Here is a 72,089-nt window from a genome sequence, read left to right on the forward strand (position 1 = left end):
TCTGAAGACTCTTCTGAACCTGACGCTGGAGACTCTTCTGAACCTGACACTAGAGACACTTCTGAACCTGACACTGGAGACTCTTCTGGACCTGACACTGAAGACTCTTCTGAATCTGACACTGAAGACAGTGCTGATTGGAAAGAGACCAGAGAACCGGCATCAGGCTCAAACTCACTGAAAAATAGACATGAATCTGTCAGTGATCCACAATGTAGTGCTGAAAAGAAACCATTCAGCTGCTCAGTCTGTAAGAAAGCTTTTTCACTGAGTCGAGGTTTAAAGGCACACTTGAGAATCCACACAGGAGAGAAACCATTCAGCTGCTCAGTCTGTAAGAAAGCTTTTTCACTGAATGGAAGTTTAAAGGACCACATGATAATCCACACAGGAGAGAAACCATTCATCTGCTCAGTCTGTAAGAAAGCTTTTCCACGGAGTGCAAAGTTAAAGACACACATGAGAATCCACACAGGAGAGAAACCATTCACCTGCTCAGTCTGTAAGAAAGCTTTTTCACAGAGGGTAAGTTTAAAGGACCACATGAGAATCCACACAGGAGAGAAAGCATTCACCTGCTCAGTCTGTAAGAAAGGTTTTTCACTGAGTGGAAGTTTAAAGGAACACGTGAGAATCCACACAGGAGAGAAAGCATTCACCTGCTCAGTCTGTAAGAAAGTTTTTTCATGGAGTGGAAGTTTAAAGTCACACATGAGAGTCCACACAGGAGAGAAACCTTTCACCTGCTCAGTCTGTAAGAAAGCTTTTTCACATAGTGGACATTTAAAGATACACATGAGAATCCACACAGGAGAGGAACAATAGATCCGCAAAGTTTGTGACAAAAGATTTAAATGGCGTAATCGTTTAAAAAGATCAAGTGTGTTGGTAAGGGAATACATTTGTCTATTTTGTATCCTAATGTCGTTACATGTAATACGTTACTCCCTACGCCTGTTTTCACCCACCTGCAACCCATTCACTAATAATCACAAATGTTTATTTCTTCGACCCCTTGACTATTTCTTGTTTAATAATCGTTACATCTCCTCAGGACCAAGTTCCCGTGTCCTGCCTTTCACCTGCTGATCACCCACTGCTCATTTAAGGTGGACTGACCTTTACAAGGGACCAGCTAGTCTTAGTGTCTTAATGCAAACTAGTGCTGGAGCGACGCGTCGACTTCAAAATATCGTCGACAACATATTTCCGCGTTGACGCGTCGCTACACACACGTGGGTGTGTAAACAAAGCAACAAGCAGTTCGCAATCGCACTTCAAACACAATGGAGACTGAAACGGCTACCACCTCCTCCTCACAGGATTGCGCACGAAGCCCTCAAACGAAAACATCTCGCCCTAGGTCTTCAAAAGCATGGGAATATTTTAAAGTTAGTCCAAAACGCAAAGATATTGTCATTTGCAGTCTTTGCCAAATGGAGTTGGCATATCACACAAGCACAACGGCTATGTTGGAACATTTAAAGCGGCAGCTAGCTGTGGTGGCTACCATTAGCAGCTAGCATTTGCTCTCCGATTTTTACATAAAAATGAAATTATGGATTATAAATTCAATAATTTTTTTATACATAGACGTTAAAAACCTATGGATTAACCGATTCAGCCGCGTTTTTTCTCATTTTAATGCCATTGAACACGTCTTTTGATCAGATTGACAGCTACGGTGGTGAGACGATCTCCCTAGAAGCTCTGTAAAGGTACGTGTTGTGATGACTGTATTTGCTTCCCCTGTCGCGAGTCCGGATCACTCAGTGATGATACTATATACCTACATAATCTGTGGAGTCTCAGCTTTAATCGGATATCTTGTATGTGCAGCTACGATAAGTAATAAGGGTACTTTTATCTTGAGTTCTGTGCCAATGTCCGTTAGCATTTTTCGCTCATGGGTCATTTAGATGCTTCTTATGAGACTTGTTTTGTTTTGGTAAATATGGTTTGTATCGTCAGTTAGCTGAGATTATTTCCGTTAATCTGGTATAACACATTAATAGTTTGTTAAATATTAAGATCCCCTGAGACACAGTATCGTGAAAAGAATTTTTTTTACATTACATTTTTTATGAATTGAACAACAGAAAAATAATCGTTAGATTAGTCGACTAATCGATCAAATAATCGCCCGATTAATCGTTTTCGAAATAATCGTTTCCCCCCAGCACTAATGCAAACGTTTTGTAAAGGGATGCTAGACCAACAACGTGCTGTTGGGTTGTGTGCTCTCTGCAGGACGGTGTCTGTACTCAAAGATTTTTTATGAAATGAGAGCTTCATTCTATTTTTGTTGTCTAAACAACACCAACAGAGCGATATACGTCTTCTTTCCAGCAGATGGCGTACATGTTACATCATGCAGTTCAACTGTCATCCACATATTAGAGATTCAAAACAGCAATGTGTGAGATAAGGCTAGTAACTGACTATTTCAACAGAATGTGAAGAGGTTACAGTCTTGAGGCCATGTCTAATATGTTTATGTTTTGTTTGATTAAATCTACTGAAATGAGCATTCAATGACTCAATTATTCTGAATTACTGTCATTACATCATGGGTTTGCATTGCAATATTAGAACGCATAAAACCCAACTTTATGTCTTCCAAGTTGCGGGTGTTCATTGTTTAGAAGTCTGCTGTGTTTCATCCAAGCTTCCACTGCGTGCTCCGATAATGCTGAAAGTATCTGTTGTATGCTTTACCTGCTCCAGTAACACAAGTGTAATTCACTGGACAGAGACAAGAGATAGTGGATGGATCCAGAGGAGAACCAGAAGATAGTCCGCATAGAGCCTTCAGGCTCTGAAAATGATCAGGGATAGAGCTAGAAAAAAACTCCAAAAACCTGAATAGAGATAGAAGATAGCAAAGCCAAGAAAGACCCAGACAGGAAGGAGCCACAAGAGTTTATATTTTTTATTTTTTAATATTCAAGCTCTTTTCTTAAGATATTAGAACATCCTATCTCAACATGTATCCTTTTATGCATTAAAAAAACCTTAAATGTTTGCTGCCAAATATTGAGATTGTTTCACAGCTTTATCTTAAATATTTAGACTGTTCTCTTTACATATAGATTACAGAGGATGAACAGCACGATCCACTCTGCCCAAATCGGCTCCAAATGCATGCAAACATCTCGCTGTATCCAAACTCCTGCAGTTGTATTGTTCTGGATTCATAGTGAAGTGTATTAGATGTTCTGCACTTTTATTGTTATGTATTTAATATAAAGTAAAATACCCATAAAGTCAGAAAAGTAAAGAGTCTCACTTAAGGAAAAAGGTTCTGAACCAGTGAGAGTTCTTCATTTGCACATAAACATGGTCAAATATTTAAAGTTGTGACCAGATGGTGTCGCCCTAATCCGTGTATCTACGGTCCATTTGTCTTTCTTTATTACACAAGTTAGCGTCTGAGAGGCCTTTTTGTTTTTGTACCTTACTAAATGGTCTAATGGTCATTGGAGCGAGGGGCGGGGCGAAACTCTCGGAAGTGATTTTAAAACAAAAGCCCTCGTTTGCTTGGAACGTGATAATATTATAAACAAGGTGAATTTAGCGATCACAACGAAAACGGCCAAGACACATATTGAGCCCAGCAAATTAATGTTATTAAGGCCTAACCGGTATAACATTATATATTGCAGTAAAAAAAAGTTGTTATTAAACAAGAATACAGTTTGAAAGGAGAGTGATTTGTGAAATATCCATAAATTAAAAAAATAGTTCTGTTTCATCTGGGTGTTGAGAGATGTATCCATAGAACTCCTAATGTTGCTCCCAAAGTTCACCAGATTGATGCCTTTAACTTCAACATTTAAAAACAAATCTTCCCCCCCGGAGAGGAGGTTAGGTCCCCCCCCCCCACTTAAATCATGTTCACATGGATAGGATACTAAATACATTTGCACACATCTTGTGTCCATATATTTTTGTTGTGGTGGTCATGCCACACCGTGCACGTGCATGCATACGTGAGTCATGGTAAGATATCTGGATTTAGAGGTTGCTTTTTCTTTGCACAGCATGAAAGAAAGGCCAAATTAATGGGCTGTGATTTTAGTTTTTTTAAGCAGAGGTTGAGTTCAATAATTTGTACGACCCTCTGAGGATGTTGTAAAAATTGAAAGGAAAAAGGTTCCTCACCCCTGCTGTAAATAATAATGAAAACCCTTGATTTATAACTTAACATCTCTGTCTCCTATTGATCTGAGTATATTATAAAGAATAGCCAGTTAATTGAAGCATTATAGCACAGGCCTTTGTCAGATGGTATATTACGCAGTTTTTTTCTGCTTCGAATAGTTCTCTCTTTTTTCACCATACCTGTGTTTGCATCACTGTAACCAATGAGCACCTGCATGTGTATGAGAATGGCCCTGACACCATTTCAGCCCAGATTTACAAACTCCTGGCAGGACAAGCTCGAGCTCAATTCTCGCACTGAATTTTAAAAAAGTGAGTGAGGGACTGCAATATAAGAGGGAAAGAAAGAGAAACTTTGAAACTGTTCAATTGTTATGATGTGTAAAGACTGATATGTTCTATAATCGTCTGAAACTGTTAAGTCATGATGTGAAACGGTTAACAAAGAAAAAGGGAAACTCAAGCTGCTGCTACACTTGATTTTATTTACCTAAAATTAAGCACTTTTAAGATGCACATATTTTCAAAAGATATTTTATTTATTTTCTCTATTTTATTTTTAAATGCAGCCCGAGAGGAATATTACATATTATATCCACAGTATTTACTGTATATCTGTAGAGTTCAATGTTAATTGACAATAAATATTGTTGTTTATGAATTGTACTTTCTTTATTTGATTGGCAGTCAGTTGTTGATTACATGCAGACGTTGATAAAGCTACAGGTCACTTCAATATATATCACACCAATTCATAAAGCAAGTTAGACATTTTGATGTTCCGGACCTTTGCATGGGGAGATTTTCTCTAACTGGACCTCGTTGAATTTTAGTTGAATACCCCTGCACTAGAGGTAGCTAATATTCTTAAAAAGACCTATGAAATGGGAAGAACATTTACAATATGATCAAACAATATAGCACAAAACCGCCAAAACACATTTGCAAACAGGAATACTTCAAAAACCGCCAATACACATGTGCCAGCAGAAATACTTCATGCCTCATGGGAGTGAAACCAGCTGCATAAGAACAAACAACAATCCTTCCCTTCAATATCCAAAACCTGATTTAGCCTTCTAGTTCCAACTGTGACAAGAAGTATGATTCGTTCTTCACAAGATGGAGGTCAGGAAAATGCCTCATTGGGGTGAAACCAGCTTCATAAGAACAAACAAAGTAGTGCTTTGAATTTGCATTTCACAAAATGGCATCTGCCCTGTGTTTGTTTGTCAACATGAGGTCAAAACTGATTATTTCAAACTCTGACCTGCAGACAAAGAGTTGTTCAAGAAGAATGGCTCTCACTGATGGGATCAGTCACAAAGTGGTTGACACAAAAACACTTAACACTTTTTAAAATAACATTTCTATCTAGTTTTGTCTTGTGATTATCTGTTGCTGTTTAGCAGTGTTGTGCTAGTTACTGAAAACCAGTAACTAGTTACCATTACTAGTTATTTCATTTAAAAAGTAACTCAGTTACATTACTGATTACTTACACCAAAGAGTAATGCGTTACTGTGAACAGTAATGCATTAGTTACTTAAAAAAAGGGCTCCCATTAATGCCCTTATAGCCTTCATTTCAGTACTGTTATTGCAGTGGAGAATAATACGATCTGTTGATCAAGAAATAGCCAGAAATAGTAGCAATAGCCTGCATGTGTTCTACAACATACCGTGCAATGGCTTTATCAACTTTGCCCTGGCTAGCAGTCCCTTGGTTAAAATCCAGCCGCTGTTGCTTAGGTGTAGGTGGAGTGGCGTCGGCTGAGTCTGGGTCTCTGGTCTTAGCTACTAGCTTTGTCACAGCATGTTACTAAAAACGTTATTTTCTTTGTGCTCGACAAAAGTGAAATAGTGATAATATCTCCAGGCGGAGAAACTCGACTTGAGCTCCGCCGCCGCCATGATAGTCTTGTTAGTAAACACACAAACACGCGCACAGCGCGTCTCCGCATGTGACACAGGAAGTATCTAAGTGCATTTATTCAAGTACCCCAAAAAGTTTTTAAAAATATTAATCTGTTGTCATTTTAGAGCAGTTTTTGGAAGTGGACATTTTTGTCCCGAATGACTAATTTCGTTTTTTGTTCAATCTGATTTTGTGCAAAACTAATAATGCAAAACAATCAATTTTTTTGCTAATCTTTGACATATCCAAGACTGTTATAAAAAAAAAAGAGCCCAGATATGTATTTTAACTAATTTTCTCTGTTTTCATCATGAAAAAAAACAGTGGTTTCATGTATTCAAAATGGCATTTAAAGGGTTAAAATCCTGAAAATGATTACATTTTCGGTATTTTCTATTAGGGCGGAAGTTGCTTTAAAGATTGAACCCAAAAACGTTGTGAAAAAAAACATTTAATATAATGTTTCTATCAAAGTCTTTTGCAGTGGAAATGTTTGTCTCGAATGACTGTGCGTAGTCCAATCGAATGATACCGGAGGGTTAAAATAATATCTTATATATTTATAGACTGTAAGTGATTATGTTTTTTTTCACATACCGGTGCATAGAAATGTTAGAACCACTCCATTCACTTCGGTTCACACAGTTGTAGGTAGTGATGTTACGTATTGCGCCGAGGCTTCGGAGCGTGTGTCGAGTAATCCCCGAAGCTTTTTGTGAAGCATGTAGGCCTACCGAGGCTTGTATCGTTTTGGGACAGTGACGTCATCGATGACAAACGAAGCCTCGCTGCCTGTCGACCCATTACCCATGGATGTATAATAAGAACCATATTACCCCTCCTGTACCCGGGCCCGCTGACACGATGGAATCAAGAGAGCTCAGATCACTTATAGAGATCGGAACATGTCATAAGTATAAATAGATACAAGCATAAATAAATGTAGGAATAAAAACATCAATAAAAACAGGAATACATATGTTGCAGTGTTTTCAGGGAGCTTTAGTGTGTGTGCTGTGGCTCAGCTGGAAAGCAGTTGACTCATGACCGCAGGGTCCCTGGTTGAACGACTGGACAATACTTATTTGTTGTTGTTTATAAAAGCTACAGCTAAATGAGATAATGTAGTTGTAGTAACTCACAGGAGGCTTCTGGTGAGCATAGTGGAGTTTATTTATTTCTGGTAGCGCCGAGCTGCAACTCCGGTTCATCACATACTTAGCATAACAACATAGCTCCCAGTTCTTCTTTTATGCTTATGGAACGGCAACAACTTCATGGTCACAGTGCCACCTAGTGGACTGGTGAACTAACATGCAATGATATGACCTTACAACATCCCCTTCCCCTCAAGCAGGTTATATACATCTAACAGGAACATTGTAACACGGTAACAAATTATTTTTAAACCTAACTGGTGACTCACAACAGTAGTATCTATTCCCTTCTTAGCTCAGCTGGAAGTCTTTAAGGTAACTGGGTAACTTAGTCACTCTTTTTGACCGTCTCTTCCCTGGACTTGTATTTTCCACAGCTCCATGGACCTTCTCTGCTGCTGCAGCTTCTGTAGATGCTGGCTCTTCCAACTCGTCCCCACTGAGCACCACATTCTCAACGTCCTGCCATGTCTCTCCTTTTTCGACTGCCTGACTTAGCTGAGTCGAGTCAGTCTGTTGTCTTTCATGGTCTTTTTCTGGTCTTTGGTGGTGAGCATGAATCTGGTCCACATGTCTCCTGACTACTCTCCCATCACCCAGCATCACTGTATATGACACTGGCCCTGTCACTGACTATGATTCCTGGAATCCACTTGGGTCCAAAACTGAAGTTTCTCGTCAGCACTGAGTCTCCTGTTTTGAACCAGCGCCCCTTTGCCTTTTTGTCATGATCTCTTATTTGTCTTTCCTGTTTTTCTTTCACCTTCATGCACAGATCTGGATGAATTGAATCCAAACAGCAACGTAGCTTCCTCCCGAGAAGCAGCTCTGCTGGTGACAGACCTGTTGTAGTCTGAGGAGTCACACGATAACTAAATAACACTCTGGCTACCTTGGCTGTCAGTGTGCCTTCTGGAAATTTTTTCATCATCCTTTTAAATGTCTGTACCCGTCTCTCTGCTAACCCGTTACTGGAGGCGTGATAGGGTGCCGAGGTCACATGACGGATACCATTTCTTTTCAGGAAATCTTCGAACTCTGTGCTGATGAAACAGGTGCCATTATCAGACACCAACAATTTGGGCAGTCCATGGTTACTGAAACTGGTACGCAGGCACTCAATTGTAGTGGCTGAAGTGGCAGAATTGACTGGAACCACATCCATCCATTTTGAGTGTGCATCGATGAGCACAAAAAACATCTTCCCCATGAATGGCCCAGCATAATCCACATGAATAGGACTACAGGGCTTATCAGGCCAATCCCAGGGGTGTAACGGAGCTGGTGCCGGAACATTTCGGTGCTCTTGACATGTTATACAGGACTTGACAGTATCCTCTACATCCTTGTCGAGCTTTGGCCACCATACATAGCTCCTAGCCAGTGCTTTCATCCTGGACACTCCTGGATGGCATTGATGAAGCTGTCTCAAAACACTTTCTTGGCCTGGCTTTGGCACAATAACTCTTCCGCCCCACAACACACACCCATTGTGGATACTGAGTTCATGTTTCCTCACTGCATAAGGGCCAAACTCAATCTCTTTTAATTCTGATGACCAGCCTCTGTTGACCAATTCCCGCACCTGTGAGAGTACTGGATCCTTGTCTGTCCATACTTTCACTTGGTCATTAGTCACAAGTGTGATGTCAGAACTCTCCAGCATGAGAACCCTCTCTTCTGGCCTCCCCAGGTCAGGTTTCTCTGGTAGGGGCAGGCGGCTCAGTGCATCTGCATTGTTGTGGTACTTCCCTTCTTTGTACACTATGGTGTATTAGGCTCTCAAGCTCACGGCCCAACGTTGGATCCTCGGTGATGCCATTTGGGGTACTGCTCGCATCTCACTGAAAAGTGACAACAGGGGCTTGTGATCCGTCACTATAGTAAACTTCCGTCCATAGATGTACTTGTGGAATCGTTTTATTCCAAAAATCACGGCCAGTCCTTCCTTGTCAAGTTGTGAGTAGTTTTTCTCTGCAGCATTTAATGTCCGTGATGTAAATCCAATGGGTCTTTCAGTTCCATCTGACATGCGATGTGAGAGCACAACACCTAATCCATATGGTGATGCGTCACATGATAGCACAATGTCCTTCTCTGGGTCATAATGCACCAACACTTCAGCTGACGGCATCATGTCTTTTGACTTTTCAAACACTGTCTGTTGTGCATCTTCCCACTGCCACTTTGTGTCTCAGGAGATGTTGGAAAGAAAGGCTGAGTTTAGCGCAGCCCAGACCTAAATCCCCCAGGCCCCTCCCCCTTCACACGCGGTCACGTTCAGTGTTCACTGTCACGTCACTGAGGCTAAAGAGACAACGCTTTATATATACAGTCTATGCTAACAACCGACAACAGTTTTCTCCAAAAGGTAAGAGACGAAAACATATTTATTTTCTAACCTGCCTCCTTAATGTCTGTATGTAATGTAACATGTTCTCATATAAAAGAGTAAAATAAGCCAAACCACTCATCAGCAACCGCTACTGTGGCTAAGCTAATATTGGGTGTTTGCACAGTAATTTTCCATACTTTTCATAGTTAACCAAAATGCTAGAAATGTATGCATGCCAGCAGTTCTGCAATGTTAACTGTATGCATTAGCTAACTTTCTAGAAACCAGACTTTGAATTTATCATTCGTTTTATATATATTTGTATTTAAAATCTATAAATGTGAGATGAAAAAACTAAAAATGACATATCTTTGTCACAACAAATGTCCAATGCAATGTCCCTACCATTGTAAACGACGATGCATACAGAATCTTCAAGAACACATATATTTCTTAAAGAGGCGTGAAGAGCTAATCATTTGTACTTTATTTATAGATGGCAGAAATAGCCGGATCAACATCCAATCCAATCCAATCCTGAAGGAGAGTGGGCAGCCCGCCATACATGGACAAGGTGCTGTATAGTTCTTAAAAGCATTTGTATTCATTTTGTTTCAGTAATTCTTTGATTGCATACCCTTTACTTTCATATGTACCTTATTGTTACATCTGATAAGTGAAATCAGTTGATTGTGACCTTATCACAAAAAGTCAGTGACTTAATACATCCTGCTTCGTAATAATGTATGCAATCGTCATGAGTCTTGCATTAATTAATGTAATATTAATATATAATCTTAATCCTTATAAAGTTTCATCATGATTCTATATACAATTATAGAGTTATATGTAATATAATATAGATTAGATTAGATTAGATTAGATTACTTTATTGTCATTACAAAAATGCAAGCACAGTGTAACGAAATTTAAGGATGGTCTAACCAGATCGCAAAACAGTCAGTTACATACACATTTATCAGAAGTATATACCAAAAAAGAATGATACAAAAATAAAGGTAAATAGATGGGAAATGTATAAATAGGAATAAATACACAGATAATAATAAATAAATACAGTGAATACAGAATTGCGCTTCAGCACAGCACACGACAACAACTAGGCAGTATGGGACAGCGTGGGGTTCATTGTCAGCAGTCTGACTGCTGAAGGGAAGAAGCTGTGCGTAGTCCTGTTGGTTCTACCCGGGAGGCTGCGGTAGCGTGTCCCAGAGCGGGTGCCACGTAGGGGGACAAACAGTGTATGGTTGGGGTGGGAAGAGTCTCTGATGATGTTTCGTGCCCTTCGCAGGCACCGCTTTTCATAGACTGAGGCTATGGAGGGGAGTGGCATCTTGATGATGCGTTGTGCGATCTTCACCACCCTCTGCAGTGATTTCTTGTCCTTGACCGTGCAGTTACCGTACCATACAGATATGCAGGTAGAGAGGATGCTCTCGATGGTGCAACGGTAGAAGTTTATTAGCACCTGGGAGGATAGGCGGAGTTTTGCCAGTTTCCTCAGGAAGAAGATGCGCTTGTGAGCCTTCTTGACTAGGGCTGAGGTGTTGGTGGTCCAGGAGAGGTCCTCCGAGATGTGGACTCCCAGGAACTTGAAGCTGGTGACCCGCTCAACCTCTTCTCCACTAAGATGGACTGGGGAGTGCGTGCCGTCTTTGTTCCTTCTGAAGTCCACAATGACCTCTTTCGTCTTCTTGGTGTTGAGAGCCAGGTTGTTGTTAGCGCACCACTCTGCCAGATGCTCAACCTCTTCCCTGTATGCCGTCTCGTCATTGTTGCTGACAAGCCCGACCACTGTAGTGTCGTCTGCAAACTTAACGATGGTGTTTGAGCCATGTACAGGTTTGCAGTCATGTGTGAAGAGGGAATATAGGAGGGGACTTAACACACAGCCCTGTGGGAGACCAGTGCTAAGGATGAGATTCGAGGATGTGAGCTTGCCTATTCTAACATGCTGGGGTCTGTTTGTGAGAAAGTCCAGTATCCAGTTGCAGAGGGAGGGGTCGATGCCAAGGTCACTGAGCTTGGTAATCAGTTTTGAAGGAATGATGGTGTTGAATGCCGAGCTAAAGTCAATGAACAGGAATCGTACGTATGTGTTGCTCTGATCCAGATGGTAGAGGGCAGGGTGTAGTGCTGTGGAGATGGCGTCATCCGTACTCCTGTTCCGACGATAGGCAAACTGGTAGGGGTCAAGTGTGGGTGGGAGGCATGATTTAAGCCGAGCCAGGACCAGCCTCTCGAAACACTTCATGATGGTCGATGTAAGTGCCACGGGTCGGTAGTCATTAAGGCTTGTTGGAGAGGCGTGCTTGGGAACAGGCACAATGGAGGTGTATTTGAAGCACGTGGGGACTTTTCCTTGGGCCAAGGACAGGTTAAAGATGTCAGTCAGGACCCTGGTCAGCTGCTCAGCACAAGAGCTGAGTACACGTCCGGGGATGCCATCGGGGCCAGCGGCCTTACGTGTGTTTGTCCTGCTCAGTTCAGCATGCACATCTGTGGTGGAGAGTGTGAGGGGCAGATGGTCTGCAGGGAGAGTGGCCCTAGTGGCTACCTCATGATTGACCCTGTCAAAACGAGCATAAAAATAATTCAAGCTCATCTGGAAGAGAGGGGTCAGTGGACGGGGGGGAGGCCCGGGTGGGTTTGAAGTCTGTGATGGTCTGTAACCCCTGCCACATGCGTCGGGGGTCAGAGGTGTTAAAGTGCTCCTCAATCTTTAGCTTGTGGCAGTGCTTCGCCCTTTTGATGCCCCGTTTCAGCTCAGCCCTGGCTAGACGGTAGTCCTGCGCGTCTCCTGACCTGAAGGCGGTGTCACGTGCCTTCAGCAGTTGGAGGACCTGCCCATCCATCCATGGCTTCTGATTAGGGAATATTTTGATCTGTTTGGTGGTGGTGGCATCACTGATGTAGGTGTTGATACAATCCAAAACAGAAGAGGTGTATGCGTCAATGTCTACTTGGGAATCCATAGTGGTAGTTAAAGCGAAGTTGTTCCAGTTGGTTATGTGAAGCTGATGCTGTAAATTGGACTCTGCTCCCTCGGGCCAGACTTTCACTGTCTTGACCGAGGGCTTGACTCGTCTGATAAGGGGGTGGTATTTGGGTAGAAGGAACAGTGAAATATGGTCTGACTGACCCAGATGGGGGAGAGGGAGGGCCTTATATGCATCTTTGATATTAGTATATACATGATCCAGGGTCTTATCTCCTCTTGTGGGGCATGTGACATGTTGGTGGAATTTGGGGAGAACAGTCTTTAGGTTGGAGTGATTGAAATCTCCAGCAATGATGAAGACAGACTCCGGGTGTAATGTCTGTTGTGTGCTAATGGCTACATGCAGTTCCTTCATAGCTAGCTTAGCATTAGCATCGGGTGGTATATAGGCTGCAATTGTAATGATGGAAGTGAATTCTCTGGGCAGATAAAAGGGTCTGGATTTAACCATGAGAAATTCTATGTCGGCAGAACAAGTTTAAAACATTAAACTTGTGTAGTCTTAGTAAAACAATATGACAACTCGCCTTTTTCTAAAAGATGATCATCAGTAGCCACTTTTTTTTTCTTTTTCAATATATTGTATTCTATCTCGGTCCCAATGTGTGGATAATAGGGAGCAGCTACGTTCGAGGTGGGGAAGAAAGAGCCAGACACACCATGGGAAGCAACCTGGGTCTCAATTGCCGTGTGTGGTGGTTTGGCAAGGGTGGTCTGAGGTGGAGGAACCTTCTTCTCTTGTTCTATGAGTCCTTGAGAGGAAGAACAGTCCCGGATGTCCTGCGGCAACGACCTTGGCAATATCAAAGGTGTGGAGCTTGTCACAGCGATGAAGCAGGACCTGCTTTCCCTCAGTGACAACTTCTCAGAGATGAAGATAATTCTATCTTCTATCAATGAGAGATGTCACTGGAGGAAAGCCAATCTGGGAAAGCTAAACAAGGCCAGAATGTGGGTGAACAGAGAGATGGGTACATGTGTTAGTGGTTTGGGTGGAGAGAGTGTAAGGCATCCTTGCATTAAGTTTGACTGCCCTGGCATATTTCTAAGAGATGGAGTTCATTTCACCAATTTGGGAAATTATATGTTTTTAAGTAACCTTAAACAGTCCCTTGAGGCTACAATCTAAAGTGATTCTGCATTTTGGATTCTAGCCTCAACAGGATATGTATATTTAACAAGAATAACTTTTACATTTGACAGGGCAGTCCTCCTTGTAAGGATGTCACTCTTAAACTTTAGTCCCCCTGTCTTGTTCTCTCTTTCCCTCACTCGTCTTAGTCCCCTTGTCTTGTTCTCTCTTTCCCTCACTCATCTTAGTCCCCTTGTCTTGTTTCTCTCTTTCCCTCACTCATCTTAGTCCCCTTGTCTTGTTTCTCTCTTTCCCTCACTCATCTTAGTCCCCCTGTTTTGTTTCTCTCTTTCCCTCACTCATCTTCCCCAGCCTCACCCAGCTGTGGTGTGTCTGTTCTCTTTCTTCTCCATTTTGGATGTGGCCCAGGAGGAAGCGCAGCCACTTCAAGATACTGGTACGGGCCTACTTGCTGACGACACGACCGTCATCGGCCAGATCACCGACGGCGACGAGACGGCGTACAGAGAGGAGGTCGAAAACCTGACATCTTGGTGCCAGGATAACAACCTCCATCTCAACGTAAGCAAAACCAAGGAGCTGATTGTGGATTGCAGGAAGCAGCAGAGAGAGGGACACACCCCCCATCGCCATCAATGGGACTATGGTGGAGAGAGTCAGCAGCTTCAGGTTCCTCGGTGTCCATCACGGACACGGCTGCATCACGGCCCGTTACGGCAGCTGCACCGCCCTTAATCGTAAGGCTTTACAGAGGGTGGTGAAAACTGCACAGAACATCACCAGGACGGAGCTGCCATCCATGAAGGACCTTTACTCCCAGCGGCTCAGGAAGAAAGCCCTCAGTTTATGTTTATTTTAGAAATGTTTTGGCACATTTGTTCCTATTCTGCTAATGGTATATTGCAGGATATTTAAGTCTCCCATGTACTTTTTAAATTAATAATAGTATGTTCATCTTGATGTTTAACTTGTAATATTGTAATCATCTTAGTTAGAATGCTGTTTCCACCCCATCCTCTGCTGCTGAATGATTTTATATATTGTTACTGAAAGTGCTTGTCTTTGATATTATAATGATTACACCAGAAAGTCACTCTTTGTGAGATTTATTTGGTCACATTTTTCCCAGCCATAAGATGATTTCATTCATTGGAGGCCTCAAAGCTGGGTGAAGGTATTGATGCATGGATCAATGCAATCCTTTACAACAGCATTCCACTATGGTTGGGAATGTCTGTAAAAAAAGGAGAAATAATCTTAAACAAAACAATTGTCTCAATATAGGATAACAAACTGACAAAAACATATCAATTAGATCAGAATCAGAATACATTTACATTGTTACAGCAGAAAAAGCCTAAGACAGCCTAATGTTAATTAAAGTATGCATACAAAAGTATTAAAGATTAAAAACAAGAAATTATAATAAAAAAAGTTACACATTTTACAAAATACACATCCTGTAACAGTTTGGGGGATTTAGCAGCCAGCTATATTACACAGTTTTAGTGGCATATATATACATGGTTGGTATTTAACAACAAGGGGTGTTGCAGTGTGTGATATTGGTATTTATGGAAACATTTTACACCTTTCCTTCAAATATTATACGTTTTAGTTACTTGTTGGGTACTTAACATGAATAATCACAGTTACTATCCTTTTACTATCACATTTCAAAGAGAAATAGGCTATTGTTATTTTAACTCCACCACAGTAATTCATCATCAGCTATACTTTTTAGATAAAGATTTAAATCACAATTGATCATAATTCAAAATACATATATTTCTTTATATAATACCAAGTGGTTTCATGTACAACCCACACAAGTATCATGCTAAATTCAGCTCTGTTGCTTGGATATCACTAGATCCTGTTACATCAGCGTAATATAAAAGCACATAACGATTTATGTGTACATTAATCTCAATCTTTATTTATTTATATAGCTCATTTAAAACAACCTTCGGCTGACCAAAGTGCTGTACAGGGCAGGCAGTAACTACAATAGTGAATAACCCAATGGGAGTACGATAATAAAAATAATAATAAAAAACATAATAAAAAGCACAATAACTAGAAACATATACAAAATAAATAAATAAAAAACACATAAAAATATAAAAATGTAATGCTCAACTAGCATTAGCATAATTACTAGCTAGCCGCTAGCTGCTAACTGCTGATGCCGCCTCGTTAATTTCAAACTCCATCATATAACAATCCATGCTGTCAAGAACGCGCGGTGCTGTTACGTGTACGCAAATTGACGTGCTTGATGTGAATGAGCATTTTGGTTAAAGTTGCGCATGCTCTATGAGTGCACATACGGGTACTTCTCAGGCATGCCGGGTAATCTGTGACGTTTCACTCTCTCAAAAGTTGGGCCATTTTATCATCATGAGCTAATGAGCAACTCTCATAGGAATGAATAAGGCCCCGCCTCCCACGCTGTATCCAGTTCTTATTATATATCCATGGTAGTGACAGGAAGGTCCCTAAACTAATAATAAATGGACTATTCGACTTCAGCCTTGGTTAATGTTGCGCATGCGCTATGAGCGCACATACGGGTACTTCTCAGGCATGCCGGGTAATCTGTGACGTTTCGCTCTCTCGAAAGTTGGGCCATTTTACCATCATGCGCTAATGAGCAACTCTCATAGGAATGAATGAGGCCCCGCCTCCCACGCTGTCTCCAGTTCTTATTATACATCCATGGTCTCGTTGCTACGGTTCTCTCTCTGTGTTCCTGAGAAAGTGTGTGTGAGCTCCAGCTCTACTGATCCATCATCTGTGTGTCTGGATAAACCTCCGAATTGACTGTGTGCTCTTTTTTCTGGAGCGTTTGCCTCGGACTACAGGAGCTAGCTTAGCATGCTAGCTGGAAACACGTTAGCAACACTAGTCAGATTGAGAGTTTGATGCCGAGAGTAACGGTGTGTTTAACGGAGTCTGCAGGAAAAGGTGATCTAGGAAACATGAGTAAAGTCCAAATGCTGCTGTCGTTGAAGAAGCAGCGACCCACTGCTGCTAATGAAGAGATATTTGCTCTGTTTGAACAAACAATAGCAGAGCTCGAGGAGGAGCTGTTTCTTTCCAAAGAGGAGAACAAGAGACTCCAGAAACTACTGGACGCTGTTTTACAGCCTCAGCTTCGGATCCACAGAGCAGGTCTGTTCCCTTTACCCTTAATTAACACTTTACACTCTTCAGTAGCACTTTATTATCACATTAATAACTAGGGATGCACGATATTGGGTTTTTGATACCGATAACTTCCTGCTTCTCAAGACCGATACCGATAACCGATAATAAAAAAAGATTTACGCCTCTAATTATTTTAACGCGATTAACGCATGTGTATTTTTTTCCCTTGGCTGCCCCGTAGTTTCAGAGCGCATCGAGTTTAAAATACCATCTACAAGCTGATGCTGACAGCCCTGCTTGTGGCAGACCACACTTCCACCCTCACCGGCAGGCACCGACTGGCCATCTGGAGGACCGGGAGGGTGTGTGTATGTGTGGCCCGAGCGAGCGAGAGAGACCTTACGTGCATTGTTGTTGTTAGCATCTGGTGCTAGCTAGCTGCGCTAACGGATATAAGGAGCTGTTTAAATGAAAACAGAGGAGCGACATTTCGCCACAACTGCGCCGAGCACTTGACTTTATGCAGGAAGCCAGACAGCGGGACATTGTAGGAGAAGTCGGCACACTCAGCTCGGATACATGAACATGATTGCAGCTTCCAGGCAGCTCCGGTTCGAGCATATGCCTTCAGTTGCACATAGCTCCAATGCACGCGCACACACACACTTTGTATTGTATTATTGTCTTCGTACGCTTTGATGGCGATGTTTCAGGTGACTGATCATGTTCGAAGTATTAGGGAGCGCTGGATTTGTGAAGAACTCCCCTCTTCCTAAACCCCTAATACCACAGTACTGACAAAACGGGAGGAGCCGAGTGAAAAACAAGCGCCCCTCATCCCAATCCACCCACACCGCAGTATTTTTTTCTTTTTTTTTACCCACAAAATATATTGTATATTATCGGGGCTATTAATACTGGTATCGGGTTTATCGTCATAATTCCTAATATCGGACCGATAATTATCGGTCCGATATTAGGAATTATGACGTGCATCCCTAAATATTATAAATGTTCAATACTACCCCAACATCCACTGTATCCTCTCCATCTACCTCACACTTCCAGTGACCACCTGTTCATGTGAGAGGTAGGGCTGTCCCGAATACCATTTTTCGGGCTCCGGATATTCGGTAGTAATCAGCAGCGAATATTCGGTGCGGAAAGATTTATTTAATTATTTTTTACAAAAAAAATTCATAACACGCTCCGAGACACCTGACAACATGCTGTTAAGCAGAAGTGCAGAAAGAGCATACTATTACGATTTATATTTATTTATTGTCTCAGTACTCGCATACATTAAAACTAAATGTGTCCTCTGCATTTAACCGAGCCGCAGTGCAGCGCCTGGGGACCAAATCTGGTTCCAAATTACGTTTTACAACCTGAAGATACAAAACACATATTTATGTTATAACAACAATGCTTTTAATAACATAGCCGTAACAGTAGGCCTAACAGTGTAACACTTGTTACCGATACAGTAAACAGTATTTAAATAAATGAAGAACGAAAAATAAATGAACAAACTGTATGCCAATAATTGCCTTTGTCCCAGATGTTCCCACATTGCTCCTATTATTTTCACTATTCGGATCAAATTGAAAAACTAATATAAAAAACAATTCGGTTGCTTGCTTGCAACTATTTTCCAAGCAAAGTAAGTGCACGATTTTATCATGTGTAACGTTACTGTTTAAACGGCGGATAAAGCAGCTTCATCATGGCAACTTGACAACAGCTAAGCTAAGCTAGGCTAGTACTTACAGCATCCGGTGACTTTTCAGAGTTGTTGTGCCACCGTGGTAGGCCAGTTTCTTGTCGCATATTTGGCACACTGCCTTCTTCTTACCATCGTCCAATTTAAAATGGTCCCACACAGCTGTGTGAAGCGAGGTGAAGTGTGCCGTTTGCGTTCGTGACTGTGAGTGAACGCGATGTCAAGAGCACAGGCTGAGATTGTATATATTTCCGCATTTTAACAGAGCAATTCAAAAGTATAAATATAGTATAAGAATATGGAAATTCGCCTTTATTGATAGCATACATTTAGGGAAAAATTTGAATTGAAAATAAATAAAAAACGAATATCCGAATAATGAAATTAAAACCCGAATAGTTGACCAACGAACGAATATTCGAATAGTCGAATATTCGGGTACAGCCCTAGTGAGAGGTCATTCTCTGCCTTGAGGCGGCTGAAGACCTGGCTGCGATCCAGCATTGGTAATGACAGGCTATCAGGACTTGCAATGATGCATGTGCATAGGAACAGAGCACTGGATCCTGAAAAAGTCCTCAAACGCTGGGATGCCTCTGGACACAGGCGTATAGTTTTTGCCATTTGATAGAAAATGAGATGACATGATAATGGTTAAAAATGTGGCACTTCAAGAAGACTTAATTAAACCCAAAACATTGTCCTCTCTTCAAATGATGCCACTGCCCTCACCATGAGAAAATGAACGTGCAAAACACAAAAACATACAATATTGACGTAAATAGTTTCTTAAATAATTTTGTTTACTTGAACAATTGAATTAAACATTGGAAAATGAATGTTGACAATGTTTTGTGATCAGTTTAGCCTCTTCTGCATGTCCAGATCATTAATAGTAACAATCAACTGATTCTTATGCATTACACTTTCAAAAATAATTTATATTGCAGCCCACTGACTTGGTTTGAAATCAATATATTATCCAATTTTGGACCCCCCACAGGACTTTAAAAAGCACCCAACTAGATCATGAAAATCCCAAAAAACCCCCCCAGAAGGTTTGGACCTCGGTATTTAGGAAATCCTGGATACGGCCCTGAGCATAACAACAGCAGGTCGGGCAGGGCTGCAGATCGGGTAGTCACAGGCAATGTGGCTGAGTTTTGTGCGCGTTCTGGAAAGTGAGAGAGTAAGCTACTACGGAGTCCCTTAAAGCAAAACAAATCTGCGGAGTCTAGAAATGTTTTAAAATCGCGATTTTTCGGTTCAGCCATTTCACAAACCGTAGGAAAGTAAAAATGCAAATTAATCGTGAAAACCGAAAAAATCGCCCAGCCCTAGCTGTGAGTTCAAATCCCGCCAGGAACACCACCACTGGTGTGCCCTTGAGTAAGGCACTTAGCCCTTAGTTACTCCAGGGAGAATGTCCCTGTAATCGGTCATTATAAGTCGCTTTGGATAAAAGCGTTAGCTAAATGAAATGTAATGTGATTAGTAAAATATGCATGAATAAATAAAAAGTTAACTAGGTGAAAAAGGTAAGATACACTTTTAAAACTTGTTGAGAGCTAGTCTTTGCTGCTGCCTCAAAGAGGAGGAGAGGAGGGAGACAGGAGAGGCTGATTCAGGAGCACAGACACACTCATAACTATAAATGAACCTAAATTAATAAACAAGTTTCACTGTTTTTTTCATATTGGAAATGGTATGTTATTGGTTATGGCCATGATTTTATGATTATTGAAATGTTTACAGTTCTGTTTAATATAGCCGTTTCCATAGATCTAGTCTCTTTATTTTCCCCTCAAAATGCACCAGATTGATGCATTTAACGGCAAAATTAAAAAAAATATCTAGAGGATTTGAGGTCGACCCCCACTTAAAATCACATGGATAGGTTCCTAAATACATTTATAAACATTTTTTTTTAAATGGTAACCCATTTCCATATGTTTGTGTGGGTAAGTGTCACTGGCTTGTCAACGTCATAGTATAGCAACACCGGTGGGCAAGACATGCGTTTCTTTAAATCTTCAAAAGCTTTCTGCTGCTGTTCATGCCATGTCCATTCTGTGTCTTTTATGTGTGTGCTGCCGTAGTGGAGCTGACAGCTGGCTGAAGTTTGGTATGAACTTTCCAAGGTAGTTGACCATCCCCAGAAATCTTTGTAAGGCTGGGACGTCTGCTGGCACTGGCATCTCACTAATAGCACTTGTTTTGGAAGGATCTGCTTTGAGTCCCTCACTGGTGAAAACATGGCCGACATAGCCGACTTGGCTTAGCCTGAACTTGCACTTGAGGGGGTTAAGCCTTAAGTTAACCTCCCTGACCCTGTTAAGCACTTTTCTCAGGTTGGCGTCGTGCTCTGCAACATCTTTACCTGCAATAATGATATCATCAACAAACATCTGTTCCATGGAGTGCTGGAACACCTCGCTGGCAGAATGAATTCCAAATGGCATTCTTAGAAATCTGTAATGACCAAAAGGGGAGCTGATAGTGGAATCTGCCAAAAATATCTCTTTGCATCTAATACAGAACACATAGATGCTTTTGACATGTGTGTGGCGACTTCTTTCACAGTACGCATAGGATGGTGTGGTCTTTTCAGAGCAGTGTTCAAGTCTCTTGGATTAATGCATATCCTGGTGGCACTGCAGTCTGACTACGCCCGCAGTTTTGATTTTGCTTCCACCATATGCAACAAGATTAGTGGATTTAAAACACGTCTGTATTTGTTCGTCTCCTTTTATCACATTGAATGACATTTTTGACAGAACATTGCTCTTCACACTAGGGTTGCCAGAAACTGACCATGATCAAAATCGATTATTCGGCAGCCCTCCCCCCCCCCGCGGGAGAAAAAGACCAACGTCTTTTCGCAGAGCTTGCATTTAACTTCCGTTGGACTTGTAAGTTCGAAGTAGTTCCACGAGGAGGAACTCTTTTTACCTGCCGCTTTGTTCATCTTTAGTCGCACGAGAGAGGGAGAGGGGGGGCGGGGGTGGGGTCGGTGTGTAGCTGCTGCAGCAGCAGTCTGCTCTGCGCAGGCTTCCTCCAAGTTTACAGTAAAACAAACTGGTGGTGTGACCAATGGCCATTTACAATTATTAATACTATTACTATTATTAGCATATATATATTTATATATATATTTTGGTTGAAACTAAGCCAGAAAAAAAAAAATAAAAAACATAAATAATAATAAAAAAAAATTAAATAATAAAAAAAAAATATATAAATAAAATCGATTTTTAAAAATAATATTTGATTATGGAGACTGTAACGAATAATCGAATAATCGCTGGCATCCCTACTTCACACCAGTGTCTACTTTCATCTTAACTACATAGTCATTGATGTGCACAGTGACAAAAGCCTCATCATTTTTTCTATCCGTGCATCAGTTGCATCAACACTTACTTGCAGTGTTACGTCGTCAACATAGAACGTTTCATCTGTAGTTGTATCAGCTTGATCAGGTTCTAGTTGATGAACTATCCTCCTGGGCCCTTGCTTGTTATGTGTTTGTTGTATGGACTTGCAACACTTCTTGAAATGATTCCACTTTTTGCAGGTATGACACTGTTGACCATTTGCTGGACAGTTGTCCCTCTTTGCTGCATGACTACCTCCACAGTTGTAGCAGTTGGAAATAGAGCTAGCTCCATTTGCCTGAGGTTTCCTTTTGTTGTCGTATTTTCGTGTTCCTCTCTGGTAAGTCTGAACTGAATCCACATTTGTGGCAGAGTGCTGTGGCATAGCTAGCGTTTTATTGTGCTCTTCAGTCATCTCATGGATCTGACATATGTTAACAGCCTTGATTAGTGTTAAATCACAGTCTCTCAGGAGCACTTTCCTTAAGTTGTCATTACTGATACCACAGACCAGTCTATCTCTGGTTAGTTCTTCATAGAGATTCCCAAATGTGCAGCTCTTTGCCTTGATCCTTAAAGCACTGACATACGATTCAATTGACTCACCGATTTTTGATTCCTTGTATTGAACTTGTGTCTTTCCATAGTGACATTTGTTTGAGGGTTACACATCTCCCTAAATTTCCTTTTAGACACTCCGGGTCTTCTTTAGACTCGGCATGAGTGATGATGGGCGCATCCTCGCCAGGACCCCTCACTTCAGCCGCATAGACGAAAGACCTCTCGCGCTCGATGGCCTCTGGTCCCGCTATATTGAGGAGAATGTATGCTCGTGTGCGTGCTGGCTTGTCATAGTGTGCTGCCGCGATGAAAATGTCATAATCCTGTTCGAATACTCGCCAGTTCTCTGCGATATTACCGTCAAAGACGAGTGGGTCGGGTCTCCGGAATCCATCCGCCATGTTAGCTTAGCTGCATGCGTCTTGGTGGAGCAGGCTTAGTTGTCCTCGCAAACGTCACCCAGACTTGAAAAATCCTCTGAAAAAAAACTCCGGAGACTTGACTTCTGACACCATGTTTGATGTTCTCATAAACGAGTCATGTTTATCATAAAACTTGGTTTAATAACCTTAATAGTGACAGAGCAACATTACATCCACATGGCAGTTATCACAACACGAATCCCGCCTGTAGATTCCTACATCTGGTACGGTGCCTGCAGAAGGACAAAAGAGACCAAATGCGAATACTCTACAAAATGGGTACTTTAATTAAGTAACGTGGTAATAGAACAAGCAGAAGGTAAAGAAGAGACAAATGCCGGTGTTGTCTCGGTGTGGCAGCTGCGAAGAAGGAAGGGCAGAGCAGTGCTCACCCGCCGCCTTATATCCTCTCTCGTGCTGAAGAAGGGGGCCCCCCGCCTTACGGCCCCTACACATGGCGGCGTGCGTTGCCGCTTCAACGCTTCTGCCCATTCACTTTGAATGGGGTGACGTCACGATTCGCCGAACTGCATTGTGGGAGCAAAGCGTAGCTTCTCTGGCGGTGCTCGCTGCAAAAGTAGAGCAATGTTCTACTTTTGCCGCCTCGACGGAGGCGTCAGCCAATCAAATCCCTCGTATGAAAATCTGACAGTACAAGCGCTATCCAATCAAACTGTGTGTATGTTGGGAGAGCCAGACCGCAGTTATTTCCCATATGTCAAAAAAGGGAGGAGAAAATGATTGTGGCGGTAGAGAATCACCCGGTACTATATGACCAGTCTCTCTTTACATACAGGGATACAAACCGAAGGAGCCAGGCATGGGGGGAGGTGGCAGAGACAGTGGGTGAAACTGGTAGGTTTTCGCCTGTTTGTGGAGTTTATATCCAGTGTACTTCGTTTTAATGGACAGCTAGCAAGCATAGACAGTATATTTAGCCAGCATGGATGTAGCATGAATGCTTTGCTTTGTATGTCCGGGTCAGGACATTCATGTGATTGGTTGTTGGTCGTGTTGCTCGCGTTGACTCCCCAAGCTCAAGACACGCCAAGCGGCAACGCACGCCACCGTATCTAACTTGACCAGGCAATTGGCAGGTGCATTCATATACATCAGATCCCCATAGTCCAGCACAGGTAAAAAGGTCACAGTGACTAGCCTTTTCCTGGCCTCAAGCAAGAAACAGGACTTGTTCCTGTAGAAGAAACCTAGCCTAACCCTCAGTTTTTTTAGCAGGTTATTGACATGAAGTTTAAAAGTGAGACAATCATCAAGCCAGATACCAAGGTATTTGTAACAGGCAACAACTTCAAGTTTTGTTCCTTGCGTAGTTACAATATCTAAAACAGGCTCTGGTGTCTTTTTTTGCTTTTGAAAAGAGCATTACCTTGGTTTTATCCACATTTAAAAGAAGCTTTAATTCAGAGAACTGAGTCTGAATAGTGTTAAAAACAGCCTGTAATTTAACAACAGCCTCTTTAATGGAGGGACCTGCACAGTACATCACAGTATCATCCGCATACAAATGTAAAGTAGCTTCATCCACATTATCACCTACGCTGTTAATATATATGGAGAATAAAAGTGGTCCTAAAACAGAACCTTGTGGTACACCATTAGAAATATTTAACCACTCAGAAGACAGTCCATCAAAATGAACACATTGGGACCTTTCAGAGAGGTAGTTCACAAACCACCCACTGCATTGCTGGATATGCCAATACTGAGTAGCCTCTGCTTTAAGATGCGATGATCGACGGTGTCAAACGCTTTGGAAAGGTCAATAAACAGAGCTGCACAACTCTGCTTATTATCTAAAATACTAGTAATGTCATTCACCACTTTCATCGTGGCAGTGATGGTGCTGTGTTTCTTTCTGAATCCTGATTGATGTTTAGATAGGATATCACTTATAGATAAAAACTCCTTTACTTGTTCACTCACAAGTCGTTCGAGCACCTTAGCCAGAACTGACAATTTAGAGATTGGCCTATAGTTATTTAAAATAGTTGCCTCCCCTCCTTTCAGTAAAGGCAAGACATAAGCAGACTTCCATACTTTTGGAATTGCATTTGTGCTGAGGGAGAGGTTAAAAGAGAAGTAAGAGGTGGAGCAATAAAATCTGCAGCTATCTTTAAAAAGAAAGGTTCTAAGTTGTCCGGGCCAGCCGGTTTCCTAGGATCTAACTTGGATAATGCTTCATGAACAATACCAATAGTTAAAGGAGTAAAACTGAAAGGGTTTTCCAGACCGCATTGTTCAGAGTCAAGGATTGGAGCGTTCACAGAAGCAGAAGTACAGTCAGTGACAGAATCAAACATAGAGCCACAAGACACAAAATGCTCATTAAAGCAATTTAGCATAGTAGCCCTGTCTGATATAGTGCCAGATGCTGTGGTAAGGCACGGAGGCAGCTCATTAGGGATATCACCAGTGGAAATCGATTTTATGGCTTTCCAAAATTTCCTAGGATTATTCAGGTTTTCTGTGGTAACCGACAAATAGTACTTTGATTTAGCACTTTTTATTTGAAATATGAAGCTATTTCTTAGCTGCCTAAAATGTAGCCATTCTACCTCTGAGCCTGATTTCCTAGCCTTAGCCCAAGCATTATTTCTCTCATGAAGGAGACTGGACAGCTTAGCAGAAAACCAGGGATTGTCTCCGTCCCTTCACTCTAAATTTACGCAGAGGTGCATGTCTATCTATAATTTTCATAAAACCAAGATAAAAATAAGACCATGCAGTTTCTACATCAGCACACAGATTGATTTTACCCCAATCAAAATCAAACGGATCATGTAAAAAACCCTGCTCCACAAAGTGTTTTTTTTCTCTCTTTGTGATGATACGTGGTTTAATCTTTTGGGCCTTAGTGTCCCTAATTGTGGCTACAACACAGTGGTCACTCACATCATTAGCAAATACTCCCACAGCTGAGTATTTATGTGGAACATTTGTTAAAATTAGATCAATTAAGGAGGATTTATTTGGGGACTTAATATTTGGGCGAGTAGGACTGTCTATAATCTGGGTAAAATTCAAAGAGGTACACAGGTTTTTAAAATCCTCTGACACAGAAGTTAACTAGTCCCAATTAAAATCACCAAGCGGCACTATTTCCTTGTAGGAAAGTTGTGATAACAGTGTTGCCAATGACGATAAAGAGTCCTTGACAGCCGAAGGGGCCCTGTAGCAGCCCACCACCATGACCTGTTGACCCTTTGTTACCTCAATATTCACAGCTAAAAATTCTAGCTGTTTACTAACAGATTTGGAAACCATATTGATTACACAAAACTTATTTTTCACATAAACGCCACCACCTTTTTTAGCCCGGTCAGTACATTACATTGCATTTACACTTAAGGTGTGCACATTCTCGCTCACTCGCGCCACACATACACACACCCTCCCGGTCCTCCTGATGGCCAGTCGGTGCCTGCTGGTGAGCGTGGAAGTGTGGTCTGCCGCAAGCGAGTGGCGGGAGCGGGGCTGTCAGCATCAGCTTGTAGATGGTATTGAAAAGGAATCTAACTTCGATACAACAACAACATTGTTAATACCTAGGCCGTATCCGATACCGAACTCCGGTGCTGATAAGGCTCTGGCGAACGGCCGTCCAATCTTTTTAGGACTTCAAAACCCCCCAGAATCTTCACGCAAGATCAACATAATCTGCTTAGGGGGGAGTTTAAAACGTGGCCTCTTAACACCACGCTTCCCGTCGTATCCCTATTTTAGGCACTCTGGCCTCGGATGTCCGACCACTTTAGGATAGCAAAACGGTGTGTATGGTGTAGTAGGTGTTGGTGGGCTGGTAGAACCCCAGAGCACTATCAAAACTGCACCTGGAGGAGAATCCCTCTGTTAATGGGAGACTCCCTGGTAATTAGGGCAGCTTCAGAACCCACAGTCCCTAACCCCATCCTCTCTTGATCCCCAATTTATATCAATCAAAACAATGCAATATCAAACACAGCCAGAGTCAAATATTCAATATCACAGCAGTGATATTACCACATCAGCAGAGCATATGTCATAATATCACAGCAGTGATATTACCACATCAGCAGAGCATATGTCATATTCCCCTTAAATTCAAATTATCAACTAATGTCAGCCTTTTCCAAGGAAGGGTATTCTTACCTCACTCTAAGCCTTAATAGAGGTAGGTGAGGTAAAGGTCAGGTATGACATGGCCACTTACACAGCAGAACTGTCAACAGTATTTTAAACTACGTGGGCGGCCGAGGACAAAAAATACACATGCGTTAATCTCGTTAAAATTATTAGTGGCGTTGATTCTACTTTTTAGATTTATACTGAAGACATCAAAACTATAAAAGAACACATTAAAGGTGGGGTGGGTAATTTTGGAGAAACCAGCTCGAGTGCGCTAGAATTTGAAAATACACAACCGCAAAAATCTGCCACTTCCTTCCAGAGCCCCTCCTCCAACACACACGAACGTGCACATGACCAATGAGGGCACGAGATAAGTGTGTGCACAGATGGAAGGCTGACAGGCAGGTAGGCCATCCAGTTACTTTTGCCGGGCCGGCTCAGATGATTGGTCGTGCTTTTTACAGTACTACGGCTTCCACAGATGACATTTGTTTATGGATTTTTTGTCAAAGCACTTAAAATATTCATTGCTATCGGGATGTTAAGGGCATTCCATGGAATATAACAAAAACTGTATCTCCAGCCGGTTTCTCAAACTTACCTACCCCACCTTTAACTAGAAATATCTAGTTAACAAAAAAGTGTTAACAAATCCAGAATATGATTTATATGTTGCTGGCTACCGCAGAATGCTGTGGTAGCCATGCTGGTTAAGGGTGCCTTGAATTCTGAATAAATCACCAACAGTGAAACCAGTAAAGGCTGGTAACTCTGTGTTTATCCTCTGAGCAGAGGTAACTCTTCCTTTCCCGGGGGGGTCCTCATGAGAGCCAGTCTCATCATTGCGTTCCATGTTTTTTGCGACTGCACTTGAGGATACATTCAAAGTTCTTCACATTTTCCGGATCGATTGGCCTTCATTTCTTAAAGTGATGATGGACGGTCGCTTCTCTTTACTGAGTTGAGTGGTTCTTGCTATAATATGGATTACAACAGCAGTCAAATAGGGCTTTCATCTGTGCACTAACTCTACCTCTGCACAACATAACTGATGGTCTCAAACACATTCAGAAGGCAAGTCATTCCACACATTGACTCTTGACAAGGCGCACGTGTTAATTGAAAACCATTCCAGGTGACGACCTCATGAAGCTGACTGAGAGAAGCCAAGAGTGAGCAAAGCTGTCATCAAGGCAAAAGGGGCTACTTTGAAGTATCTAAAATAAAAATCATTTTCTTGATTTTAGATCATTCCATATGTGTTCTTTCATAGCTATGATGTCTTCAGTGCTAATCTACAAAGTAGAAACAAATTAAAATAAACAAAAAACATTGAATGAGAAGGTGTCCACATTTTTGACTGGTACTGTATATAAAAAAACACACATATTTGAACACTTAGCAGGTTCCCTCATCTATAATCATTTATACAAGCGCAACTTTGAACATGTGCAGCAGTAAAATGCAACATACAAAATAATCAAGGAACAACATAAATGTAACACTGACAGGGAACATGTTACTGCACCATCATTACTGTTACATAGGAACGTGCTGTCAAATGTTCTGTTAATACTTGCATACTTTTACTTAAATAAGGTTTGAATGCAGGATTTTAATTTGTAACAGTATTTTCATTCTATACTGTAGGAGTAGTGTATATGTGAACAAGCCCGCCTTAACCTGCCATCAGGCCCTAGGGCTGAACCAATCAAAGTAATGTATAGCCTCGGCAGGCTCTGTGATCGTACTTCTCCACTCTGCTCTACGCGTGCCTCGTCCTCTCCTCCAGATGAGTGACGTATCGGGCCTCCCTCATGTCCAGTTGCCGTTGGCTCCCCTCCACGTAGCAAGTCCTCGTCGTCCTCTCCATCTCCTCCATCAGATAATGTCCCTCCTGTCTGTTTTTCCTCTCCCGCTACTCCATTGCTATCAGAACCAGACGGCCTACTTGGCTCCGAGGCCTCGCGGCCGGCACCGCTGCCGCTCGGTACAGAACTCATCTGTCCTTCCTCCTCATCCTGGCCTACAGGTTTAAAATAATCTGTAGGCTTCGGCATTTTTTGTAATAGCTGCTTGTCGTTTATTCTGTTACAAGCTTCAAAGTTGTATTTATCATCTGAATTTGCCGAAACAAGTTTAATATTCTGAAAGCCAAGACTTTGTTTATTTGAAACCAGATGAAAACAAACTGTAACGGACACTGCCGTGTTATCTATGATTACTATATTATTACTATATATTCTGAAAGCCAAGACTTTGTTTATTTAAAATTTAAAAAAAACATCAAATACATTTTATTTTTTTTAAATGGCTCATGATAGGCCCCTGATCTCCATAGGCCCCTGGGCTTCAGCCCAGGTCAGCCCGTGCATTAAGGTGGCCCTGTCTGTGAACGATCCCAAATAGAATTCATTGTTTACATTGCAGCTAGTGCTACGCCAGAAGAAAAAAAAATGTTTCATTTTTAACTGGAAGTGGAAAGGGGCTGGGCTACATGAGGTGACTTGAGCCAACAAAAATACACAATAGGTGGGACCAGAGCTATTTAATAGAAGAGTTACGACACCGGAAGTCCAAAAACGGTTATCGTCACGTGGTTCATGTAGACGAGGGATCGTTCCCTGGAAGTTCATGGCGGGCAATGTGAATGCATTGATAACAGGAGATAGAACTACGATTTTTGGTAATTATTAGTGAATAAAGGTTTTGATTTGCAATATTTATACAACAAATCGATATGTGTAAGTATTTACATCAATATGTTTTCAAAAATAAAATCGAATTTGCTAATATTAAGTGATAATATTAGGATTAGTGTGAACAACTAGTTTACATGTTACTAACAGTGCCTTGGTTAAAGAGCCTGTTGCTGTTTATTTATAGCTTTGAATTCTTTCAAACCAATAGTATCTTCTTAAACTTGTATGGTAGTCAGGAGGATCACTTTCTAATGTTTATTGATACATTTAGCGGGAGGAGATCTAAAGCAGGGGTGGGGAACCTCCGGCCCCCGGGCCGTATACGGCCCGCGAGACAATTTGGAACGGCCCTCGAGGTAATTTATAAACACATGCAAAAAAGAAAAGAAATCTAGACCGCAAAAAAATTACACAAGCGAGTGCCTGTTTTTCCTGGCCACGGTCAGGGTCCGTGAACACAACACGAGCCTAACGTGTCATCACGTGGTATATGTCTCGTCTGACAGGGGTGTAGTTCTGACGGAGAGCACCAGAACGTGGCTCGGCACTTCAGATAAGGAGCCGTACACATGCCGCAGTTTTTGCATGGCTGTGTCTTTAGTTGAAAGCCCAGAGGCGATCTGTTCATCTGTCATACTGATCATACAGTCAATAACTTTGTTGTTATTAGCATCTGGTTAGCTAGCTATGCTAACAAATATAAGAAGCTTTTTCTACAACCACTGAGGTAAAGGCACATCTTTATATGATCATTATAGTTATAAAGAAATAAGAGAATAAAGTAAATAGGTATAAAATACTATATGACAGTAAAAAAAAGTTGTTATTAATAAACAAGAATACAGTTTGAAAGGGGAGTGATTTGTAAAATATCCATAAAGAAAAAGTAAATATGCTTACAGTTCTGTTTCATATGGGTGTTGAGAGATTATCCATCGATCTCTTAATGTTGCTCTCAAAGTGCATCAGATTGATGCTTTCAACTTCAACATTTAAAAAAAAATCTTCCCGGGAGGAGGTTAGGTCCCCCCCCCCCACTTAAATCATGTCCACATGGATAGGAAACTAAATACATTTGCACATCTTTCTGTTTTGGTGGTCATGCCACAACCGTGCACGTGCATGCATAGTGAGTCATGGTAAAATATCTGGATTAAGAGGTTGCTTTTTCTTTGCACAGCATGAAAGAAAGAAGAAATAAATGGGCTGTGATTTTAGTTTTTTTAAGCAGAGGTCAATAATTTGTACGGCCCTCTGAGGATGTTGAAAAAATGTAAATGGCCCTTGAGAGGAAAAAGGTTCCCCACCCCTGATCTAAAGTAATGCTTTAAAATTCAGATTGGATTCATTTCTACCATTTTCTTAAATTCATGGTAGTTTCAGTAATCCCCTGGTAATTGAGGACATCTAAATGACTAATGTCGTCTTTATGGCTTTCAGAAAGGACAGGAGACCGACAGGATATGATGATGATGTTAAATGTGTTGCTTTAGGAACATCCATTGCAAATACATGGAATTCAATAAACATAGAAGAGCATATCATGCAGTTTGTCGGTGCCTTTTCCTCCGTGTTGTCCTGGTTTGCTGTGCTGCCTCCTAGTCGCCACCATGGTTTGCTGTGCTGCCTCCTAGTCGCCACCATGGTTTGATGTGCTGCCTGGGGATGCTCAAATCGCTCAGAGAAAGGAGTACGAATGTACGGCTTCCCCACTGACACAGAGCGGAGGAAAAAATGGCTGGCTCAAGTCAGCAGGAGCAATTTCACGACCAACAGCAACAAAATATGTGATTTATATACAAACACTGCATTTGCACTTTTTCACAAAACGAAAACCACACCATTGGGAGAGCTTAATGTTTTGTTTAATACAAAAAAACAGGGAAAGGCTTGAAAAACACAGAGTTGAGACTCAGGGTGCAGGGTGAGGGTCTCAGTGCAGGTATTCAGGCTCCATTGAACCCCCCTCTGGTTCTTGTGCTGAGAGAGGGAGCAACAGACAGGAGAAAGGGTTATACACACCTATATAGCACACCTATTGCCTTGGGGAGATAACGTGTTTACTTATATAAAACAGTAGTATTAAACGTACTTGTGTTTTCACTCTCACTTAAGTCCCTCTCCCTTTGCCATCAATCCAGAATCAGCTGAGCTGCAACATTATACAGACAGGTAATAATCAACAGAATCACAAGGACACAATATGGCTCTGCTAAAAACACTCACTCTTACACGCACCAAAGTTATATTTATCTAATATTTAACTCCCTCCACCCCCGCATACAATCCCGTTTAGGAGCCCCTCTTCTCTAATTCAACATGTTGGACGAAATGACATAGACAGAACGGAATTTACAATTAAAAGGCTGTTCAACGTGTGTTGCTAACTTGCTTCGGTATGCTAGCTTAATCTGTTATCTGTAAACGTTCCCTAAATCTACTAATTTAGGGATAATCCACTGACATCCTTTAATATACATGTTCATTTGAATCAGATGTACTGATAATATCCGCAATATACATCTTTAAACTTCTTCTTACCTTTAAAAGTCCGTCACGAACGGTGTATTATGCTGCAACTCCACAGCTCTGCCAGCCTTGGCGCTAACTTCCGGGGAACGATTGAGAGGCTCCACGATCCGCCATTGCTGTAAAAAAGTGGTCCATTGGAGTGAACGGAGATGTCGTAACTCTTCTATTAAATGGCTCTGGGTGGGACTAAGAAAGATAATGTGAAAATATAAAAACAAAGGCATTAATTAGGGCGGCAAAATGTCTCCCATTGTAATGGTGATGAGATTTTTAAATGCTAACACTTAACAGTTTGTTCTGACTGTGTGTTTCCTGTTTCCTGCAGACATCCAGCAGCTGGTGGTGGTTAAAGAAGAGCTTCTCCCTGACCAGCAGGAGTGGAGCACCAGTCCTGACCAGGAGGACCCAGAGCCCCCTCCCACACATTAAGCAGGAACAGGAGGGAGAGCAGCTTCAGGAGCTGGAGGAGGCTGATATCACCAAGTCCACTTTCACTCCTGACCCTGTGAAGAGTGAAGATGATGAAGAGAAACCTCAGTCCTCTCAGCCTCATCAAAGACAAACTGAACACATGGAAACAGAAGCTGATGGAGATGACTGTCGAGGACCAGAACCAGCCAGGAAGTCAGATCCAGAGAGCAGTTTACAACCAAAGACTGAGGACTCTTCTGGACCTGACACTGGAGACTCTTCTGGACCTGACACTGGAGACTCTTCTGGACCTGACACTGGAGACTCTTCTGAACCTGACACTGGAGACTCTTCTGAACCTGACACTGGAGACTCTTCTGAACCTGACACTGGAGACTCTTCTGAAACTGAGACTGGAGACTCTTCTGAACCTGACACTGGAGACTCTTCTGAACCTGACACTGAGGACAGTGCTGATTGGAAAGAGACCAGAGAACCTGCATCAGGCTCAAACTCAATACAAAATAGACATGAATCTGTCAGTGGTCCACGACGTAGTGCTGAAAAGAAAACATTCTGCTGCTCAGTCTGTAAGAAAGCTTTTTCACATAGTGGACATTTAAAGTCACACATGATAATCCACACAGGAGAGAAACCATTCAGCTGTAAAGTCTGTAAGAAAGCTTTTTCACACAATGTAACTTTAATGAAACACATGAGAATCCACACAGGAGAGAAACCATTCAGCTGTACAGTCTGTAAGAAAGCTTTTCCACAGAGTGGACATTTGAAGTCACACATGAGAATCCACACAGGAGAGAAACCATTCACCTGTACAGTCTGTAAGAACGCTTTTTCACATGATGGAAGTTTAAAGGACCACATGATAATCCACACAGGAGAGATACCACACAGCTGCTCAGTCTGTAAGAAATCTTTTTCACGGAGTGGAAGTTTAAAGTCACACATGATAATCCACACAGGAGAGAAACTATTCAGCTGCTCAGTCTGTAAGAAAGCTTTTTCATGGAGTGGAACTTTAAAGTCACACATGAGAATCCACACAGGAGAGAAACCATTCAGCTGCTCAGTCTGTAAGAAAGCTTTTTCACATAGTGGACATTTAAAGAGACACATTAGAGTCCACACAGGAGAGAAACCATTCAGCTGCTCCGTCTGTAAGAAAGCTTTTTCACGGAGTGGAAGTTTAAAGGACCACATGATAATCCACACAGGAGAGAAACCACACAGCTGCTCAGTCTGTAAGAAAGCTTTTACACATAGTGGACATTTAAAGACACACATAAGAGTCCACACAGGAGAGAAACCATTCAGCTGTAAAGTCTGTAAGAAAGCTTTTTCACACAATGTAACTTTAATGAAACACATGAGAATCCACACAGGAGAGGAAAAATAGATCTACAAAGTTTGTGACAAAAGATTCAAATGGCGTAATCGTTTAAAAAGACCAAGTGTGTTGGTAAGGGAAACTAAACAACGCCAACAGAGCGATACGTCTTCTTTCCAGCAGATGGCATAAATGTTACATCATGCAGTTCAACTGTCATCTACATATTAGAGATTCAAAACAGCAATGTGTGAGATAGGGCTAGTAATTGACTATTTCAACAGAATGTGAAGAGGTTACAGTCTTGAGGCCATGTCCAATATGTTTATGTTTTGTTTGATTAAATCTACTGAAATGAGCATTCAATGACTCAATTATTCTGAATTACTGTCATTACATCATGGGTCTGCATTGCAATATTAGAACGGATAAAACCCAACTTTATTTCTTCCAAGTTGCGGGTGTTCATTGTTTAGAAGTCCGCTGTGTTTCATCCAAGCTTCCACTGCGTGCTCCGATAATGCTGAAAGTATCTGTATGTTTTACCTGTTACATTACACTTTACCAAGTGTAATTCACTGGACAGAGACAAGAGATAGTGGATGGATCCAGAGGAGAAGCAGAAGATAGTCTGCATAGTAAAGTGGGAGGTGCTGCTACCTGTCTGTCTGAAGGGACTGAAAGGTGGGAGGTGCTGCTACCTGTCTGTTTGAAGGGACTGTAAGGTGGGAGGTGCTGCTACGTGTCTGTCTGAAGGGACAGTAAGGTGGGAGGTGCTGCTACCTGCCAAACTGGGTCCCTCCCATTTCCGCTGCTCCTGTGGTGGCTGCAGCCTGGCGTGGTGACGCAAATTGTTTGGCGTGGCAGCGTTCATGTCCTACTCTCTACCGGACAGGTAAAGCACTGCAGTCTGTCATTCATTCATGGGCACAAGCTACACACTGCTTATATATTACAGCACAAGTTTTTGTTGAATAGATTTGAGTGGTTCAAAACTTCGGGTCGCGAGTTGTTGACAAAGGAAAAAAGTGGGTCCCGAGGTCTGACACGTTGAGAACCACTGGCCTGTGCCAAGGTCCAGCCCTGTTTGACACAGAGATTATTTTAATACTAACCTGTTATAACTAAAGCCTTGAGGTTTAGTTCTAACACAGAAACAAAGCAAACAGCATTTTCCAACCAGGAGAAACACTTTTAAAATCAGCTCACTCTCAGAGTTTCATGGATTATTAAAGGTCCAATGTCATGGCCATTTCTACTGATCATAATTCCATTGTTGAGGTCTACTAAAATAGATTTTTAATGTGCAATTTTCCAACGAAGTGAGGAGGAGCAGGAGGAGGGATTCGATCCGGTCCGATCTGCGGCGAGGTGAGGCAGCAACTGTCGAGAAGAATAGCTGCCATCAAGCAGGTAGTCGGCGTATTTATGGGGGAGTGGATTTGGCAACTGGCGAATGAGATCGCTGATTTTCACTGGGTGCCGGTGTGTCAATCAGTAGTGTCCGTGTCTTTGTTGTGACAGTTCGTTGAGGAGGTTAAACAAGCATGTAAATAAAAAGAGTTCATCGCTAAATGGCGCACAACATTAAAATCACAACACTATATGTAACATGCAACAATTATATAAAAGGTTTAACCATCCGTCCCACTGTCAACATACTGACTTTATTCACTTTGTGACATCTGCTTTTATAGAGTGGTTACTAAAACTATCCCTTTAAACTGTAGATCTATATTGTAACAAATTAAATCTTCCCCAAATTCGCAGATGAATAAGAATCTCTTAAAGAATAATTTGTTTATATGATGAAAAGATTGAATAAAATAAACCGGGGACTTCCGGTCCGGCACAGAGATGGAAGCATAGAGCAACACTCTCCCGACCTAAAATATCTAAAAACACTGTCCGAACAACGCAATCCAACTCTTTGAGTGCATTTAAGTCAACGGGGAAATATCGGACTGACGAAAAATGTCCAGAAAAGGAAAGAGAAATAAAACACAAAGTAAAAAGCATGACGAGGAAGAAATCGATCAGCTGTCTCAAGTCAGTAACAGCATGGATGATGACACGCAGCCAGATGACGCAGTTCCCAGCAGGGAAGCTCATATATGTGTAATTTTAAAAGAGCTGCAAGACTTTAGAAAAGACTCCTGCCAACAACTCAACGGAATAAAGGAAGACATCAATACAATTAACAAAAGAATGGAGGAAGCAGAGGAACGAATTGACGCAGCCCAGGATCCAGTCATGGGAAGAGGTTGTATCTGGCCTAGTGAAGCTACAGGTACAGACAGAGGCTACACTGATGGACCTAGAGCAGGGGTCTCCAACCTTTCTTCATCCGAGAGCTACTTTGAAAAAATGAAAGTGGCCAAGAGCTACTTGCATCACATCGCTTACATTTATTCATATAGCACTCATCAGTTGAATTAAGCTATACTTTTGTACACGTGTGAAATTGCAATACCTAAAGCTTATCACAAATCTTAACTTCACATCAAGGTCCAAGAAAACGAAAATGTCTCACAATGTCCTTAATCACCACCTGACAAGCATCGTATGCACTTATGGTCAAATAAGTGCATTCGCTCTTTTTTTACAGTTAGTGAGATGAATGGCACACACACGAGTCCACCATACATGTGTATGCTGGACCCACTTAGGTTCACTCTAATAGTCATTTGAATGTTGATCAGTCAGTCTTGTTCTGTATTTAGATTTCATGCCATTCATGCCAGAAAAAGCTGCTTCACAAAGGTCTGTAGAACAGAACCAAATAAAGCAGACATTTTCAGTGCTTTCTTATAGTTTTCTGGGTCTACAAGGCTCCAGACATGTTGTGAGTTTTGCTGAGACTTAAACTGAACATGATTTTGGAGATTTATAACCTCCATCTCCATCTCCACAGGATTAACACTGAACAGTTCAGCCATCTTTTTCATCTTCTTCTTCTTCGTCTTGACATTCAATTATAAACCATAATAAATCAACTGTATAGGTCTAGCCTTCCTATATCTGTGTGTGAAATTGTCCCATCCTCAAAAACAAAAAAACTAATACTTCTGCAGTCTAGCTGCAGCTTCTAGCAATGGTCTTCTGTTTAAAAAAAGGATACTGAATGTCCTGAATGTGCCATCACACACATGACTTGAGTCTGAACCATGGGTCTGAACACAGCAGACAACAGGAGTATTTACAACAGCATTATAAAAACAAAAATACTGCATGTGGGTGCACACTCACATTCTCTGTCTTACTGTTACGTATCCCATGAATGCATGAGACTAAGTTAGCTTCATCATATCTCAATCAGTGATTAAGTGAATAATAAAGGTTCTATCAGGTCACTATCAGCCTGTCACTCATTATTTTCAGGGAGGGGGCGGGGTTTGGAGGAACAGAGAGGAGACGGTGATCGCGGAAGCTTTCCTCCTGCCTTCACAAACTTTACACAAGTACAGTATGTATCAACTGAAAATAGCAAGAGGACATTCATACTCTGCAATCCAAGACTTGATTAAATCCACCAAAAACCGGACATGACGATAACGAGTGTTTTTCATAAAACACAAATCCCTCCCTGTGTGTCTCTGAGCCGCAGCGACAGGGCCTGATTCAGAGCGGGTCATTCTGCTGTTGGTTCTGGACTGATGTTGCTGGATAAAGCAGACTGCTCCGTGTGTGGTGTCGCTGTGCCGCTGTCACATCTGTTCCTTGATCTCTGCGTCACCGACCAATTTGATATTCCTGTGACAGAAAAAATTCTAAAATAAAAAAACGTTATTGTCCAGCCGCGGCCGAAAAATCAAGAAGCAACCTTACTACGCTATAATCGATAATCGAGCGGCGAGCTACTGAAAAGCTGACCGCGAGCTACCGGTAGCTCGCGATCGACGTGTTGGAGAGCCCTGACCTAGAGGGACGAACACGCCATGAGAATGTAAGGATTTACGGAGTAGAGGAAGGAGCAGAAGCCATGTCGACATCGGTGATTGCATTTGTGGAAGAGCTACTAATTAAAGACCTGGAACTGACCCCCTCTACGCTACAGATCGAGAGGGCGCACCGTGCGCTCGGCCCCAAACCTCCGGCCGAGGCCTCACCGAGATCTCTGGTGGTGAAATGTTCAAGTTTTAAAATGAAAGAAGACGTAATCAAAAAAGCCTGGCAAAAAAGGGTTTTTATTTCAAAGAAAAAAAGGTCCACGTGGACCATGATTACGCACCTGAATTGCAGAGAAGCCAAAGCGGCACTTAAGGAAAGAAACATAAGATTCCAGAGCCCATTCCTGGCCAGATTAGAAGTGTTTTATGATGATAATCCAGTGGTCTACAACTCAGCTGAGGAGGCAACAGCAGACATGGTGAAGAGAGGGATAACAGTGACTGTTCGAGCTCGCTACTGGACCAGATTAACCGGCTGACCTGGGAACCCAGCAGAAAGCGAGGAGGTCAACTGCACCCAAGCTCCAAGCAACATTACAAGGAACGGCTCCGAAGCTTCGACATCGGGATATCTGATAAGTAGCCTATATTTCATAAACACCCTCTTTAATGGATGCTACTTTCTGAAAATCTTGGTTAAAAAGAAACAAGAACAATACGGCTATTTTGAGGCAACTGAGACTATTATTTTTTCTCTTTTTTCCTTGCCTTTACTATTATTTTTCTCCCCACCCAAAGGTTGAGACCAAAGTGAATAGAAGGCTTATACCACGGGCACATGTGAGCCACATTTTGGGTCGGTTTGCTACTCTCTGTATTCTATGGACCATTGTTTCAGCTTTAGGGCTGAAGAGGGCCCCCTCACATCACTAAGAGGACGAGACTTTCCCTCCACACTCCAACATTCCAAGGCCCAATAGGTGGCCTTAAACCTGGAAGTCAATGTCACTTATGTTTGTGGATATTACTTTTTTTGGTTATAGTTTTGGATGTTATTAATGTTATATATACAACAGGGGATGCGAGAAATGATTTAAATGTAGGAACTCATGGATTTAAAATAAAGGCATATAATCACCATGCAAAGTAAAGGGTCAATTAAAATAATTACACACAATGTGAACGGTCTGGGAAATCCAATTAAAAGGAATAAAGTAATGTCAAAATTAAAAAGAGATGGAGCAGAAATAGCCCTCCTTCAGGAGTCTCATCTAACAAAACAGGAACACCAAAAACTTAAAAAGTGGAACTTCAGTCCATATTCATCCTCTTATAGAAAGGGATCCAGGAGGGGCGTAACTATCTTAATCTCCACTAAATGAAATTTCGAATGCACATATGAAAAAAGGACAAAGATGGGAGATATGTACTTATTTGGGGAAATTTGGAGGGTACTTTAGGTACCCTCCTGAATGTATATCCCCCCCCGGGATCTGAATGGTCATTTTACAAACACATTTTTGAAATAATAACATTGGAGGCCCAAGGAATTCTAATTTGTGGGGGAGATTTCAATGTTAGACTTAACCCAACTTTAGATACATCAAAACCCCTTCCCTCAGGAGGGAAACAAATCACCAAGAACATTAAACTGATGTTGGGAGACCTAGGGCTCTCGGATGTATTGCGAAACCTAAATCCGTCTACGAAATATTTTACCTTTTACTCACACCCACACTCAGTATATTCAAGGCTTGATTATCTGTTCATGTATCAGAACGATTTTTATAGGGTTCAAAATTGCAGTATCGGGCCCATGGACTTATCAGACCATGCTCCGGTCTCCATGGCATTAAATCTAGGACTAGAAAGGAAAAGCACAATCTGGAGACTGAACACAGGAATTCTTAAACAAATTAGGCCTCAAATCAGGACCGATATAAATGATTATCTGAACGATAATGATAATGGAGAAGTGTCCCCAATAATCTTGTGTGATGCATGCAAAGCTGTCCTAAGAGGAAAAATAATAATAATTGTATATTTCTCAAACATAAATAAGCAAAGAAAAGAGAAAACAAATCAGCTTCAAACAGAACTAAAACATCTAGAAAATATACATAAGAAAACCCTAAATACAAAAACTAAAATGGAAATAGATAAAAAGAAGAACGAACTCCATGAAATCCTCTCAAACGACGTTAAAAAAAAAAGATCTTTCTAAAACAAAGTTATTATGAGGTAGGAGGTAAATCAGCAAAACTACAAAACTATTGGCTTATAAACTAAAAAAACAACAGGTAGAAAACACAATTTATAAAATAAGATACTGAAACAAGTATTATACATAGTAATTTAGAAGACATACATCAAACTTTTGTCTGTTTCTATAAAAACCTATACACTGCCTAAAATAGATAAAACCAACATCAGGAGTTTCCTTGATTTGATAACTTTTCCTAAAGTGAGGGATGAGCAAAATCATAAATTAATTCCAGAAATGACGGGAAAAGAAGTAAAAAAGGCAATCGCTGACTTAAAACCCAATAAAGCCGCAGGGCCAGATGGTTTCCCTTCTGATTGGTACAGGGAAATGAAGGATCTACTGATCCAACAATGACCGTATGATCGCCCATATTGACGCACCTCATTCCTAAACTTCTAACAGATACAACATAAACCGATCCTTCAGCCTCATATGAGCTCTCAGATACGTTCAAAATTAAACTGTCATCGCTGTCTGCTGTGTGCGCCATTGTGCGTTTACATGCAGAAGCTGGGATCCTGAACGGTGCAGCTGGAGCGATGTGCCCGCAATGACGTCACACATCATTTGGCGGGACTTGAAGAATCCCCGAGAAGATCCAGAAAATGGTCAACATTGAAGGGCAGATTAATGGTTATCAAAGTACAAATATCCAAACTCAGTTCAGTAACGGTTTTCAAGGGGACAATATTTACTCAAATTGATGGGTTTGGATGATGGGGGAAACTCGTGTCACAGGTTCTTTAAGAGTGCGCTTAAGACCTTCCTTTTTGATAAAGCTTATAGTTAGGGCGGATTAGATTCAGCTCCTAGTTTTGCTGATATAGGCTTAGTTTGTCGGGGGACATCTTACCTCTTCCTTCTCTCTGTCTATACCTGTGTACTCTCATGTTCTGATTAACCCAGCTTCGCCAAATGTCTTTCTTTTTGGTGTCTATATATGCCGGGATCCAGAGTCATGGATGATCCTGCGGTCCTGTGTCCTGCATCGCGAGCCCTGGATCTTGAGTCGTGGCTGTGGTCCTGGATCATAGGTCCTGGATGGATATCCTCGTGGATTCATCTTCCTATTATACACACATGCATTTCCAAACATTTGGACTACCTATGTTGCAAATGTATTATCTTTTCAATGTACACACGGCATCTATGGCACGTCTGTCCGTCCTGGGAGAGGGATCCCTCCTCTGTTGCTCTCCCTGAGGTTTCTCCCATTTTTCCCTTTAAAACTGTGGGTTTTCTCCGGAAGTTTTTCCTTGTACGATGTGAGGGTCTAAGGACAGAGGGTCTAAGGACAGAGGGTGTTGTATTGTCATACTGATATTTTGTACAAACTGTGAAGTCCACTGAGACAAATGTAAAATGTCTGATATTGGGCTATATAAATAAACATTGATTGATTGAGTTGTAAGCACAGTGGCAATCTGTTGTTATTAGCATCTGGTTAGCTACCTATGCGAACGAATTTAAAGAGCTTTTCTACAATCAGGTGGAAGAGAGCTCGCTCCTGAGAGGCTCAAATAACCTCAGCTCAGTGAGGTTAAGGCACACCTTGATATGATCATTATAGTTATTAAACAAGAAATAGTTGGGTCAAGGGGTCGTAGAAATTAACATTTGTGATTATTAGCGAATCGGTTGCAGGTGGGTGAAAACAGGCTTAGGGAGTAACGTATTACATGTAACGGCATTAGGTCATCAGGATACAAAATAGACAAATGTATTCCCTTACCAACACACTAGGTATTTTTAAACGATTAGACCATTTAAATCTTTTGTCACAAACTTTGCAGATCTATTTTTCCTCTCCTGTGTGGATTCTCATGTGTATCTTTAAATGTCCACTATGTGAAAACAATTTCTTACAGACTGTACAGCTGAATGGTTTCTCTCCTGTGTGGACTCTCATGTGTGACTTTAAATTTCCACTCTGTGAAAAAACTTTCTTACAGACTGAGCAGCTGAATGGTTTCTTTCCTGTGTGGATTATCATGTGGTCCTTTAAACTTCCACTATGTGAAAAAGCTTTATTACAGACTGTACAGCTGAATGATTTCTCTCCTGTGTGGACTCTCATGTGTGACTTTAAATGTGCACTCCGTGAAAAAGCTTTCTTACAGACTGAGCAGCTGTGTGGTATCTCTCCTGTGTGGATTATCATGTGTGACTTTAAATGTCCACTCTGTGCAAAAGCTTTCTCACAGAATGTACAGCTGAATGGTTTCTCTCCTGTGTGGACTCTCATGTGTGTCTTTAAATGTCCACTCTGTGAAAAAGCTTTCTTACAGACTGAGCAGCTGAATGGTTTCTTTTCAGCACTACATTGTGGATCACTGACAGATTCATGTCTATTTTTCAGTGAGTTTGAGCCTGATGCAGGTTTTCTGGTCTCTTTCCAGTCAGCACTGTCTTCAGTGTCAGGTTCAGAAGAGTCTCCAGTGTCAGGTTCAAAAGAGTCTTCAGTATGGTCCTCAGTCTTTGGTTGTAAACTGCTCTCTGGATCTGAGTTCTTGGCTGGTTCTGGTCCTCGACAGTCATCTCCATCAGCTTCTGTTTCCATGTGTTCAGTTTGTCTTTGATGAGGCTGAGAGGACTGAGGTTTCTCTTCCTCATCTTCACTCTTCACAGGGTCAGGAGTGAAAGTGGACTTGGTAATATCAGCCTCCTCCAGCTCCTGAAGCTGCTCTCCCTCCTGTTCCTGCTTAATGTGTGGGGGGGGCTCTGGGTCCTCCTGGTCCAGACTGGTGCTCCACTCCTGCTGGTCAGGGAGAAGCTCTTCTTTAACCACCACCAGCTGCTGGACGTCTGCAGGAAACATAGTCAGAACAAACTGTTAAGTGTTAGCATTTAAAAATCTCATCACCATTACATGGGAGACATTTTGCAGCCCTAATTAATGCCTTTGTTTTTATATTTTCACATTATCTTTCTTAGTCCCACCTATTGTGTATTTTTGTTGGCTCAAGTCACCTCATGTAGCCCAGCCCCTTTCCACTTCCAGTTAAAAATGTAAAAGGGTTTTTTCTTCTGGCGTAGCACTAGCCGCAATGTAAACAAGGAATTGTATTTGGGATCGTTCACAGATACACTACTCATACAGTATAGAATGAAAATACTGTTACAAATTAAAATCCTGCATTTAAACCTTATTTAAGTAAAAGTATGCAAGTATTAACACAACATTTGACGGCACCTTCTTATGAAACAGTAATGATGGTGCAGTAAAATGTTCCCTGTCAGTGTTTAATTTATGTTGTTTCTTGATTATTTTGTATGTTGCATTTTACTGCTGTACATGTTCAAAGTTGTGCTTGTATAAATGATTATGGACTATGGATTACAAGAATAAACGGTTTATTGAAATGTGTCATGTATTTTAACAAAAACTTACCTTAAAAATAAATTATTCTCTGTTGGCAAAATTAGCTGCATTTTCTGTAATTTTACAAAAAATGCTTTTGTTATGCCTATATATCACTGTCAAATACATGACAAATACTGTTAATACTCATTTAAAAAATGTATAATTGCAAGAAAATATATGAGTAAAGAAAGAAATATTTTGTAATTTTGCTTAATTTAACCACTACTTTACATTGATAAAATGAAAAAACACAGGTACTGACTATCCTATTAGAGTAAAAAAAACTACATTTGAACACACTTTCACTTTATTGCTACATTTGTATTAATTTGAAGATTTAATTGTTAAATATATGAATTTCATGTTATAAAACCTGTGTAAAACCATAGAGTTAAAAAAAACGTGACTGTTATTAGCATGCTGGGTGCAAATTCCTACCAGTGCACAATTCAGATATAAAACGATGCTATAACCCACCAGTAACAGCCATAGACTGTGGGTTATAGGAGACATTTGTCTATGCCATGAAACATGATTATATCTCTTCGCTGGCCTGGGAGCGCCTTGGGATCCCCCAGTCAGAGCTGGTTGATGTCGCCAGGGAAAAGAACGTTTGGGGCTCTCTGCTGGAACTGCTACCCCCGCGACCCGACCACGGATAAGCGGGAGAAGATGGATGGATTTATGCATCTATAAACTAGCTCAGAGCTGTCAGCATTCACTGCAGGCAAACCTAATGTGACCATTCACTTATGATTTCTAAGAAGAAGAAGATATAATGTATTCATCCCTCAGAGGGAAATATCTTCTCCCAATCTGTTGTGTTTAAACACATTACACACACAGGGAGGATATACTGTACATGCACAAACACAACCACATGCGGATCGCAAAGAGGCTGCCAGATAGCCGGCGCCAGGGAGCAGTTTTGGTGTTTGGTGCATTCACAACCCAAGTAACCTTGACCTGCTGATCTCTTTCAACACAAGAAAAAGCTGTGCCAATTTCTGACATCATTTAGCTTTTCAGATGATCAGAGATGCGAAGCTACCGCAAAGTCACTTGTGCAGCTAACGGTGATTGGCGGTCAGTATGCAAAAAACACATTGAGTTTCACTGTCAGCGAAAAATGAAAGGATCTGGAAGTTAAATAACATTAGCATCTTCCCCTAGGCCTTATCACACTAGCATAAGCCCATAACATTGAACATGCTAGCAAGCACTTACTCTGAATATCAAAACCTTGTTAGCAGTTAGCTACCTGCTAAATTGGCATTAGCTTTGCAATTACAGTAAAGCACTCTACTAACAAACAACCAACTGTTGTGCGTTCACAACCCAAGTAACATTGACCTGCTGACCTCTTTCAACACAAGAAAAAGCTGTGTACATTTCTGACATCATTTCGCTTTTCAGATCATCAGAGACGTGAAGCTACCGCAAAGTGCCTTGTGCAGCTAACACAGAGTGCATTCTCGTAGCGATTGCTACAACTGCATGTGTTTGTTAGGAAAGTAGCTTTTAGAAATGTATCGATGTTCTAAAATGTGTGACTTTAACTCAATATTTAAAAAACAGAGTGATTGGCGGACAGTATGCAAAAAACATATTGAGTTTCACTGTAAGTGAAAAATGAAAGGATCTAGAAGTAAAATAACATTAGCATCTTCCATAAGCCTTATCACATTGTAGGTAGTTGAAGGTTGAAGGTTAATCCATTTGCTATGGCTACAACTGCCTCGTGGAACAACAACGTTTTCCTTTCTATTTGTTTAATATAGGAATGCATCTTTGTCTATCACACTTTCATTTCATTTCAAACCTTTATTTAACCAGATTGGTCCCATTGAGATCATAGATCTCTTTTTCAAGGGAGACTTTGCTTCTGTAGATCTCCCATCTGACTTTATTGTGAGCTTGTGTTTTCAAAAAGTAAATTGAGCATGTTTTATGAGACTGAACAGTCACATAGGGTATTGGACTCTCTTAAACCCCAGGTAGGTGCAGAATAGGTTTCTCAAAAATAAAGCAATCAGGAAGGCAGTACTATGCATGACTACAAATGATAGTAAACTATATGTACACATTGATTAATACCTACTTAACTTGTACTTGGGACAGGACTGCAAAGTACAGATGGGATATTCCTGATCATAATCAAATTTATATAAATGTGTACCAACATTAGTTATCAGTGTTCTCAATTTAAAAAGAATAAACTGACAATAAAAAAAGTCTTATAACATATTTTGCTTGTGTCTTTAGAAGGCCATCAGTGTTTGTTTTTTTATGTATCAACTAGTTACATTGTCATTTTGTAAATTAAGAAAATAACATCCAAAGAATTAAACAATTATAATTGCAATGTAAATAGTTTGCACCCCATTTTTTTACTTTTAAATTAATCTTTATGGTGTGGTGTTGCCAATTCTTAAAATAATACAAGGATTGGATGTTCATCAAAGGATTTTCAGGGCAATCGATTTGCAGCCAATCAGAGACGAGACTTCTGCTGCACATGTTTCAGAGTTACTTTTTAGCAATATTATTTAATAAATAGTTTAGCTAGCTAACTAGCATACATTGTCCCTAATGTTAGATCAATCCTTAGTTTTATAATCGATTTTTTCATGGGCATAATGTTATACACAATACATATTATCCATATCTGTTAGATCCCATGTTAAGGCTATAAACAGAGGTGGGAGAAGTTCTCAGATCTTATACTTGAATAAGAGTAAAAGTACTCTGTTCTAATACTTGAATTGGTATTACTGTACTTAAAGCTGCTGCTGTGTTATTTTTTGCTCAAGCATGTGCAAACTTGTGTCTCTTGTTTCCCCTCAGCTGTTAGCTGCAGTACTAGTAATTGCAAGCTACCAAGAATGGAATGGTTGGTTTATTGTTTGAAAAATGTAGTGTTATCTAGCAGTATGTAGTGTCCAACTCCGACCAGCAGAGGGCGCGTTCGCTACACTGTGTTCGGGGACAAAGAGAAGTCTCACGTGAATACGTTCAGAGAACGTAAACACACAGTGTGTGTGTGTGTGTGTGTGTGTGTGTGTGTGTGTGTGTGTGTGTCAGGGTTTCCGTTAGCCGGTAATTACCGGTTTTTAGCTGGTAAAATGTAATAAAAACCGGTAAATTCAAAACCTGCCAGTCAAAATGTCCGATGCTCCGATCGATCGGCCGCCGATCATTATCGACCGATATTCACTCTTAATAGTTTGATCTGTGCTCTCTATAAAGGCCGATCAGGAGAGCTGGATCTGATCGTTATGGACATAAACGTGAGTGAAGTGTAACCGGAAGCGAGAAAGAGATCAGATCAGCTGCTGCATAATCACCTGAAGCCCCGCCCACTGTTTAGCATGCTGCATGAGAAACTGACGGGCTGTCAGGAGAGAGGGAGAGAGGAAAAGAGAGGATCCGTTTCTCCCATGTTATTATTCAAAGTTAATTTAAACTTTTGAATAATGTAATTCATCTACTGCAAGTAGTTTCTTTGAATGTAATAATTATGTTGTTTGTTGAATCATTTATTGAAAAATGTATCTGAATTTTCCGATTTGTAACGATTATAAACTGAAGCAATATAAAAATGACTCCCATTAACTGAGTTTTAAACATCAGCATATTACCGGTCCTATTCCGGTAATTACCTGCTAACGGAAACTCTGCAACACAATTATTATTATTGAAACATGACCGGTAAGTTTCAAATTTGTCCGGTAAAATAAATTCCGGCGAGAAAAAATCCTAGCGGAAACCCTGGTGTATGTGTAGTGTGTGTGTGTGTGTGTGTGTGTGGCGAACTGTGATAATAAGATACATATTTTTGCTCTTTGCAGGTAAGAACGGAGAGTTGGAATTGTGTAATTGATGAGTGAATATGTTATGTGTGAGTTTATGATCCCGGTTGGACTGTATGTAGTAGTGTTTATGAACGTTACTTGTTCAGCAAATGTAACGCATGGAAAATGGCTAGCTAGTAGTTAGCACTGGTGGCCTAGTTAGCTTGAGCGAGCGTGAGGCGGGAGAGTAGAACTATGAGCCGGTCTAAAGAGCCCGGACTGCTCGTGTATAGTTAATAGATAAATAAATAAATAAGTTAAAAGGGATACATAATCGATTTGGTTAATGTGACAATATTCGGTAGACATGATTATTGTTTGGATGTTGATGCAGATGTTCATTATGTTTCTGTGTTAGGATAGTGAATACGTTCAGAGTACGTAAACACACACTTGAGTGAAGTCACGGTGTGTGTGTGTGTGTGGCGAACTGTGATAATAAGATACACATCCGTCATAGACGGACGAGCAGAGGAGGATCATGGAGAAAGCAAGGGACGAAGTAAGCAGGATACTGCTGACGCTGGAGGAGAGGGAGCTCATTTCCCTGTGTGAGCATCTAAAGTGTAACGCACCTGTTGGGGGGTTTGCCAGCAAAACAAGACGCACCCTCAACAGGTTGGTGGAGACGACGTTAGATGAAATCGAGGAGGATGAAGAGTCCGCAGAGTCGTATCAGCAGTATCTGTAGCATGTGCTGTCCTACCTGGCCTCTCTGAAGCCGACACCGGGGGAAACTGAGGCTGAGATTGTAATTCAGGAGACAAGTGAGTTAGAGAAGTTGAAAATGCAGTACCAGAAGTTACAGCAGCAGATGGAAGAGGAAATCGGGGCGTTGGAGGAAAAGATCAAGCGGAAGACACAAGCAGCAGGAGAAGACACAAGCAGCAGGAGGAGACACAATCAGCAGGAGGAGACACAAGCAGCAGGAGGAGACACAAGCAGCAGGAGGAGACACTGCGCCTGCCAGCGTGACCGCAAAGGTAGAGGACACAAGGACTGCCACCACAGCACCAATCAGACAGCCCGAGGTGATGCTGAGGCGGGAGTTCCAGATAATTGGACAGATTGGTGAAGCGGGGCAAAAGGACAAATTGTCCTACACAAGCCTCATCAACCAGATCGAGTCTGGACAGCGGAAAGCACATGGAGAAGCGGAGATCATTGAAGCAGTCACACGTGCTGTGAGCCTAGGTCTTCATCTGCGGGAGATGTTGGAAATAAAGCGAGAGCTGACGCTGCACACCCTCAAGACCATACTCAAGGGTCACTACAAAGTGGACTCCTCCTCCGACCTACTGCATCGCCTGATGAACATGACACAAGATCCAGCAGTCAGCGCAGAATTTTTTATTCAGAGCAATAGAACTGAAAGAGAAGCTAATGAGAAAAGCCAGTGATGATGATGCAGGTGAGGAAGGTGAGCAGTTTAGCCCAGCGCTAATTCAGAAAAAATTCCTCCGCTCCAGACTGGTCTTTACAGTGATGCGGTTAAGTTCCAGTTCAAGCCGTATCTCAGTGACCGTACTGTCATAGATGAGGTGTTAATTGAGCGAATCAGTGAGGCTGCAAACTTAGAACAAGACAAATAAAACTGAGAAAGTCAGTCATAAACAAGCCCCCAAAAGTCAGTGAAGTGCAGCCGGAGGTATATCCACCTGACGCCTCAGCGGCAGCAGTTGACACTGTTACTCACCGTGAAGCAGGGGGGGAAGAGTAAGAAAAGTCAGGGACCCAAGACAGACCCAATAGGAGCGCTCAGGGCGGAGGTTCTAGAAATTAAGAAGTTGATGTTACAGACAGTGGAGGCCACACAAGCTAGACCGACAGAGAAAACGTTCACACCCAGCCGTAGTCGGCCCAGGGGTTGTAGGGCGTGTCAGGAAGCTCAGATAGGTGACTCCTGCAGACATTGCTTTAAGTGTGGGCAAGAGGGGCATCTCTCCAGAGGATGTCGACGGGCCAGAGAGCAGCCGGGAAACGAGACCGGCCTGCCGAGCCGGGACCCTCGGTAGCCCGTGAATCATCCAGCCTCAACATGCAGCAACCTGTCCCCCCTCCCGCACCGCCTCAAATCTCATCAGTCAACTACCTCCCACCACGACGCAAGGGGAAAACTCATCAAGTTGAATGCGAAGAGACACATTGTCCACTGCACACTGGATACAGTTCCAGTAGTAGCATTATGGGACTCAGGCGCGCAGGCGACCATCATTAATGAAGAATGGAGAACGCTGCACTTACCACACAGCACGGTGCAACCTCTCAGTGAATTATTAGGCTCAGACATTTTGTTGGGAGTGGCAGCCAACCAGACTGAGATTCCCTTCATGGGCTGGGTGGAGGTAAAGTTTAGACTAGGGAAAGAATCCGCCAGGACAAAGCCACTTCTAGTACCTATTTTAGTGTCAAGTGACCCACACGTAGCAGCGGAGCCCATCATTGGCTACAATGTGATAGAGGAAATAACAGGAGAGGGTAGTCAGACAACAAAGACAGAGACCATCCATACTGTGTGTCAAGCCTTCCAGATAACAGTCAAGACAGCACAAGCAGTGCTTCAGCGTATCCATGCCCCTATTAGTGAGGAAGATGTAGGAATGGTACACACAGGAAAAAGAACAATCACTCTGGGCTAGGGCTGAATGATATACCGTGTCATGGCGATAACCGCGATATGCGCATGCGCGATATTCAAACCGACGTGCGGTTTTATTCTTTCTAAATGCTAACGCACTTTAGCAGAGAATTCAAAATAAAGATACCCTTATTACTTATCGAAACTGCACATACAATATATCCGATTAAAGCTGAGACTCCACAGATTATTTAAGTATAGTATCTAAGCCAGGGGTGGCCAACCCGCGGCTCTCGAGCCGCATGCGGCTCTTTGCATAGTTTAATGCGGCTCTTCAGTTCATATCGAATTTTATATGTGTGAGTTTGGGGGAGAGACAGACTTCTGACTAGTGTTGCACGGTGTACCGATACTTGAAAGGTATACCGCGATATCCTGCCGTTAAAAACGTTACGATTCCTCCATTTCATTAGTATCGGTACCAGGGGCGCCGTAAGGAGGTGAAAAGTTAGGATGATTCTAAGGGCCCGTGACTGACAGGGGCGTCAGAAAATGTTAGAACATTAAGAAAAAAAATGTAAGTAACCTTTCATCAAACATCAATAATTAACATTAATATAACGTCATATTGATGATGTACTCACTAAACGTATGATTCATTTAACTTATTTTCTTCCAAAAGTTAATTATCCAAAGCATCGAACACCCCCCTCTATTTATGTAATGGTTTGGTCCTGCCTCCAAACGCTGTGCGGCACCGGCCCTTTCTAGCAGAGAGACTAGTGAGAGCATGTGAGGAGGGATGCTAGTACAGTACTTTAAGAATGACGGGGAAAAGTACTCCGGTGAGAAAGCGCCGTTTTAATAAGAGCCGTGTGTGTTCAGCGCTCTGCTTCCAATCCCTGCACTGCAGCCGTGCCTGCAGTCCCTCCCCTCTCAAGCACGCGCAAGTGCCTCCCCGCTCTTGTGCACGCGCTAGCTGCTAGAGAATGTGAGAAAACGAGAAGCATGGCGGCAAGTGGGAGTGCGACTGCCGCTGCGCCTCGGCTTGTTGACAAAGAAGACGCCAGAAGCAACATTTTGATGTATTTTAGCTATATCTCTGACAGTGAGGGCAAGCCTACGGACACCACGAGGCCTGTCTGTAAGAAATGTATTAATTGTATTTAATACGAATTCTCGTCATTTATTGTTCTAATTGTTTGGGTTATGGTTCTGGTGTGAAATAAAGCACGATAATTACATTACCCTTTTTTAAAGAAAAGTATCGAAAAATAATCGGAATCGCAATTCTTGACTTCGTATCGAAACCAAAATGTTGGTATCGTGACAACACTACTCCTGACAGTTAAACCTGATATTTAGTAGGTCTGTTAAGTATTGAATGTTGATCATTCTGACGTAATTTGGCCGGTCAAAGTTGTTTGGGCTCGGATAAAATCGCTCCGTTACTTTCGTCCCGTGTTACTTTCGTCCCGGCTCTCCCTACGTGTGTATGTGTGGTGTCAGGTGTCAGTATGAGAGGATGACAGCGCATCTAATTTTGATGTGGCCCAAGAGCCAATCACAATAATACCTGCAATGCAGTGAACCAATCACCTTTGAGGGGGGGGGAACCTATTGTTGATTAAACACTATCCAGTGTTTCCCCTACCATTGTTTTGGAGGGGCACTGCACCCCGCCAACGAAGCCCCCCCTTAAATTGAAGGTGTTTTTTTTTTTTTATATATATATATATATATATATATATATATATATATATATATATATATATATATAGCACCAAATTGCAAATAATCTATAACTACTGTCACTTTTCACATTGAACATGTGCTCTTTTATTAAATAAACTAAACGCTTTTATTTTAAGTTGTGAGTTTAGTGTTTTTGACCCTAAGAAACACTGATGAATTAATCAATAATCCACAGCTCCTCTCTCTGCTCCAGAGGATTTACAAAATATATATCCCAATGCCACAAAAATGCATCAGTGACGTGGTTGAAATCTTGTCTGCAGAAAACAAAAAACTGAAACAAGTGGTATCAGTGACTGTGTGTTTGATGTGGCTCTTTGCAGTAACATAGAAAAAATGTGGCTCTTAACCTCTGACTGGTTGGCCACCCCTGATCTAAGCGATCCGATCTCGCAACAGGGGAAGCAAACCCAGACATCACAACACGTACCTTTTACGGAGCTTTTACAGGAGATCGTCGCACTGGCGTTATAGTTGTTCGCCGAGGGCGCCAGATCTGTGGAGGCGCTACGCTGACAGCTCCGGGAGGGAAACAAAATGTTTTGACCATTGGTGCTCATCCTAATTTTCGGCATTGATGTAACAACATTCATAATTAAGTAAATGTAACACCCTTTTCATCCCGGTTACACTTTTCATTTGCCCTGTACGATGGGCGCTGTAAGTGATGAAAATGGGGGATGTTGGCTTATCTGGCACCTGCAGCTCACAGCCAAAGTGCAAGTGAGCTTGGGAGTGAGCGAGGGAGAAAGGGAGGGTGCACCGGTACACGCTGTTATTATTAGCATCTGGTGCTAGCTGCTCTAACGAAAGAAGAAGATGTTTCTACAAAACTCATAACACTTTTTGTGAGTTTTACGGGGTGTGGTTTGCAATCCGCCCAGCCAATCAGACATAGGAACCTTTTTCTCCCACGAAAGTCCCTGCTCTCTAGCAGGGACGGAAAAGGGGGTGAAAAGGTTCTCATGAACTACATATTTGGTGTGAACGCAACCATTTTGGTGAGCTTGTTTTGCCGCGCACAGAGAAAAAAAAAGTCTCATGTATTTTACATCATCATTTTACATCATGCGATAATCTCTCGCGATCTGCATTTTTAGAGAGCCCGATCAATCGGTAGAGAGTGAGTATCGGCCAATATCGATCGGTGGCCGATCGATCGGAGCATCCCTAATATTTATTCATTGATTTCTTTATGAATTATTCTCCCGCAATTTGAATTAATCCAAAAATATTTGTTTTTATTTGCTTTTACACATTTAAAAAGAAAAGGTGAATAAAGAAGCACATCAAAACTAAAGTATCAATGTATGTCACATTTAACCAACTAGTGCCCACATGCATGGGTCATATTTAAATCAGTACGTTAAATGGCATATTATTCAATGTATGTATTTTTATAAATATATTTATTTTGGTAGGTTTTCTCTTCCGGAATACATTTTAATTATTATAATAAGGTACATGTGTCTAATAATACTTACATACTTTTACTTAAATAAGATATGAATGCAGTACTTTAACTGGTAATGGAGTATTTTCACAGTGTGGTGTTTGTACTTTTACTTCAGGATCTGCTACCTGCAGCAAGTGCTGATAAAGGGTCTAAAGTGTTATTAATGTGATAATAAAGTGCTACTGAAGAGTGTAAAGTGTTAATTAAGGGTAAAGGAAACAGACCTGCTCTGTGGATCCGAAGCTGATGCTGTGAAACAGCGTCCAGTAGTTTCTGGAGTCTCTTGTTCTCCTCTTTGGAAAGAGACAGCTCCTCCTCGAGCTCTGCTATTGTTTGTTTAAACAGAGCAAATATTTCTTCAGCAGCAGCAGTGAGTCGCTGCTTCTTCAACGACAGCAGCATCTGGACTTTACTCATGTTTCCTAGATCACCTTTTCCTGCAGACTCCGTTAAACACACCGTTTCTCTCTGCATCAAACTCTCAATCTGACTAGTGTTGCTGACGTGTTTCCAGCTAGCATGCTAAGCTAGCTCCTGAAGTCCGAGGTAAACGCTCCAGAAGAAAGAGCACACAGTCCATTCGGAGGTTTATCCAGACACACAGATGATGGATCAGTAGAGCTGGAGCTCACACACACTTTCTCAGGAACACAGAGAGAGAACCGTAGCGACGAGACGCTGCATGGATCCAGGTTCTGCTTCTTCTTCTTCTTCTTCTTCTTCTCTCGGTTTTTGGTGGATTGCAAACAGCTTTAAGGTGCATACCGCCATCTACTGTACAAGAGAGTGTATCACCATATCATCCTATCAGCACTTGTGGAATTATACCATTGTGTTGTTTACGTTGTTTTAAATTATTCCAATCAATCCTGTTCCACTCAAATACTTAAGAAAGGCCTTCCTGGTAGCTCTGACCCCCTCACCTTCTGTTCCCAGTGTCCCCATCAGGCTCCACTCCCTTCCTGCCTCTCTTACCCCCTCACCTTCTGTTCCCAGTGTCCCCATCAGGCTCCACTCCCTTCCTGCCTCTCTTACCCCCTCACCTTCTGTTCCCAGTGTCCCCATCAGGCTCCACTCCCTTCCTGCCTCTCTTACCCCCTCACCTTCTGTTCCCAGTGTCCCCATCAGGCTCCACTCCCTTCCTGCCTCTCTTACCCCCTCACCTTCTGTTCCCAGTGTCCCCATCAGGCTCCACTCCCTTCCTGCCTACCTGACCCTGTATCTTAGTTGTTCCCTCTCTGTTGTGTACATGTTACAGTGTAATATGATATGTTCCACATTTCATTTTACTCTGGGCCTAGCAGGTAAAAAACTAGAGGGGCTTCCAAATCCGGCAGCACCAACACCTGATCTGCCGGATTTTGAAGCCCCTCTTTAGTTTTTGACTTGCTGGGCCCAGAGTGAAATGCTTTTGTGAGCATAAACTAAAGGGGAACAGGCAACACCAGTGTGATTGTGGTGAAGTTGTGACTGTCCTGGACAAAGTTGTAGGGTGCCATATCTGGCAGGAGAAATACCTGCTCTCAGTGTGCGAAATACCCGTCAATAATCGGGGGGGGTCCCCATCTCCCATTTATTGCGCAATATACCGGTCGAAGATTTCTCAATATGCAGTAGGCCTATGCAATATTTCATGGATGCAATCCAAGACAATCAGTAGTAGCAGCGTTTCTCAACCGGGCGCTGTCAAATAATTATATATTCTAACGTTCATATGAATGAATACGCGACCGTTAAAGAGCCATCTGTTTTCGATTATATGCGAAGAAATGGGAGCAGAGCTGGACACACACACACACACACACACACACACACACACACACACACACACACACACACACACACACACACACACACACACACACACACACACACACACACACACACACACACACACACACACACACACACACACACACACACACACACACACACACACACACACACACACACACACACACACACACACACGCACACACACGCCACACACACACACACACACAACACACACACCACAAACAAACACACACACACACACACACACACACACACACACACACACACACACACACACACACACACACACACACACACACACACACACACACACACACACACACACACACACACACACACTCTAACTTGAACGCCAAGGCTAATTATGCTATTCTTAACCCCGGAATCCACACAGGACATACGCACACGCTCAATTATGCACAGCAAAGATCGAAAAAATAGTCTTTTACCTTAAGTGAGAATAGACCAAAGATGCCTTGGCTCGACTTCTTCTCGTTGCCGTCCTGGTTTCCAAGAAGAAGAGAGACGATGTCCTGCTTTAATCCAGCTTTTCACGAACGGCACTGGGTCGAATTTGTCCAAAGGGGGTCCGTTTAGGTCCACAAACAGAAGCGAAGACAGGCTCTCCTCGCGCAACCTGTTGCGGCTCTGGTTGTCGGTGTTATTCACGGCGGAAAAGCCTCTCTCGCACTCAGCAGACGTGGGGAGGTAAGTGCGACTTGCTATGCATAGCCGTTCCAGTGGAGTGCCCGGTGGAGTGCCCGGTGGAGTGCCCTGCAATTTCCAGTCTCTAAACTGCTCCACGGCCTCCCCGGCTGGTTCTCTGAGCGATTTAGCCAGACGGTGCACTTCTTGTTCGCCAAACAAAGTCAAGTCTTCCTGCTCTCCAGGCCAAAAGCGCTTATCAAGAGCTTTGAGCGTCTGGACCAAGCTTTAGAGTAGCAACCACCGATTCATAAAAACGAGGCTTGTTTATTTCCCCCCTGCCTTCTGTCAGCTCTACGTCCTTAAAAAAGCCCGATGAGACGCCCTGTTCAGCCTTCTTCGTTGATCTCCCCCCGGTCATCTTCATGGCGGTCAACACATTTATTGTTTGTTTGATGTGGACACTTGAGTCCACAAGTGTCATTTCTCTTCTCTGCAGCTTGAGAGACAGGCTCTGGAGTTCACGCAAGATGTCTTTCATGACAGCCAAATCTTCCACGAATCCTGAGTTGGTTAGGTGCTTGAAAAGTCCCTTGTATTTTTGCCTCTCAAGATCATTACGTGATGCGTTCTCACTGGATGTTTTAAAATGGAGTGCTAGTGCGGGGAAATCTTTCCATACAGCTTTTACTGTTTTAAAGCTGCTGGCAACTGATGGTGAAAATTTGACCTATTTTCAGTATTTCCATGTTGAGCTCGGCCGCTGCTTCTTTCAGCAATCTGGAATTCCTGGTTGACTGATTGTAGAGTGAGTATAAATGTGAAATAAATATCTCAAACTGATTAGTGCCACCCACTTCTTTAAGAGCATCTTTGACTGACAGTTCTAGTCTGTGCGCCAGGCAGTGTACAGACTGCACGTTCGGAAACTTGTTTTTGAGCCTGACGACAAGCCCACTGGCTTTTCCCGTGAGCACTGCAGCCCCATCGGTGGCTATGCTTATTAGGTGCGTCTTCAAAAAGTCATCATCCATTCCAGCTTTATATAGACTCGCCATCATTGAGTTATAAATTGATTCAGCATCGACCCCATCTGTAAGTTCCACTATATCCAGGAACACATTATCTACATCCCCCTTACCACTGACATCACATCTTACGTAATGATTAGATAGGGACGACCGTGAACGGTACTTTCATCAATTGTGATTGATACCTTTGAATCCATTTCTTTCACATTAGAGACGAACTTGCGGCGCATTTCCTTTGCAATGTGACTTATTATTTCTGCGCATGCATGGTCAGATTTGTGGATATTCCCAACTTCGGCTCCATTCAGCTCCTGCATTGTCATGAGGGGGTTGAGCTTTTTATAAGATAGCCTTTCCTTTGCTACGGTGTAAGCTGTTCTAAACGAGACTGTTGTTTTCTTGAGTAAATCGGACTGTACATCAATGAAACAGTTTGGGAGGGTTTCTTTGTCTTTCATCTGTACTATTTCCACTGACCTCGCGTGGGCCTGGCTGTCCCTGTGTTTGTAGATCTTCTTTCGTAGCTGTTTTGCATCAGGGCTAGTAACATCACCATTGATCCATTCTTCCGCGAGGTGTAAACCCGGTCCCTTTAGCAGCAACGTTTTTGCTTTCCTACACACTAAGCATCCTAACTTTCCAGCCTTAATGTCAAGCCAGGGGTTGCGGTCTTTCCATTCGCCCACCTGCTTCGTTGTCCAACCAGCCGGCGGAAAGTCACTAGCAGTAGCAGCTACCTCCGCAACTGCTACGTCTTCTGAGCGCTCTGCCTCAACTTCACCTCCTCCTGGGGAGTGACTGGGCGGGACAGGAGCCCCCAACTCGCTAACGGTTCTGGTAGCGAGTGCTGTGCTAGCTGCTGCATCATCAGCATCATCTCTGGGTGTCTCTTGGTCATCTCGTGGTGTCACTTTTTTGGATGTGAACCCAAAGTGCGCGAGTGAAACACTTTGGTTTAGCTTTCTCTTAGACATTGTAGTCCTCTCTAATGTAACGTCTTTCTCTCCTCTTTGCCGCACGTGGCTAATTTGCATAATTTGTGTCCGCGTCACGCAGCGTACCCGCGTCACGGCGGCTGGCTCTGCTTTTGACAGCCAAAATAGAAGATATTTGTGAATAAATGTTTTGAATTATGAATACTGGACATAGTAAGCTTAAAAACATTTTAGTGACCATTGCAAGTGACAAATACATATTATAATTTCAGACCCCCCCTACATCTTGCTGTTGAGGCTTTCAGGGGGGCTCAGGTGTTAATCGGGGGGGTCGAGCTCCCCCGGACCCCCCCGTATTTCGCACACTGCCTGCTCTGCTGTACATGTTATAGAGCAGGGTTTTTCAAAGTGTGGGCCACGGCCCCCCGGGGGGCCACCAGGGGGGGTCGCGAAATTGTTGAGGGAAAGGGGAAAAAGGGGGTAAAATGTAAATAAACAACGTTATATATGTTTTTTTAGATGTTATTAATAATTGCATATCTATCAATCTATGTGTCCTTTGATGCCCAATTGTTTAATATATTAAAAAATAAATAAACAACACGACCGCCCTTTAAGCCAATCAGAATCGAGCTGTCGCTACTGAGAGTGTAACTGAGTTGCTGTGTGAACACTAGCTAGCTACCACCTGCTAAAGGATCAAATGGACAAATAGCTTAAAAGAAAAACACCATCTGACGATCAGAATGAAGATGTCCCGGCTGCAAAAGATTCACAGCCACGGAATACCTGGCCGTCTAAAACTCGGAGGTATGAGCCATCATACATAAAGTTTGGTTTTACCGCGGCAAGTAAGAACGACCGTGATGTACCTAAATGTGTTCTCTGCCTCGAGATCCTTGCCAACGAGTATCTAAAGCAGTGTTTCTCAAACTTTTTCATACCAAGGACCACTTGACCAATAAATAAACACTCGCAGACCACCTAACTCCACAAATATCAAACAAACACATAGTTTTTCTAGAACATATTACAAATCGCCTGAAAATGGTACAAACAAGTGGCAACATGTGTGATGAAGGTGTTGGGCTGGGCTATATCATGCAATCGAAAGTGAAACTTAACCTTGCTCCATTGTGGAGATATTCTTGCGAGAGTGCGGAAAACTTAAATTGATTAATTAATTTAAAATGTGAAATGTTACCAATATACTCACGGACCACTAGGGGGCGCTCCTGGTGCTACTGGCGCTACTGGTCCGCGGACCAGTGGTCCGCGGACCAGACTTTGAGAAGCACTGGTCTAAAGCCATCTAAACTTGATCGACATCTGAAACAAAAGCACCCAGCTGAAGCTAATAAATCAATAGACCTTTTTAAAAGAAAAGAAGAGCACCTAGTGATGCAATCGGCTACTTTTAAGCAGAAAGCCGGCGTCCCTGAGCGGGCCTTGAAGGCATCATTTTTAGCATCATACCACATCGCCCGTGCAAAGAAACCGCACACAATAGGAGAGGATTTAATTCTACGAGCTACCATCGATATTGTTCGGGAAATGCTAGGTGAGGATGCTGCCAGCAAAATCAACGCAGTACCACTCTCAGATAATTCTGTGAGCCGACGGATTGGTGACATGGCTCAAGAGTATCTGCTCAGATTTTGGAGCAAGTGAGAGCTACTGTAGCGAATATTTCGCTCTGCAGCTGGATGAGAGCATGGATGTAGCAAATGTCGCAGAATTGCTTGCATACATCAGATTTATTTCAGAAGACAACTTTGTTGAGGAAATATTATTTTGCAAAGCACTGGAAGGTAGGACCACATGAAGAGACATTTTCCAAGTTTTAGATGAGTACATCATCTCAAACGGACTTGACTGGTCTCGTTGTGTGGGTGTGTGCTCAGATGGGGCAGCGGCTATGACAAGCAAAGAAAGCGGAGTGACAGCTTTGATAAAGCAGAAGGCCCCAAATGTAGTGGCATCGGGAGGCACTTGTTGCTAAACGAATGGATGATGAACTACATCAGATACTACAGGAAGTTATACAAGTAGTGAATTTCATAAAAGCTCGGCCCTTAAAACACAGACTGTTCGCTATCTTGTGTAACGAGATGGGCGCAAAGTTTGAGGGGTTACTGCTCCATTCCAACGTGCGCTGGCTTTTCCGTGGGGCGGTGCTGAAACGTGTTTTTGAACTGCGAAGGGAGATCGGTGAATTCCTCTCTTCTGAAAATCATTAACTGGCTGGCCGTTTTTCAGATGCCTCATGGCTCCGGAAACTTGCATACATGTCGGACATATTCTAGCATCTAAATGTCCCGAATAAGAGCATGCAGGGGCGCGAGACGTACATATTACATGTGCAGGACAAAGTACAGGCTTTTACAAAGAAAATCGCCCTGTGGTCGGCCAAACTCAAGGAGTGACAGAAATGTTTCCACAGCTTCACTAAGCGCTTCTGTCATCCGGTGCTGATCCAGGTACCATTTCCCCACTGATCCAGTCGCACCTTGCGCACCTGCAGGGATATTTCAAAGAATATTTCCCTGACCTGGAAGACAACTCAAATCAAAACTGGAATAGAAACCCATTTGCCCCAGGAGTAGGTGAGAGTATGGATCGTATGTCCCAAGAGAGACTCATAGACATGGCGAATGAATGGGAGTTGAAGGTGACATTTCAAGCTGTTTCACTCCCACAGTACTGGCTTTATGTCAAAAAAGACTATCCTGCACTGGCTGAGAGAGCTCTTAAATCCCTGCTTCCATTTGCCACCACATACGTCTCCGAGTCTGGCTTTTCTACATTGAAGGTATTGAAAACAAAGCACAGAACACGTTTGCAAGTGGACAATGACATTCGTCTGGCACTGACAAACCTAAAACCTAGGATTGATAAACTTTGTAGGAGCCACCAAGCCCACCCCTCCCACTAGTGAGGGAACAGGTATACACAAAGAGACACACATAGTGAAATGACAAGGACTGTTTATAACTGAAGACACACTGAATGTAATGAATAAATGACAAAACAAACAAAACATACATGTTAACTATTAATATTACTGTTGAATAGTATGTATATATTATATATATTATATATATATATATATATATATATTATTAAGACAGAAATAACTTTAAAAAATGCTCAAAATATATGTACTGTTGATATTACTGTTTAATATGTTGTTAATAATATTTGTAACAGAAGACACAATGAATGTAATGAATGAAAAACAAAAGATAAAAAAACATTTTTTTTTACTGTTAATAGAAGAATATCTGATTATTAATTATTAATAAATATATTAAGAATATTTATTAAGAAGCTGTATATTTAATTTCGTACATTTGCCATCATAATGTACACATCATTAAAAAAAAATGCAACAGGGGGGTCCCTGCCAGAGGATAATGCTTTTGGCATTCGCATGGCAAAGTTTGGGAACCCCTGTTATACTGTAGAGAACAGTGCAGATCTAAAATAAGGAACATTAATAGTGTGATATAGGCACAGATATAAGATCAATAATACACTTTATTTTAGGGCACCTTTCAAAGCATTCAATGTCACCTTAAAATACAATAAAAAATAAAATATGAGTGTTATTACAATACAAACATGTATTGAGTAGGAAACCACAGAGGAAAATTACATTCAAAAGAGCAATTAAAGCGAGTGAAGCCAGTTTGAACACATTATCTTAGGCTTGCTTGAAAATAACACAGTGTCTGACATATGTTATATCATTACTGTCATATAATTGCTTACTATTCGTGGTTATCAGACACTTAAACAACAGAGAAGGTTTTAAGAAATAGGACTATACTGACAAATGACATATTATCCTGTCATTGTCTATTCTGTAGGAAGGAGGAATATAACAGAGTGGGACTGCACTCAAAAACGGAAGTTTGTTCCAATACGAAGATTGTGACTATCTGAAAAGTGTCCTTAAAACGAGCCTCCTCGCAATTGTATGCACATTATTTATTCAGCCGTTTGCTCTTTAATGTGATGGGAAATATATCATTCAAAAGAGCGACAAAAGTTTATTAAACTAGACGAACGCTCAAAACAGGCGATGACGTCACGTTTGCGCATCCCCGCGAACAGGGCTTCAATCTACTATGGCAAGGCTTCAATCTACGGCACAACACCGGGCGAACGGTTCGTGTCACTACCAGTCCGCTGACATGGCACGTCAATCAACGGTAAGTTTTGCCCATTACTTGCCCAGTATTACAAGAAGAACATCCAAGAGGAACATTAAAAGCTGATGCTATGAGATTGTAAGACCAGTACAGGACATTCACTAAGAAACTACTTTTATTGTGAAAACAAAGATCTGCACACCGAATATTTTTGTAGTCTATCAGGACCATCATTTGTTTGTGACACTGCCTGCACCTCAGAGAAGGGGTGGTTATAGTCAGGCTTATAAAGTGTGGCGAAAAACATAGTCAGCTGATCGAATGCACCTATTTCCACATCTACACTCCATCAGCTGATTATTTCTATGTGCCTCACTTTATGAGCTTCACATCACTTGTGCCTTGTACCGCAGGGTTTGCAACGTCACAAATAAATGGGGCCAATCTTCAGTCAGATGTGAATGTGTAATCTAACATTTTCAGTAAGAATAATGGACGAAAGGAGTGCAAATACAATCAGGGTTGGGTTGTAACGGAATACATGTAGCGGCGTTACATAATCAGAATACAAAAATCAAGTAACTGTATTCAGCTCGCGTTACATTTGAAAAACGAGTAATCTGATTACAGTTACTTTCGTCAACCTGAAGTGAATACATTTTGGATTACTTATTGGAATTATTGGTGGAAAGATTTCCTCACAACATTTAATATTCATTACTAAAGGTACAGCGGAATCATCAAAGCGCACAAAACCTATTACCGCCGCAGATGGACCAAAAAAGGGAGCGTTTGAAAAAAAATGGTGTGGGTCCGCTCGCTCAGTGAAACAATAACAACGACACATGGAGGAACAGAAGTCTGCGTTTAAGTCGTGTGTGTGTGTGTGTGTGTGTGTGTGTGTGTGTGTGTGTGTGTGTGTGTGTGTGTGTGTGTGTGGTTAAAACACATCAGCCACACCGCTCTTTAGCCTTACGATTCTGAAGGTAAACACAGTGAAGGCGGTGCGTGAAAGGCGGTGCGTGGAAGGCGGTGCGTGAAAGGCGGTGCGCGCTCCTCTCCTCAGAGGCTGAGTTAACCCTCCCGCTGCCTCCTGGCGCTGCAGAGATGTCATGAAGTGAAGGAGGTTTTCCTTCTATAAAACAGCTGTGGGCAGCAGATACTGTGAGTGTCACAGACATGAATTCATAGATCAAAGCAGACTGGTGCACACACTCTCCTGTTTTGCCAATCCGGTGCTTGAACAAATATAGCTCTAAACCCCTGGCCGAAATGTCCTTAAAATGAAGTCCGAGCTCGACATTTTAATTCATGTCCTGCCAACACTGGCAGGACAGAAGGCGACACGCCCGTTCTAAGCCGTGTCCCTCACTCCTCACATCCCAAGCTGCATCCCCAACAAGTGTATTATGTTGTTACATCGTTTCAGATGTGATGTTTCAGTTGTGCTCTTGATACGCCATTAAAACAGTAAACACACGTTCAGTTTCCTTTTGCTCTTTGTGTCTCCTGTTCACCAAAACATACCATCTGTGATGGAAAAAGAAAGTAATCCAGAAGTAATCTAAAAGTAATCTGATTACGTACTTTTTTAAGACACGTAACTGCAACTGTATTCGGATTACTTTCAGAGCCATGAATTCATTAATCAGTAACTGATTACATTTACAAAGTAACCTTCCCAGCCCTGAATACAATGTATTGAAATGTGAACCAAAAGTTAATCAAACATGTTTTAAATAAAAAGCACATATGGACAGAAGGTGTAAACCTATTAAATGTATAAGTAAACACACATTTAGTCAAATAACGTGACAGACTAGGCCTGTGCAGTTGGTATCAGCTGTGCCCAGCATGGGCTCCTCCATCAGGCCTGGTCCTCCTCGCTGAGGAAAGACCCTCAGTCCTCTCCAAACCAACAGACAGGACGTCCATCACACGGAGGTTTCTCCCTGAAGTCTCTGCAGCTCTCTGGACACCACGCTGTCTCAATCCGTCCACACTGAATATGAGGGGGGAAATAATAAGCAAATAATAAATGCTTTAGAAGCTAACCTGTAGCTTCTCCCTCCACCCTCACAACAACTTCATACAGACATAAATAAAGCAGCTGTATTCGCCATACAGGAAACACACATTTAAAACGGTTTTGCCTCCCGTTTTTGTGTACACAAGCATTCATCAATGGTTCGGAAAGTGGCGCTGTACCTTAATAATATAAAGGCTTGTATTTGCGTGCATTTCCTGTTCGGAAAGTGGCGCTGTACTGAGAGTGAAGGGTGTCCTGAGATTAGCGCCTGCAGGCAGGCTCCATGGACCTGTCAGCTCCGGAATGCGCAAAATGCGTACATGAAGCGCTACGTCATGAACGCAAGAAATCTACCCTCGTGGGGGCGCGCTCATGTGATTGGTTTAGAATTGAGGAGACATCTGATTGGCTATAGAAACAATTATGAATCGGCTGACCGCCAGGGGAGTCTCAAAAAACCCACACACAAATGCACAGTGATCCGTGCACAGAAAGCGGTTTGTGTAGGTTCAGGGGAGTTAAACGGAAAACAAATATGTGAGGATCAAAAATACATATATATAAAAAAAAAAAAAAAAAAAAAAATGTATTTACACATTTGTCTGATTTTATTTATACATTTGTGTGTTTATTGAAAAACACAAGTGTGGATCCTTTTGCGGATCATGAAATACAAGTGCGAATCCTTCTGTGTGCATGTGTGTATTATGAGACTGTTCTGAGCCCATAATGATATGTTTCACTTTGAGCACTTGTGGTAACCGCTTGTATTGTTATATTTCTATATATACCCCAAGAGTTTCCAAATGTACTTTTAAGCAACATATGTTCACTTAGAGTTATTATCAATAGCATTGTAATGCATTAAAAGAGAGATTATAATGCACTATAATATACATATTAATATTACAACAGAATAACTATGACCATTGCAACCAAATAACAGTTGTGAAGTATTGTGATACTTCATAAGTAATTTTAAAATCCTTTATAATGTGTTATGATGAATATTATAAAGCATTTTGAATATGTAGTGCTTATAACAATTACAAGGTGCTATAAACATATCATAATACTCTAAATCTGATTTAAAAATTCATTTTATTCATGGAGAGAGTTACCAAAAAACCCACTATCTTTGAATAATGCTACTCCCTCTCTGAGCAGCTGTACTCTCCATGCACAGCAGTCTCTCCGGTGCGGGGCGCGCGGTGGGGGAGCTGATGCATGGGGGAGGAGAGCAGTTATACATACCAAGTATATAAACAAAAAAACACAGTCTGGTTTAGTAAGTGAACTTAAAATGACTTCCATTGTAGCAATGAATACCAGTTAAGTAACACGGAATGCAGTAGTTTCCAAAATGATTTAAGTTTGTTGGAACTACAAATTAAAGTTAAGTTGATCTTACTAAATACAGTTAAGTATAGCAGATCTTACTGTTAAGTAAAATGAATATAGGTGAGTTAAGTTAGTATTATATAATATCTTTATGTTGGCATTAATCAAAAAATCAAGTATGTCTAAAGAAACTGTACTTAACTGCTCAGTTAAGTTAGCTGGACACAGAGCTTTTAATTAAATCCAGGGTGACCGGGTATTGTTGAAGTTAATTAACACGGTCTTGTTGACTGAACATAAGTCGGTTATATTCTTCTTACTAGTGTTATTTAATTATAACCTACTCATCTCAGTTTCGTGGAATTTGTTGACACAACTTTATTAAGTAAGTCCAAGAAATTATTTTTTTGAGTGCAGGTTAAAAGAATAAAACTAAAAACAAACAAAAAAACATATCACCTCACAACTTCCCCAGATAGTTACTTACGTCAAGTCAGTATTTTCCCCTGAAATGTTTAAATGCAGATTAGCTTTAAATCTATAGATAAATTCAGACATGGTAATAAAACGATCACCATTTATATTTAATTTTGGAAGTTTTCTTTCCGGGATCAGGGGTGGGGAACCTTTTTCCTCTCGAGGGCCATTTCAATTTTTTCACCATCCTCTGAGGGCCGTACAAATGATTGACCTCTGCTTAAAAAAACAAAAATCACAGCCCATTCATTTGGCCTTTCTTTCATGCTGTGCAAAGAAAAAGCAACCTCTGAATCCAGATACCTCACCATGACTCGCGCATGCATGCACGGTGTGGCATGACCACCAAAACAGAAATATATGGACACAAGATGTGTGGAAATGTATTTAGTTTCCTATCCATGTGAACATGATTTAAGTGAGTGGGGGGGGACCTAACCTCCTCTCCGGGGGGAAGATTTGTTTTTAAATGTTGAAGTTAAAGGCATCAATCTGGTGCACTTTGAGAGCAACATTAGGAGATCTATGGATACATCTCTCAACACCCATATTAAACAAAACTAGTTTTTTTATTTATGGATATTTTACAAATCACTCTCCTTTCAAACTGTATTCTTGTTTAATAACAACTTTTTTTTACAATATATAATGTTATACCTGTTAGCCCTTAATAACATTCATTTTCTGGGCTCAATATGTGTCGTAGTGATCACTAAATGCACCTTGTTTATAATATTATCACCGTTCCAAGCAAACTAGGGCTTTTGTTTTGAAATCACTTCCGAGAGTTTCGCCCCGCCTTCTGCTCCAATGACTCATCATTTAGTAAGGTAAAACAACAAAAACAAAAAGGCCTCTCAGACGCTCTTCCGCTAACTTGTGTAATAAGGAAAAACAAATGGACCGTAGCTACAAGGATTAGGGCGACACCATCTGGTCACAACTTTAAATATTTGACCATGTTTATGTGCAAATGAAGAACTCTCACTGGTTCAGAACCTTTTTCCTTAAGTGAGACTCTTTACTTTTCTGACTTTATGGGTATTTGACTTTATATTAAATACATCACAATAAGACTGCAGAACATCTAATACACTTCACTATGAATCCAGAACAATACAACTGCAGGAGTTTGGATACAGCGAGATGTGTGCATGCATTTGGAGCCAATTTGGGCAGAATCCAGCAGAGTGGATCGTGCTGTTCATCCTCTGTAATCTATATGTAAAGAGAACAGTCTAAATATTTAAGATAAAGCTGTGGAACAATCTCAATAATTGGCCGCAAACATTTAAGGTTTTTTTAATGCATAAAAGGATACATGTTGAGATAGGAAGTTCTAATATCTTAAGAGAAGAGCTTGAATATTAAAAAAAAAAATACAAACTCTTTTGGCTCCTTCCTGTCTGGGTCTTTCTTGGCTTTGCTATCTTCTATCTCTATTCAGGTTTTTGGAGTTTTTTTCTAGCTCTATCCCTGATCATTTTCAGAGCCTGAAGGCTCTATGCGGACTATCTTCTGGTTCTCCTCTGGATCCATACACTATCTCTGGTCTCTGTCCAGTGAATTACACTTGTGTTACTGGAGCAGGTAAAGCATACAACAGATACTTTCAGCATTATCGGAGCACGCAGTGGAAGCTTGGAAGAAACACAGCGGACTTCTAAACAATGAACACCCGCAACTTGAAAGACATAAAGTTGGTTTTATGCGTTCTAATATTGCAATGCAAACCCATGATGTAATGACAGTAATTCAGAATAATTGAGTCATTGAATGCTCATTTCAGTCGATTTAATCAAACAAAACACAAACATATTGGACATGGCCTCAAGACTGTAACCTCTTCACATTCTGTTGAAATAGTCAATTACTAGCCTTACCTCACACATTGCTGTTTTGAATCTCTAATATGTGGATGACAGTTGAACTGCATGATGTAACATGTATGCCATCTGCTGGAAAGAAGACGTATCGCTCTGTTGGCGTTGTTTAGACAACAAAAATAAAATGAAGCTCTCATTTCATCAACAATCTTTGAGTACAGACACTGTTACGTTCCCTTGTAGAGCTAGGGGTACCAAGGGAAGTAGCGACACACCAGATAGCCGGACGAGAGAAAAAGTAGAGGAAACGGAAGGCTGAAGGAGTTTAAGTGAGGTTTTAATCCGTCAATACGTAAGGCGGCTCACCAGCCAAATTACAACAAATAAACAACACAACTAGGCTGGGTTGTCCACAGAGACAGGCTGCACACATGCAGCCAGACGAGAAGGAGAGAAAGAAGGGGGCCCTCACTGCCGTCCTCCTCCGGTCCTATATGGAATCCTTGATTGTAAAGTAGGAGCACCTGGGAAGAGGCTGCACCTGGGAAGAGGCTGCACCTGGGGACAATCAGAGGGAGAGAGAGGGAAAACACACACACACTACGGCACGTAACACTTCCCCCCATAAAACCAAACCAGTGTTTGGCCACAGTTACCAACAACACTCCAACGGTTGGACAGATCGTGAAGTCTCACCCGCAACATTATCTGCTCCTTTCTTGTAGTTGATGACGATGTTGAAGTCTTGTGCCAACAGGGCCCAGCGCATCAACCGCTGGTTGTGGTTGAACATCTGGGACAAAAATACGAGTGGGTTGTGGTCGGTGTACACCACCACTGGCGTTGAACTGGACCCAACATACACTTGAAAATGCTGCAGGGCAAGGAGCATGGCCAGAGTTTCCTTCTCAATGGTGGAATAATTCAGCTGATGTCGCTTGAACTTGGTCGAGAAGTAGCATACAGGATGGCTCACACCCCCATCACCCTCCTGCAGCAGAACAGCACCAGCCCCAGAACCACTAGCATCCACCTCGAGTTGGAAGGGAAGGATGAAGTTAGGCGCACACAACACTGGAGCACTACAGAGGAGAGACTTGGCAGAGCTAAAGGAGCGGCAACACTCCTCAGTCCATAGAAATGGAACATTAGGGCTACACAGTTGAGTTAGCGGTGCCACAACTACCGAAAAGTTCTTGCAAAAACATCGGTAGTACCCAGCCATACCGAGGAACCGCCGGAGTTCACGTCGGGTGGCTGGAGCTGGGTAGGAAAGGATGGCTTCCACTTTAGCATCCACGGGCCTCACATGCCCATGACCCACCTGTTTGCCTAGATAGGTGACAGTGGCCTTGCCAAACTCACACTTTGCCAGATTCACTGTTAGCGAGGCTCCTGCGAGTCGCTGGAACACACATGCGAGAATAGCCATATGGTCAGTCCAGTTATCGGAAAAAACCACCACATCATCAAGATACACATTACAGTTGGGCACATCCCCCAACACTAATTGCATTAACCGCTGAAATGTGGCTGGGGCATTCCTCATGCCAAAAGCCATCACAGTGTATTGCATAAAGTGGTCCGGCGTTACGAATGCAGAGATGTCTGAGGCCCTAGAAGTGAGAGGGACCTGCCAATATCCTTTAAGGAGATCCAACTTCGTGATAAACACACTAGGACCAATACTATCGATGCAATCGTCCATACGGGGTAAAGGAAAAGAGTCTGGAACAGTTAGGGCGTTCACCTTGCGAAAATCGGTGCAGAAACGCGGTGTTCCGTCAGATTTAGGAGCAAGCAAACATGGACTGCTCCAGGGGCTGCAGCTAGGCTTGGCTAAGCCATTTTCCAGCAGATAACACACTTCCTTTTTCATGTTCTCCCTCTTCTCTATGTGGCAACGATACGCATGCTGCTTAACACATTAGTGCTCGATGGCACATCACCAAATAGGGTCGGGTGAGCATGAACCAAACCGACTACGTCGCCTCGCTGGCTTTCTGGAAGATACGCCAGGTTAGACTCTAAGCTCAGCATAAACTCAGAGTTCGATAACCTACCACACTGCTGACCACCAGAGGGCACTATCAAGTCATCCTCAACCACCGACATTGCACAGGCCAGGGAAGTGGCCACGCTGGGAACAGCAGTCACCACAGTACCTTGCTGGTCTCCCTGGGAAGCTTCCCTGGCATGATAGGACTTAAGCATGTTAACATGGCACAACCTTGTTTTTCTCCTACGCTCAGGTGTGTCAATGATATAGTTGGTGTCAGACTCTTGCCTTACAACCACATACGGACCTGAGAAACGCGCGTTGAGAGCAGATCCGGGTGTAGGCAGCAACACCAACACCTGCTCACCAGGCTGAAACTGCCGCTTAACTGCTCTCCTATCGTACCTGCCCTTCATGTTTTCCTGCGAAGAGGCAAGAGCTTCCCTTGCTAGCTTCGTCGCCTGTCGTAAATGCTCACGACACTGGGACACAAACTTCTTCACATCAGTTTTCGGAAGGGACTCAGACACCAATTTATCCTTCAGCATCTTTAATGGGCCACGCACATTGTGCCCAAACACTAGTTCAGCTGGGCTAAACCCAGTAGACTCCTGCTTTGCGTCACGAATAGCAAATAACACGAAGGGAACACCCTCATCCCAGTCCCTGCCTGTGTCATGGCAGTATTTACCAAGCATCGATTTCAATGTCTGATGCCAACGCTCAAGTGCCCCTTGTGACTCTGGGTGGTAGGCACTAGACACTGAATGGGAAACACCCAATGACTGCAACTAAAAACCTTGGAAAGGAAATTAGTTCCCTGATCAGTCTGCACAACCTTCGGCAACCCAAAGGTGGTAAAAAACTTGGTCAGTGCTTTAATGATGGCGGGTGCAGTGATTTTACGCAAAGGGATGGCCTCAGGGAAACGTGTCGATACACACATCACAGTCAACAGAAACTGGTTACCTGCCTTGGTCTTCGGCAACGGACCGACACAGTCAGCAATGATATGGTCAAAAGGCTCACCAATAGCCGGAACAGGACACAGCGGCGCTGGAGGAACTACTTGATTTGGTTTACCCACCACCTGGCATGTGCTACAAGTTCTACAGAAACACACTACGTCATCTTTCAATCCTGGCCAAAAAAAATGTTGAAGGATCCGGTCATAAGTCTTAGTCACACCTAAGTGGCCAGACCACAGGTGCTCATGGGCTAACACCAGAACCTGCTGCCGACAACTCACAGGAACCACTACTTGATAAACGCTGTTCCAATCACCACCTGAACCAACATCTGCATCACTTGATTGGTCAGCCCACCGGCGCATCAGCACCCCGTCATCCACACAAAACAATTGTTTCTTATTGCCTTCGTTAGGGTTCTCAGCAGCGTTAAAACTCTTGATCAAGGTAGGATCATCCCTTTGTGCCCTCACGGGTCAAAGGCATAGCCACCTCTGGAGCAATAGCGACAGGTTCTATTTCACCATCACACACCGTTGGAGGGCCCTCCACTAATCCATCAACAGAGGTCAACCTGTCGTTAGATAGGGCAGAGACAAGCCAAGAATCAGACAAATCCACATCCTGAGCCTGCTTACGGGCCTGAGCTCTGGTCAAAACACTAACTGCAAATACCTCCGGATGAGTCAGAGCTAGGTTATCATCTACAGCACCAGGAACTGGAATGTCAACAACCTCTGGAGTAGGGTACACTTTACCTCCAGCTATATCGTTTCCCATTATGAAATCCACACCGTCGATTGGAAACCTGGGGAGTACGGCAACCGTGAAGAAACCAGTAGCCAGTTTGGACTGGACATGGACATTGTGGAGCGGTGCAGGCACAAAACCCATTTCAATACCTCTTACCACGGCACTTACATCACAGGCGGACTCATTACTCAAGGGCAGGGCACTCGCAAGAATGAACGACTGTGAGCCGCCACTGTCTCGTAACATAGTAACCTGTCGCTGATCCTCCACCTTCCCTGACAGAGAGACAAAAGCAGTAGAGATGAATGGCTTAAAACACTCATCAGGGCCCATTTTAACAGTGACCTGCCTACTAGGACACACTGTTTTAATCAAGCCCACCCCTTTTGGGTGCTTGCCACCTGCTGCTCGCTCTCGCTTCCAAGCTGCACAATCTGCTATCATGTGACCTGGGTCAAGACAAAAATAGCACGCTCTGTCTATCCTGGGACCTAACAATGGAACACTGGCACAGGGAACATAATTATCAGGAGCTCTCCGATAAGTGTCCCGCTGAGGAGGATCCCGCTGAAAAAAAACGCTCCTGTGTATCAGCGCAAACTCGTCTGCCAGAGTGGCAGCCTGCTGAAGAGTAGTCACTTTCTGCTCATTCAGGTAGACTACCGTACGCTCCGGTACACAGTTTTTGAACTCCTCCAACAGCATCAGCTCACATACGGAAGCGATGTCATCCGCTTTACACGCTCTACACCACCTGTCAAAGAGGACTTTCTTCTCCCTCGCGAAGTCCACGTATGTTTGGCCAGCAGCTTTCTTTATGCCGCGAAAACGCTGCCTGTAGGCCTCAGGCACAAGCTCATATGCCCTGAGAATAGCACCTTTCACCTTGTCATACTCCAAACTATCCTCGACAGAAAGAGAAG

At 42.2% G+C, this 72,089-nt stretch overlaps 3 protein-coding genes across 3 annotated transcripts in view; 2 read left to right on the forward strand and 1 right to left on the reverse strand.

The window, feature by feature from the left end:
- The window catches only part of LOC117460748 (gastrula zinc finger protein xLCGF3.1-like), a 1,243-nt gene extending 256 nt beyond the window's left edge, over positions 1-987 (forward strand). The window contains exon 1 of the mRNA XM_071206028.1: positions 1-987. This exon is cut by the window's left edge and continues 256 nt beyond it. Coding sequence (XP_071062129.1) covers positions 1-825 — 825 coding nt within the window. The 3' untranslated portion in view covers positions 826-987.
- A 31,735-nt stretch (positions 988-32,722) lies between these two features.
- Positions 32,723-34,404, forward strand: LOC139435382 (gastrula zinc finger protein XlCGF57.1-like). Its single transcript, XM_071206023.1, has one exon. It carries the CDS (start codon positions 32,858-32,860, stop codon positions 34,112-34,114), a length of 1,257 nt encoding a protein of 418 aa, XP_071062124.1. The 5' UTR covers positions 32,723-32,857; the 3' UTR covers positions 34,115-34,404.
- A 5,888-nt stretch (positions 34,405-40,292) lies between these two features.
- LOC117460749 (zinc finger protein 79-like) lies at positions 40,293-52,312 on the reverse strand. The gene is made up of 2 exons (XM_071206101.1): positions 52,183-52,312; positions 40,293-43,006 (listed from the first exon to the last, which is right to left on the reverse strand). The coding sequence occupies exons 1-2, from the start codon at positions 52,310-52,312 to the stop codon at positions 41,997-41,999; spliced, it is 1,140 nt and encodes a 379-aa protein (XP_071062202.1). The 3' UTR covers positions 40,293-41,996.
- Between the last annotated feature and the right edge of the window lie 19,777 nt (positions 52,313-72,089).

This window comes from Pseudochaenichthys georgianus, chromosome 16 (assembly GCF_902827115.2).
Source record: "Pseudochaenichthys georgianus chromosome 16, fPseGeo1.2, whole genome shotgun sequence".
Lineage (NCBI taxonomy): Eukaryota > Metazoa > Chordata > Actinopteri > Perciformes > Channichthyidae > Pseudochaenichthys > Pseudochaenichthys georgianus.

What these genes read in the sequence shown, in the direction of transcription:
- LOC139435382 (XM_071206023.1), top strand. Translation starts at nt 32,858, where the DNA reads ATGGAAACAGAAGCTGATGGAGATGACTGTCGAGGACCAGAACCAGCC.
- LOC117460749 (XM_071206101.1), bottom strand. Translation starts at nt 52,312, where the DNA reads ATGAGCACCAATGGTCAAAACATTTTGTTTCCCTCCCGGAGCTGTCAG. An exon ending in CTGTAAAAGCTCCGTAAAAG is followed by an intron (nt 43,007 to 52,182) that starts GTACGTGTTGTG and finishes TGTTTCCTGCAG; the next exon opens with ACGTCCAGCAGCTGGTGGTG.